General features: G+C 44.5%; 3 protein-coding genes, 1 long non-coding RNA gene and 1 pseudogene across 8 annotated transcripts in view; 3 read left to right on the forward strand and 2 right to left on the reverse strand.

Annotated features, from left to right (window-relative positions):
• Positions 1–2,195: 2,195 nt before the first annotated feature.
• LOC100764166 lies at positions 2,196–3,254 on the reverse strand (annotated as a pseudogene).
• Positions 3,255–15,503: 12,249 nt separating this feature from the next.
• Positions 15,504–24,705, forward strand: Cnbp (CCHC-type zinc finger nucleic acid binding protein). Of its 4 annotated transcripts, none has more exons than XM_027428700.2 (5): positions 15,504–15,664; positions 22,072–22,210; positions 22,309–22,401; positions 22,554–22,755; positions 23,630–24,705. In XM_027428700.2, exons 2-5 carry the CDS (start codon positions 22,087–22,089, stop codon positions 23,745–23,747), a joined length of 537 nt encoding a protein of 178 aa, XP_027284501.1. In that variant the 5' UTR covers positions 15,504–15,664; positions 22,072–22,086; the 3' UTR covers positions 23,748–24,705. The 4 variants fall into 4 exon arrangements, with proteins under 4 accessions (XP_027284501.1, XP_027284502.1, XP_027284504.1 ...); XM_027428701.2 differs by having other exon boundaries at positions 22,557–22,755; XM_027428703.2 differs by having other exon boundaries at positions 22,072–22,189.
• Positions 24,706–34,965: 10,260 nt separating this feature from the next.
• LOC103161502 lies at positions 34,966–39,737 on the reverse strand. 2 transcript variants are annotated; one of them, XR_003487535.2, is made up of 3 exons: positions 39,252–39,737; positions 37,431–37,567; positions 34,966–36,612 (listed from the first exon to the last, which is right to left on the reverse strand). It is a non-coding gene; the product is annotated as an uncharacterized LOC103161502 (long non-coding RNA). The 2 variants fall into 2 exon arrangements; XR_004771179.1 differs by having other exon boundaries at positions 34,966–36,978.
• Positions 39,738–39,817: 80 nt separating this feature from the next.
• Positions 39,818–53,565, forward strand: Isy1 (ISY1 splicing factor homolog). Its single transcript, XM_027428705.2, has 11 exons — positions 39,818–39,955; positions 42,132–42,154; positions 42,664–42,715; positions 43,237–43,302; positions 43,785–43,827; positions 45,789–45,901; positions 47,845–47,962; positions 50,046–50,168; positions 50,843–50,964; positions 52,376–52,462; positions 52,817–53,565. The coding sequence occupies exons 1-11, from the start codon at positions 39,953–39,955 to the stop codon at positions 52,922–52,924; spliced, it is 858 nt and encodes a 285-aa protein (XP_027284506.1). The 5' UTR covers positions 39,818–39,952; the 3' UTR covers positions 52,925–53,565.
• A 4,087-nt stretch (positions 53,566–57,652) lies between these two features.
• The window catches only part of Rab43 (RAB43, member RAS oncogene family), a 23,545-nt gene continuing 10,970 nt past the window's right edge, over positions 57,653–70,227 (forward strand). Inside the window, exon 1 of the mRNA XM_027428706.2 lies at positions 57,653–58,100. Within this exon, the coding sequence (XP_027284507.1) occupies positions 57,897–58,100 (204 nt within the window). The 5' untranslated portion in view covers positions 57,653–57,896. The remainder of the gene's footprint in view (positions 58,101–70,227) is intronic.

Genomic DNA, 70,227 nt, shown 5'->3' on the forward strand with positions numbered 1-70,227 from the left:
ACCCTGTTACAGAATAAAAAGTAAGAAGAGAATGAGGGGTGTGGTTCACTGATAGAGTGCTTACCAGCCTTGGGTTCAACCCCCAGCTAGGCAAAAGAGAAAGGAAAGAAAAGTTGAGCATGCTGCCTTAATTCCAGCACTGAAGTCATAGAGGCAGGCAGATCTCTGTGGGTTTGAAGCCAGCCTGGTCTATGTAGGGAGTTCTAGATCAGCTAGGGCTACATAATAGCCCTGACTCAAAACAAACAAAACACCAAAGAAAATTAACTGTGTATTTAAAGTAAAGGAACTTAATAGAAGGCTCATGTGTGACCCCAGACCTCATGAAAAGAATGAGGAGCTAGTCTGGCTTAGGAAGCCCAGGAGGGCAGAAGGGTCCCCAGCCTCAATCTTCAGGTCAACCCTCACCTGCTTGTGGTTCCTGTCCTTCAAAGTCAGTTCAAACAGTACCTGTCTGTAATGGTTTTTGTTTTTTGGTTTTGATTTTGGTTTTGGTTTTTGGAGACAGGTTTCTCTGTAGCATTGGAGCCTGCGCTGCTACGTTTGAGGACTTGAGTTTGATCCTTGGGATCTGCACAGTAGCAAGTTTTTCCATTTCTGCCCCCTATCCCATCAATCAATCAATCAATCAGTCAGTTAATCAATATTTTCTTTACCAAGATCTTTCCTCTGATTTGGGATTATATTGAAGGCTATTGCATGTTAGTAAAACAGCTCTTCGGAGGGGAAGAAAAAAGCTGCAATGCATTTACTAATTTCTGTTGTATAAATATTACTAGGAAGACCACTGTCAAGCCCTGGAGTCAGCTCTGGTGTATCACTAGATGTGGGACCTATTAAAAGGGCCACATCACTAGGGAGCCTATCTCAAGTACTTCAAGAGGACGTAACATGGAATGGTGTGTCTTTCCTTTGAATCATCTGAACTAGGTCTTTCTTAAGAGCCAGTGGATCCAAACAGGAGACAAACACATCAAAAGGAATCCAGCAGAACCAGATGTGGTGGCACACACCTTTAATCCCAGCACTTGGGAAGCAGAGGCAGGCAGATCTCTGTGAGTTCAAGGCCAGTCTGGTCTAGAGTGAGTTCCAGAATAGCCAAGGCCACACAGGGAGATTTTGTCTTAAAAAACAAAAATGAAAAACCACCTCCCCCAAAAAGAAGAGAATTCTTGTTATTATGTTGTTGTTTTGAGACAGGGTTCATATAGCCCAGCCTGGCCTCAAACTCACTGTGTAGACGAGGATGATCCTGAACTTCTGACTTCTGATCCTCTCACTTCCATTTCCAGAGAGAGAGAGAGAGAGAGAGAGAGAGAGAGAGAGACAGAAGAGACACACATCTTGAGTCTTCCAGAAAGGCAAAGTTTAAAAAAAAAAAAAAAAAAAAGGAGGAAGCCACGTGGCTTGGTCCCAGGCGATCACCATGCCTAGAGTGTTGCTGCTATTACCATTGCTATGTTTTTATTTAAAAGGAGGAAAAGAGAAAGATGCAAGATGAGACATGTTAACTAGTTTATTATATGGCCCGGCAGAGTAGGGAGACTAAGAGAGAAGAGGAACAGGGGTAATGGCTGACCGCATGGCCGGTCGCCATAGAGAGACAGCACGTAGGTGGGAGAAGAGAAGAGCAGAGAGAGAGTAAAGAAGCATCGTGAAGAGAGGAAGCAGGAAAGTTGGGACTTTTAAAGGGAAGACTGCGCATGGCACTGAGGTTCCACGCATGCCCAGAGTCCTCATGCGTGGCGGGTGTCCTGGTGATGATGTAGCATGTTTTCTTGTGCGTGCCCCAACTGTTGTCAGGGGGCAAGGTCTGTCTCTTAAAGAGGTAGAGCCGATCAGCATCAAAGCCTGAACCTTTCAACCATGTCTGCTCTCTACCAGTGGCTAGGTAGAGGTTCAGGAGCAGGGTCATCTTGGGCATGCTGCAAATCCAGCATTTGCTGGTGTTGACACCCTCCTGGGGCTGTGGCGGCAGGCTGCTGTGTCAGGAGCCCAATTCCTGGGAACAGCAGGGTGATCCAGGACCTCTAGTCAGCCTACACACCTCAGTGGGGTACCTTGCCCCTTTTCTCCAGTGCAGTTCAGCATCAAGGTTGTCTATTTCCAGGAGGCAATAAAACCTGAGCTGTTTTCCTCAGTGGTTCCATCTCCACCCCCCAATTTATGGGAGTAGTGGGAGGGAATAGGAAGGATCACTGAGGGGGAAGGGGAAGTCCCTGGGGATCTATGACCTGGGCCTCTTGCAGGTTCTTCACCAGTTGTGCAAGCCAGTGTTTTGTGGTAGTGTCATCTTTTAGCACCTGGACAAAGGTTGTGTCCTTCAGCTGGTCAGGGAGGCACTGTCTGAGTGCTTCATGTTTCCTGGGATTATCTGAGGTAACATCTTACTACATGCTTCAATAGACTGGCAGACGATTCTTTGGATAGCTTCAGGACCATTTTACCCAAGATCATGGCAACATGGGAAAAACGCTCATACTCCTGACATATATAACCTAAACCAGTGTCATCTAAGAGGATCTTCTGTAGGATGAATGTGGCAACCATTTTAGAAAGTTCACTTCCAGATTCCCTAATGCGCAAACACAAAGGGATTATTTCTGTTGTCAATAAAAAGCTGATTACTTCTTGTTAGTCTGTTTTAACCAAGGCCCCAATAACCAAGGCTGGTGAGCCGAAGATACTCAAAGGGACGATGAGTTTCGCTGACTGTGTGCACAAAGGGGTACAAAAAAGTGGGATGTGTTCTTCAATAAAAGTCGACCTGGTCTCCTGGTGTGAGGCCCACACATGCTGCAATGCTAAAGCATTGCAAACTCTGTTGGACTAGTGTGCTGTCAAAGTTTGAGGGTTGATAGATAGATAAATATTTACAATTTCCTGTAAAAGTGCTGCAATAGCCAGGCGTTGGTGGTGCACGCCTTTAATCCCAGCACTCAGGAAGCATAGGCAGGCGGATCTCTGTGAGTTCGAGGCCAGCCTGGTCTCCAGAGCGAGTGCCAGGATAGGCTCCAAAGCTACACAGAGAAACCCTGTCCTCAAAAAACCAAAAAAGAAAAAAGTGCTGCAATAGTACCAAATGAATGCCATAGCAGGGGTTCAAGGTCAGGGACAGATTCTCACTTCTTGCTTAGCTAAGCATTTTCCCTGGTCTCAGGACTGGACAGTTCATTGATCCACTGACAGATCTTCTCTCTGTCCACTTGGGACAGTGCAGTAGGCATAGGTGCTGCAGTTGCCCAGCTTTGCATGTTGGGAGTGGCCGCCTCTCCTTCCACCAGATGGACCGGATGGACCCCACGTCCCAGTTTTAGCAGTTGTGAAGCCGGAGATGAAGAGGAACTAGCTCTTGTAGACCAGGCTGGCCTGGAACTCACAGAGATCCACCTGCCTCTGCCTCCTGAGTGCTGGGCTTAAGGGCGTGCACCACCACCACCCAGCTGATTGAACATATTCTTACCATCAGAACTAACAAGTGTTTCTTGATAATTTATCCAACTTGTGCCCATACAACAATTAGTACCCATATCTTTACAGTAGCTTTATCCTTGATTGTCAAAACATGGACACCAGCTAGATAATCACAGTGGCCTCTAGCTCATTACATAGCCCAGGCTAATCTTCCAAGTGCTGGGATTCTTGTTGCAAGCACTACACCTTAAGACCCACACCGCTGTACAGTGCATGGCAGTTCCCATTAAAAGCGTCTGTGCTAACATCTTTTCTGCAGGTTCCAGATTCTGCTTACTGTGTCATGGCAAAGGCCTGCAGAAGGCACACGTCAACAGCTGCTACTAGCAAATCAAGGTGGGAAGGCAATTTAGGAAACAGGAAAAACCGGAGGAAAATGCTTTGTCTTACCAACTCTCTTAAATGCTGGCTCTTAGGATCAGCAATAAACAAGTTGTACAACTTGGGGTTAAAGTTGAGAGGGAAAACAAAGCATTCCCTCGAGAATTAGTCATAGAATATTTTAAAGATAAAAAAGATTAATTCATGGAAGGCCTGTGTTCCAGTTACTGTAACAGGGACTAGGATAGTAAAAATTAGTAAGACCTATCTTTCACTCATGTAACTTGTAATACAGTATCATCTAACGTTTGCTGATGGTGATTTTGAGACTGGGTCTCACCCTCTAGCCCATGCTGGCCTTGAATGTCAGCCCTAGCCTTCTGCATGCTAAGATTATAGGTGAGTGCTCCCAGACCTGTGCACTGCTGTGGATTCTTATAATTTCATCCTTGAGTTCCTTCTAATATATATATATATATATTATACATATATGTATATTATATATATACATATATATATGATTATATATATATTATACATCCCTGTTATGTGTAATATATATGTATTAGAAGGGATGTATAATACATACTGGGATTTATAAAAGCAGGTCGTGGGCTGGGATGCACCTACATGATAAAGGACTTGCCTAGTGCACACAAGTGTGCAAGCACATATAAACACACACACACACACACACAGAAGGAAAAATCAACTAAAGCCCTGTATATATGATGTAAACAAACTTGAGACAGCACTTCCTAAGCACCTATGTAAAACCTACTGCAGGGATTTAGTGGGCTAACAGAGGCCTAAGGGCAAAACATGGATAACAAAGAACTTTTGTAAGGGAAGTCAGTGATTGCCTCCTTTAGACTTGGATCCTAAGAATGCTGGAAAGATCACAGGGCAGAGGGAAGACATACTTTACCAGTGGGTCCTACATCCCTATGCTTTCTCTCTAAAAGGATATTTATTTTAAGATTCTGTTTGTTTGTTTGTTTTGGGGAAAGGGTCTCTTTCTGCAGCCCTGGCTGTCCTAGAGTTTAATAAGTAGACCAGACTGGCCTTGAACTCACAGAGAGCCACCTGTCTCTGCCTGCCCAGTGCTGGGATGAAAGGCACTGATCATTGTGACTGGCCTTATTTTTAATTGTATGTATACGTATCAGTTGTGTGGGATTATGTGTGCTTGAGTGCAGTTGCCCTAGGAGGCCAGAAGACGGTTTCAGATCTCCTACAGCTGTTGTTACAGGAGGTTGGGAGCTGTGCAATATAGATATCTGGAACTGAGCTCAGGTCTTCTGTTAGAGCAGAAAGAGCTCTTAACCTCTGAATTATCTTTCCAGCCCCTTATCTCTTATTTATTTATTTATTTACTTGTGTGTGTGTGTGTGTGTGTGTGTGTGTGTGTGTGTGTGTGTGTTCTGTGTTTGTAACATGGGACACAAAACAAAACAAAATAGAAATCAAGCTAATGAAATCGATCATTCACTAGAAATGTTTCCACGAGAGCTGAGTGGAGGCAGAGGCAGGAAAATCAGGGTTCTAGGTCATTCTCTGCTATCTAATGGCTCAGAGATCAGCCTGGTCTCCATGAGCTGTGTCTCAAAATCCCAACAGAAAAAAACACAATCCTCACAAATGACTGTGGGATATCCACCAGAGAAGACTGCTTGGGCGTGGGTTTAAGCCAATAGGAAGTCATTATTAGTTGCCCAATGACTACACTGGGTGTTTGGGATCCTAGTGTAGCCCCCGAACCTTTCTCAGAGTGAGCTTTTAAGCACAAAAACCATATCCTGGGTTGACATACTTTAGTTAGCAAGAACAGTTAGCCAGAAGTGGAACTACAGTGGCCAAAAAGCAAGGTTAGTGCATTTAGAGACTACCAGAACTATGAACTTTGACAGAGTAGGCCTTTGTTTTAATTTTGGTAGGTGGCACTGTCTACATGCTGAGATTTATGGCCTGAATGGTACTTCCATCATGGAGTAAGTAGGTCTGGGGGCCTATTACAAAACAAACTTTCCTATGAAATAAAGACTTACAGGAAAGAAATTGTGGCCAGGCCTGGAGGGTATAGGCCTGTAATCTTAGGCACTAGGTGACAGGGAAATTCCAAGTTCAAGGGTAGTCCCAGCTACAGAGTGAAATCAAGGTCAGCCTTGTAGCTTTAGTTATAGAATGTTTGCCGACAGAGCCTGGGGTCCTAGATTTTATCTTCAGTACTAAAAGCAGGAAAGAAGAAAGGAAGAATATTACTCAAGAGACCTACAGAGATTCACTTTAATTTGTTTTCATATAGTGACACTTACTTAACTCAGACCTTTGGTAATACACAAAACCTTTTCCTTGACATTATTTGTATAGCACACGCATAAATTCTCATACTCCTTGACATCCCAGCCCAATCCCTGTCTTTGTCTTTAGCTTAAGCAGAAATTATGAGCCTGTCTGTCTGTCTCTGTCTCTGTCTCTGTCTCTCTCTCTCTCTCACACACACAATTCCTACAAGAATTTTTGTACATCAGATTCTCTGTTCATTATGTAGGGAATTAACTAATGAAATTCTACTAAATGAAATGAACCCTGGGTGGGGGAGACAAATATGTGTTCTCATCCATTCTCATCTATGGAAGCTTTAGGAGTTGACCTGTAGCTGGGGGGCAGGGGGGGCATGCCTTTGATCCCAATACTCAGGAGGCACAGGCAGGTGGATCTGTGAGTTTGAGGCCAGCCTGGTTTACAGAGCGAGTGCCAGGACAGCCAGGCTGCACAGTGAAACCTGTCTCAAAAAAATAAAAATAAAAATATTGACTGCCAATGATGAGTAAAAATGTGAATAGTAGAGGCCTGGAATGGCCGGGAAGCAAAGACAGAAAGGAGTTGGAAAGAGGTAAAGTTAGGAGGGGAGAATCATGTCTAGTGTTTTCAGCATGGTTGAGTGACTGCAATTTAAACTACCTGTGAAAAACTGGAAAAGGTGAGCATGATGCCTCCAAACAGAAGGAATGATAAGGAAATGGAAATATTAACTACAATGATTTTTATTTTACATGTCATGTTTATGCATGTGAAATAGCCGAGTAAATTATACAATTAGTGTATATAATAAAGAACAGAAAGGTTGATGAAATGACTCATATCCACATGGTAGAAAGATTGAACTGAGTTCTGCAAGTTGTTCTTTGACCTCCGAACCTGTGCTTTGGTGCCCCCTCCACCAGAAACAAATAAGTAAATAAAATAATAAGTTTTTTTTTTTTTTTGGTTTTTCGAGACATGGTTTCTCTGTGTAGCTTTGGAGCCTATCCTGGCACTCGCTCTGGAGACCAGGCTGGCCTTGAACACACAGAGATCCGCTGCCTCCGAGTGCTGGGATTAAAGGCGTGTGCCACCAATGCCCGGCTAAATAATAAAATTTTTAAAATGAGCTGGGCATTGGTGGTGCATGCCTTTAATCCAGCACTCAGGAGCCTGAGGCAGGTGAATCTATGAGTTCAAGGCCAGCCTGGTTTTACAGAGTGGGTTCCAGAACAGGCTCCAAAGCCACAGAGAAACCCTGTCTCGAAAAACCAAAACCAAAGGAAACAAAAATCCTTGAAATAAGATTTCATGTAGCCTAAACTAACCTGGAACTTGTAATCCTAGGACCTCAGCCTCCTGAGTGCTAAAACCACAGGAGTACACTGCATCTTCAGCTGCAGGTCAGAGATCTCTGGCTGAAGTGTAAACTGCTGGGCTATGCAGATGCCATAGCCAGGTGGCTCCATCAGTGCAGATCAAGGAGGTTGCTGCCCTGTTATGGCATTCAGGACGACAGAATTGGTTGTGTGGGTTGGGATAGCCCACAGATTTATGGCCAGGTCTGCAAAAATCATGGCTCCTGTTTCTGCCAAGGAGGAAGTGGCAGCCACTGAGCAGAGGACTGAAAAGAGGCTACCTGCTACCTAAAGGCATACTGGCTTTGGCTCCTCTGAAGCTTTCTCTTTTTCAAAGTCACTTTGTGAGCACTGACTGTACTGGAATAATCAGCGTTCTCTGTGGCTGGCTGAAGGATGAGTCAGGATTCTAAATTCTGGCTGCAGAGCTGGGGAAACGGGAACGCCAGGGAAGGAAGACCGTGATGTCAGCAGCTTCTCAGGGCTGATCAAAATGCTGGAGAGCATGGGCTGGGTTTGCAGTGAAATAAACATATTTAAATGCTTGAAAATGTCAGGGGAAAGATTTACTAAAGCAAATCTATGGGCTTTTGACATCTGCCCTCAAGCAGGTAAATGCTTTGATATCACCAATTAAGATACACTGCAGTGAGATGGGAAGCCAGAAAGACCTGCCCTACTGAGGAATGTGTGGACCTCTTCAGTCCCTTCCTACCCTTAAGCCTCTGAATAAAATGGCTTGACCCTTCTCTGACCAAAATAAAATATCCTGCAGCACAAAGTGACGCAGAATAAATGATAGCTACCAAGTATGTAGGCTACAGTGATGTCAACAAGCTCAAAGTGAATGAACACCTTCACTTACTTTATCAGTTGCACACACTCACATCTTAGCAATTCTCATGCAACTCCTAAATGTTCTATCTAACACTTTGGGAAATAGTATTCATTAAGATGGAAATGCATGCACTCTCATGAAACTGTGATGGCTGATTTTTGTTGCAACAGACCAGGAAGATGCAGGAGGATCTCTGAGTTCCAGGCCATCCTGGAACTACATAGCTAGTTGCAGGCCAACCAGGGCTACATAGAGAGACCCTGTCTACAACAAAACAAACAAAAGCTAAAATAACCTCTTGGGCTAGGAATGTACCTCAGTCAGAATACTTTGTAGCACATTTATTTGAGGTCCTAGTACTACAAAAACAAACAAACAAACAAACAAACAAACAAAAAACATTTAGAGATGATTAGAAAGATGGCTCAGTGGGTAAAGCACTTACTATGCAGTTCAGATCTCCAGAACCCAGGTTAGAAAGCAAAACATAGCAGTAATGGAAGCATTTGGAATTCCAGTTATATCCAAAGATATAAGAGGCAAGTTAGCTTGGCCTATGAAGCAGTGAGCAACAAGAGACCCTGTCTGGAAACACATGGTGGAAAGTAAGGACTAACATTCAAGATATCCAAGGTTGGCCAGGTGGTGGTGGCGCACGCCTTTAATCCCAACACTCAGGAGGCAGAGGCAGGAGGATCTCTGTGAGTTCAAGGCCAGCCTGGTCTACAGATCAAGTTCCAGGACAGGCTCCAAAGCTACAGAGAAACCCTGTCTTGAAAAATGAAAGAAAGGAAGAAAGGAAGGAAGAAAGGAAGAAAGAAAGAAACAAGCCAAATACCAAATAGGTTGTTCTGGAAAGAAGAAACTGAAACTGAAGACTACCATTTAAGAACACATGTTTAGCTTCACTGGCTATCTGGAAAATGCTAATGAGAAAATGAGATGCAAAATGAAAATTTATGTTCATACAAAAATATTGCATAAATGTTTGATTTATTTTCCTTCTTTTTGCAATCACACTTACTATAATAGCTAAAAACTGATAAGTCCTTCAGTGAGTGGTAGCTAAAAAGTCCAACTGGGGAATATCACCAATAAAAAGAATGGATTATTGATCTACAATGATTTGGATTGATCTATAGAGAGTTATGCTGGGTGAAAAAAAAGCTAATTTTGAATTCGTCCATGTATAATTCCATTTACATAACATTTTTCTCTTTTCTTTTTTGGTGGAGGAACAAGGTCTCTCTACATTGCCTTGGCTGTTTTGTAGTCCAGGTTGGCCTTTAACTCACAGAGATCCTCCTGCCTCTGCCTCCTGAGTGCTAAGATTACCATCTTGATTGAGTCATATAAGATTTTGAAAGGGCAAATTTTTAGACATGGAGCTGAGTTGATGGCTTAGTGGATAAACTGAGCTTTATAAGCTTTTGGGATGCATGGAAACTTGCCCCCTCTCATTCTGCCTTGGGCAGATTATTTAAGAACTCTGAACATTTTCCTTCTGGGGATAGTGAGAATTTATAAAAGTTTTGTAAAAACTCATGAAAAAGTTATAAAAATGCCTGGCATAGCCGGGCATGGTGGTGCTCATCTGTGACCCCACTAGTCAGGGAGGCAGACTGGAGGATCAGGATTGCTAGCTCATCTTGGCTCTGTAGCAAGCTTGAGCCCACCACGGGCTATAGAAACATTGTCTCAAAAACAAAAGGCATGAAAGGCATGGTGGCTCATGCCTTTAATCCCAGCACTTGGGGGGCAGAGGCAGGCAGATCTTTGTGAGTTCAAATCCAGCCTGGTCTACAGAGAGAGTACGAGGGCTACACAGAAATACCCCGTCTAGAAAAACCAAAAACTAAGAAACAAACAAACAAAAAAATAGGCTGAGTGTGATGGCACATGCCTTTAATACCAGCACTAGGAAGGTGGGGTAGGTTCTAAACTAGCCTGGTCTACACTTCAAGTTCCTGGCTAGCTAGAGATACATAGTGAGATCCTGAATAAAAACAAAAAAAAAAAAAAAAAAAAAAAAACCAACATAAATCAAAACCAAAACAGCTGGAAATGGTGGTACATGCTGGCAGGTTATCCCAAAGAAATGGAGATGGGAGGATTATGAGTCCAAGGCCTGCCTGGACTATACCTCTGCCAGGACTGATGGAGGAAGAGGCAGAGCTCTGTGAGTTCAAGGTCACACTGGTCTACACAGTGAATTCCAGGCTAGGCAAACAAATTAACAAACAAATGAAAGCAATTTAGAATATGCACTCAATAGATAGTAACAGATAACAGTGATCTGTTTGGTTTGTGTCAGGCTTTGCTATGAGAGCTTTATATTCATAGTTTCAATTCTTAGCCATTCAACCTATTTTTTGTTTTTGTTTTTGTGTTTGTGTTTCCAGACAGTTTTTCTATGTAGCTTTTGGAGACTGTCTTGGAACTCACTCTGTAGACCTCTGCAACCCAAGTGCTGGGATTAAAGGCACATGTCACCACAGCCTGGGATCCCTGGTTGCTGAAGTTGTTATCTGGGAACTGGACCTGGGTCCTCTGTAAGAGCAGTACATACTATTAATCCTAAAGCCATCTCTCTAGCCCCTGTGGCTTTTTTTTTTTTTTTTTGAGACAGGATCTAACATCGTACACCTACTTGGAACTGACTCTGAAGGTCCAGCTGGCCCTGAATTCCTTGCAATCTTCTGTCCTTGGCTTCTTGAATGCTCAGATGGATTGATTACAGGTGTGCTCTACCACACCCATTCTGATTTCTTTTCCAGGTTTTAGTTCAGTCCCTGTGTTTCTGCTTTGCAGGCATACATGAGATGGAAACATCAATTTATTCTCCTCATCTTTAGCCACATACTTTCCAAGTAAAGTCACAGCACTTTCCCTGCTGGCACAGAAAACACAAAGGAGAAAGAAAGATCTATGTATCATCTCCATTTGACAGCAGAATCTAAGGCTTGTGCTATGCAGCTGGGCATTGAGAAGGAAATGAAGAGTTGGCAAGTACAGCTGTTCAACTGTGACCCATTTTAAGAACTGAATCATGCTGAGTCATAGCATTTTAGCTTGACCTCTCTCAAACATTCAATGCTTTCTTCTGGCCCTAGTTAACCTGCAAGTTCTTCAAGAGCAAGGTCTAGATGATAACTAATTACCTTTGTAACCCCATGTAACACTGGGCACGATATCTGACTAATACTGAACAGGGAAGCAGGAGGTAATACATATTCCCAAGGCCAGGGACTGTGACAGGTGTCCCTTTCTTCCAGAACTGACAGCTTAACATTTTTATTACATTTATGTATTTTTGTATGTGTACTTGTGCATGTTTGGGAGTACTCTATTACACATGTGTGGGGGTCAGAGGACACGCTGGGGAGTCTATTCTTTCCTTATACCATGTGGGCTCCAGATATCAAGCTCCGGCTGTCAAGCCAGGCAGCAAATATTGTTACTTGTTGAACTGTCTTGGTGACCCAAGGCTTAGCTTTTGGTAAGCTTATTTTTCTCTTCCTTATTTCTTAAACCTTCCTAGTGAAACAGGTGGTCTGATTCAGGAAATACAAGTTAACTTCCATTACAAATCTCTTTGCCAACTGTCATAATGCCTCATTGGCCGGTCTGGTTTTATGAATAGTGATAATTACAGAAAGTTGGAGGCCAAGTGAAGAGTCATCAGCTGCCACATGGCCACACCTAGCTTAAAACAATTATTAATATAAGAAACATTCTGGGGTCTGGAGAGATGGCTCATCGGTCAAGAGCACTGCCTGCTCTTCCAAAGGTCCTGAGTTCAATTCCCAGCAACCACATGGTGGCTCACAACCATCTGTAACAAGATTTGGTGCTGAACACTGTACACATAATAAATAAATAAATATTTTAAAAAAAGAAACATTCCATCCCTGGACCTAAAAATAAGATCAGGCATTTTATGTGTGATTGTATTTAGAATGGTAAGTTAGAAACAAGCCATAAAATTATTAATTTAGCCTGGTATGGTGTTACACACCTTTAATATCCATAGGAAGAGACAAAGGAAAGCAGATGTCTGTCAGTTTCAGGCTAGCCAAGACTACATAGTGAGACCCCATCCCAGAAGCAAAAAAACAATTATGGTTCCTATATGCTGGTGCAGGAGATGCACCCAATCTGGACTGGGGGTATAGCCTCGGCTTATACATGTTCATTGCTTGAACTTAAGAAGATGGTACTTGTTTGCAATTGCTTTAACTCAAGACATTGTCATGGATGGATGTAGTGGTGTGTGCCTGTAACCCCAGCACTTGTTCAAAGGAGGTCGGAGGATTGAGAATTCAAGGTCATCCTCAGTTACCTAGGGAGTTTGAAGCCATCCTGTGTTTGGTGACCCTGTCTCCAAACAAACAAACAAACAAACAAACAAAAAGACACAAAGATAGGAAAGAAAAAGATACTATACTATAAGGATAGATCAGATCAGGGAGAGGAAATCTATATATCTATAAAGCTGTGTAAACTTCCCATTAAGAAATAATTGAGCCGGGCGTTGGTGGTACACACCTTTAATCCCAACACTCCAGAGGCAGAGGGAGGGAGGATCTCTGTGAGTTCAAGGCCAGCCTGGTCTACAGAGTGAGTTCCAGGGCCGTCCCAAAGCTACAGAGAAACCCTGTTTCGAAAAACAAAAACAAACAAACAAACAAACAAACAAAATTGAAATAAAATCTGCCATTTTCCATTTTACTGGTAAGTCTAATATTATAGCTTAGTCAATTGCTAAGGATTTATCGCACATGACTGGAAAATGCCATCTTTTTATGCTGACTATGAAAACATTTTTATGCTTCATTGTTTTTGTTTGAAAGTTTAAAAACAGCACAGGTTCTTAAGATCAGGCATTCTCCTGTTGTTAATTGTTGCTTTTTTTAATTAACACTGTATTAAACACAAACTGCTAATGCTTTGCAATGATGAGTAATGTTGATTTGAACCTAGGTATCATGTCTTTCAATCAATCATTAGCCTTGGACCTAAAAGGATCCACTGAGAAGATATCCTAGGCAAGACAGTAGCTCAAGATAGGCAGGCGGTGGTACACGCCTTTGATCCCAGCATTTGGGAAGTAGAGGAAGGCAAATCTCTAAATTCAAGGCCAGTCACAAAGCATGGTCAGGGCAACAAAGAGAAACCCTGTCTCAAAAAACCAAAAAATAAAAAATGAATAAAAACAAAAACCAACAACAAAAAAGAAAAAACAGCAGTGCAAGTCTACCTAGTCATCAAAAGAATGAAGAGTACTAGCAAGGAGTGTCCATTCTTGTTTTATCTTTAATTTTTTTCTACGTTTATTTTTATTTTATGTGTATGGATGTTTTGGTTGCATGTATGTTTTGTAGCACATGGGTGCAGTGTCTGAGGAGACAAAAAGTTCTGGATTCTTTGGAACTGGAGATATAGATGGTTAAAAATAGCCAAGTTGGTGCTGGTACTTGAGTCTGGATCCTCTGGAAGACCAGCCAGTGTCCTTTACTGCTGAGCCATCTCTCCAGACCCTTTCTTTTGGTACTGGGTTTTGGAAACCAGGACCTCACACATGCCAACCATTCGGCAATTGAACCATATCCCCAGCCTGACATTCAGCTTCCATAAATTTCTGTATTCATCTTAAAAGAAGAAGAAAAATAAAGATTTATGAAGCCGGGCATGGTGGTGCAATTTTATAATGCCAGAACTCTGGAGGTGCAGGTGAATATCTATGAGACCCTGACACAAACAAAAACAATAAAAGATTTTTGTGGCTGAGTGTATTTATGTGCACCTTCTCAGATAGAGAGCATTAGATCCTCTGGGACTTGAGTTAGGTAGGTAGTTGTTACAAGTATGAAGTGAATTCTGGTCCAACAAGAGCAGCATGTGGTGTTTTTTTGTTTGTTTTTAGAGTGGTTTTTTTGTTTTTGTTTTGTTTTGTTTTTTGCGACAAGGTCTCACTATACTTGAAGATTTTGTTTGGTGGGCTAGAGATGGGATCCAGAGCCTTGTACAAGAGAGGCAAATGCTCTATTACTAAAGGTCTTACTATGTAGCCAGGACTGTAGATCCTACTGCCTTTACTTCCCAAGTGCAAGGGATTAAAAGTGTGTGCTACCATGCCTGGCTGCAAGTGCTTTTACTATTAAGTCATTTCTGCAGGCCCATTTTTAAGTTTATACAGTAAGTCATTAGTGGGAAAAAAGTTCACTGCAGTTCACAGCAGTCACAATATGGCTGACCTCGCTAAATGTATTAATAGACATATTTTAGTAGCTTCTGAAATTCAGGAGACTTGAGAATCTTCCGTATTTTTTCATGTTTGTAATAAAACTTCATTCCTAAGTTGGACGCAGTTGTAGAATGTTTCAGTTTACATAAGACAATCTTTTGGGGTGGGGTGGTAATACAGGGGGGTCAAACCCTGGACTTAAAAGTGAAAACTTACATGAAAGCCTTCTGTTTTGAAGGCCTATGACCACACACACAATCTCTATTGGGAGACACCACCAAACCCAAACTGAAGTTCAATCCTGAACAGAACAGCCCAGGTCAACGGCTTTCCTGGCTTCCTCTTTCACCCTTAAATCCTAGGGATGTCACTCATTACAGGTCACAAGGAGTGTTGTGACACAGATCTCAGTAATAGTTAAGTACCCTGTCACATCTTCACCCTCATGAGGCATTTTCATTTGGGAGGATTACAATCCAGGGGCTCTAGCAGCGAGATGTCGGTTTATACCCAGAAGGTACAAAATCCAAACGCATCTCATGGGCCGTAATGGTGGCCACTGCCGCTTCGATGACCTTCCCCCAAACCTAAGTGCGTGTGCTCTGGAAACCTGGCCTGCTTCTCAGCGCCTCCCGCTTAGGGGGTGCCGGGGAGGGGAGGTTGGCTCCCGCAAGCCGCGACCACTGCCCGGGACAGTCCCCTAGAATACAGCTGGCCAGAGCGGGTCAGTCGGGGTTGGGAGAAGGCCAGCAAAGGATGGAGGGACAAACTGCCTGAAGACACGACTCGGAGCTACGGAAACCAGCTCCAGGCGGGAAGGCCACGCGCATAGCACAGCGGAAGAAGCGGAGCGTGGAGGCGGAGCATGCCCCGCCCGATGCCGCCCTCGCGCTAGGCCGCGCTCCCCGCGGGCGATCCTGATTGGCCGGCCCGGTTCCCGGCGCTGATTGGACGCGTGGGCGAGGCGGAGGAGAGCCGTGCGCAGCGGCGTGTGTGGGGCCGTGTGCAGACCCGCGTGTGGCGCAGGCAAGGACCCTGAAAATAAACAGCCACTGCTTTGCGAGTCGCTTTCCTGGGCCTGCGTCCGAGTATCCACCGCTGTGGGCAGCTCAGACGCCGAAGGTGAGGGCTCAGGGTGTGGACCGGGCTGTGGAGGCCGCGGGGTTGGCGCGGCCGAGACCGACGGAGGGCCGGAGCTACGAGGCGCGATGGCGGCCGCACCTTGGCCTGCTCCCTGCTGCGTCAGGCGCGGGGCTCGGCCTGGCTGCCTCCTGGGCCCTGCTTTCCGGCTTGCCGCAGTAGGGCGGCCGCCCTGGCGGCCCTGCGGCGCGGGAACCTAGAGCCGGTGGGGTGGGGGGGCTCGCTCGGCGCCCGCGGCCGCGCAGGCCTCAGGCGTGTGGCGACGAGGCCCGGCGCCCTTGGGGCCGAGGCGGAGAGGGTCGCGCGCGGGCCTAGCGCCCAGGGCCAGTGTGGCGGGAACTCCTGGAACCGGGCCGTGTGCGGGGAAGGGCGCGCGGGCGCGGAGGAGGTCCGCAGCCCGACCGCGGGGTGGAGGCCTGGCGGGCCATGTGCCAGCGGCTGCGGGGCCTCGGGAACCGGCCCGTGACGAAGCCCGCGCACGTCGCGGTAAGGCTCAGGAGTCTGGATCCAGTTCTCCATGCTGCCAACCTTTATTCCTCCCGATCCCTTGTACTTTGTATTCTTAAACGGCCTATTCACCATTGCTGCACGAAAAAGCACTTTTCCCTGAATCGGTAAGATTAAAGTCTTAGGTCCCTGGGGCGGGCGAGGGTGGGAAGGACCCCCCCACCCCCCAGTTTGTCAGGCCTTTAAGGCAATCTCGGCGGCAGAAGCCTTTGCCGATATCTCTCGGATTAAACGGACATAAATTACGAGCAAGCCTCGGAAGTAGAATTGGCAAAGGTGAATCTAGATTTTCATTAGCGCGAAAACCTGCTTTAGAACGGTCTAATCGCCCCCACTTGGGTTCGGGTGTTGATTTTATAGGTAAAGCTTTTGCTTGTTGCCACATGTCAAGCACATGGCTTCAGCTACCAGGCACTTTCAGAGGAAGTGACTACATCTGGTCTTGAGGTGGGGGTGGGGGTCTTGGGGAAAGGAAACGAATCGCACCAATCGTCTAATTCCAAGTTTTTGCAATATTCTTGAGAACAGAAAACAGACAAGTTAAACCATGACACTCAATTTGTCTGCATTTTAGTAAAAGGGAATTAAGTTATATTCCCATTTTCTGTTTGACCGAGTTTTGGAGAGATTACGCCAATGATTTAATATTAGGGTTAAAATTTTCAAGTTCACTAGATGTTTGCTCTTAGTATAAATTGGATGTAAGATTTTTGTCTTTTTTTAAAGACATATAAGCTGTAGTTTTATGCCTAATTCTTTAATTCTGGGGGGGAAAAAACAAATTACCTGGGTTAAAATGCAGGTTTATCAGGTAACAGCCCCCATGGTTCTAGGTACTTTTTAAAAAGCTTGTTAAGCTTGCTTCTTGTCTACAAGGAACTCCACGCTGTACTATAAAGGAAATAATTTATTGGAATCCTAAGGGCTGAATTAAGGGCTTAATTTCATCCCCAAATTACAGCTCCTGGCAACAGGTTTTAAAATCTAACAGTAGTATATCTTTGTACTTACCTTCTACTTCATATTAAGATATATTTGAATAACTCCTTTTTATATTGGTAGACTGGGAAAATTTATTTCATATACGCGTGCAGTCTGTAAAATGATTTTAAATCAAAGTAGAGGGAGACCAAGGGATTATATTCTAGCAATTGAACAACTGCAATGGACAAAATCATAACTTTTAAAGTATTAAAAATTTTGTGATTTATGACCACTTGGCCTTTTAGAACCCAATAAAATTATCTAGTAAATAAATCACTGCTAGAGTGATTTCTCCATTGGGTAAATTCTTGCCGAGACAGTTTGCCTTCCTCTTCCTAGCCTCCTGACTTGACAGTAAGTTGAGAGCCAGAAGACTAATACCAAGGCATCGTGGCCAGCTATGTGGAGAATGCTCTTTTCCATACTGCCTCACTTAATAGGGCTCTTATTCTGGCAGTGTCTAATTTCAGGTTGTTAAATACTAATAAAGTGAACCTGGGCCTCAAATTCAGATTGCTAATAGGAGTGCTTTGTACATTAGGGAAACAAGCCAGGTGTGATATGGGCCTATATCATCTCAGCACTCTTAGTGCCTGAACTCAGGAGGCTGAGGCCCATCTCAATTTGAGGACAGCCAACTAAACTTAATTCCAGGCCAGCAAAAGCTTGGTAAGAGACCCTACTTCCAAAAGCGGTAGGGTGTGGAAATATGAGAGGGAAATATCTGTGGAAGATTACTGTGAATAAATTTAAAATGACTGCAGAGTCTTTTTGGTTTTTCGAGACAGGGTTTCTCTGTGTAGCATTGGAGCCTATCTTGGCACTCTCTTTGGAGGCCAGGCTGGCCTCGAACTCACAGAGATCTGCCTGCCACTTCCTCCCGAGTGCTGGGATTAAAGGTGTGCACCACCAACGCCGGTCAACTCCAGAGTCTTAATTGGTGCAGTTTTATTTGGTTTATCTAAAAGGATGAATATTTTGTGCGTTGGAATCCAAGTAATATATAAGAAGAGCGCATATATATATATATATATATATATATATATATATATATATATATATATGCTTGTCACTTAACCCTTAACTCTACACGGATTTAGAGGCAAACTGTTGACATCTTGTTAGTACTTGGGTCTACCTGTGTGGCTTTAGTAGATAAGTCACTTGTTCTCTGTGATATGTTCCCTTTTTTTGTTTGTGTTTTTTGGTTTTTCAAGACAGGGTTTCTCTGTAGCTTTGTAGACCAGGATGGCCTCAAACTCACAGAATCTGCCTGCCTCTGCCTCCCGATTGCTGGGACTAATGGCGTGAGCTACCACAGCCTGGCTCAATAACATTTTTATACCAAAACCAGTAAAGGATTTAACTGTATATACAGTCAAGAATAATAGTAATTCTAATAATAAAGCAGTCATGTCTAGAATGAAGACACAGCTCAGTGTAGAGGGCCACTAAGGAAGGGTCCAACCTCAACACAGGATAAAAACTTAACTACCAGCCTGATAGATGGCTCAGCGGTTAAGAGCACTGATTGTTCTTCCAGAGGTCCTGAGTTCAATTCCCGGCAACCACATGGTGGCTCACAACCACCTTGAATGAGATCTGGTGCCCTCTGCTGGCATGCAGACAGAAGACTGTATACATAATAAAATCTTTTTAAAAAAATCTTAACTACCTCCTAGAAAATGCATTCATATTATATAATAGGAATACTGAAGAGAAAGATGGCCCTTGCCAAGTATGGTTTGTACGAAGCTATCTTTACTAGTTCATCTGGCTTTCCTAACACAATGGTTTACATTCCTTTGTGTGCTCTAGATCAGTTTTTCCCGTGTGCAGGATTATCTCTACCGTATCAGGGTTGCTGTACAGAGACCATAGTGCAGTTCTTGCCCTCTGAACGTACTTGGTATTATGCTCAGTAAATTGTCTTAGTAACACAATACCACATACTCTGTTGTTGTAATAAAATTAGTTATAATAAAAGGAAGCAAGATAAGATCTGTGTTTCGCCCTGTCTCAAAAAAAAGTTATTCAAGATGAAGACAAATAGCTATAAATTCTGTTACATATCCTGTAAAGTCTGGATATGTTCAAAGCCTGTAAAATAATCAAGCCTCTTAGTTCAGGATACCTGGCATCCAAGTGAATCTTTTCCAAATTACCTGTTGCTCACTGTCCTTTTTTAAGTGGAATGGCCTCCATATCTTTAACTGGTTTCTTTCATGACCATGTGAAACGTAGAATTCAGGCATAGAGTGGCAAAAAAATGAACTCAGCAGGTAAAGTACTTAATTACACAGCAAAAATCAGGTACCTGAGTTTGATCTCTGGAATCCATGTGAAGCTTGAAGAGAGTTGACATGGAAGTGGTCTTCTACAGGATCTGCCCTGCTCCGTTGAGTACAGTCTTTTGGTGGGTGTGTGTGTACGCGCGCGTGCCTGCCTGATGAGTTCATGTGTACCATGTGCATGTAGAGTTGCCTAGAGGACAGAAGAGGGTATCAGATCCTGTGCGAGAGCAATAAATGGTCTTAACAGTCATCTCTAACCCATGTGTGTAATTCTTCTCCCTCCCCACCCCCTTTTTTGAGACAGGGTTTCATGTAGGCAGGCTTGCCTTGAACAGATCCTTCTGCCTCCACCTCCCAAGTACTGGGATTTTGAGCCAGTACCGCCACATCTGGCTTTATTTTCTATAATTATAGTTATGAAAAAGATGCTTGATTTCTAATAGTTGGAATTCAGCCATTATTTCTAGTAAACTTTATCCCTTTCATTTAGGAAATTGAGTTTAAATCAGGAAGCTTGAGTTTGCAGAGTTAGTGCCAAACTAATCTCTATTATTCCAAGTTCTCAATATTTCTGTCAATAGCTTGGCCACTTGGGATGACTTGGTTGTGCAGGGGTTATAAAACTAACAGATGTTTGAAACTGAGCGGCTATAAATTAATCTTTTAATGCTTCTGACCACAGATCAGTTTTATCGCCTCCCTTTTGAATGAAACAGCTATGGCAGGGTGTGAAGAGGCATGTGTGACACTCAGCTAGCCATGTTAACCGGGGCTTAACCATGTTACTAGAATCTTTATGCTGCCAAGAAACATGTGCTGCATAGTTGAAGTTGATAACTAGGTTTTTATTGAAGGAAGAAAACAAACAGATCTCCTGTTGCCTAAAAGAGGTGAAACAAGTATGTGTTTTGGGTTGATTTTGTTCTAATCTCACCATGTAACATTCGTGATCATGTATTTCATATTTACATTTTGTGTAGCTCTTTATGGTAGTAATCCTAAAGAGATGTGAGTTCTTATGTTAAAAAGAGCTTGCATGACAAGTGACCGTAAGGTAGAGTGCTAACTGCTGGCTCATTTTAGTTACCCCTGGTGGAAATTTTTCTCAGTGACTTCAGGATTGTTAGATAATAAAACTTTACCTAGAACTTTCTTGTTTACTCTTTCTACTAGTACTGCCTTTATTTTATATGACTGTTGGTCTGCATCTGTGTCTGCCTGGTGCTAGTGGAGGCCAGAAAAGAGGGTCTCTAGTTAGTATACTGGGACTGGAGCTGTGTCAGTGCTTGTAACTGCTGAGCCATTTTCCCAGCCTGGAGTTAGGTTTTGTTCTTTGGGTTTTTTTTTTTTGGTTGTTGTTTGTTTGTTGTTTTGGGGGGTTCGAGACAGGGTTTCTCTGTGAAGCTTTGGAGCCTATCCTGGCACTCGCTCTGGAGACCAGGCTGGCCTCGAACTCACGGAGATCCTCCTGCCTCTGACTCCCGAGTGCTGGGATTAAAGGGGTGCGCCACCAATGCCACCAATGCCCGGCTTGTTTTGTTTTTTTAATCAGAGTGAGCCTTGATCCCTATTGGAAGCAAAAGCCTTGGCTCCTAAAAATCTGCTTGTATATGATCATACTTATGATTTGAGAAAACTTGAGTTTGAGTAACTGTACCCTAATGAGTACATAATTGAAAATATTACCATAGTCAAAAGTTAGTGATGTAGTGACTTGTGATAGCAAACATATTACTGTTGGTATTTGATTAGATTGGATTGGGTCTGTATAGAATACAGTTGCACAAAGCAGAAGATTTCCCCACTGTCCCCAAAAGCCATGCTATTAAAGGGTCACTATATGGTATGCTGTACTGATTGATTCAAAGGTGAATTACTCAGCCTTAGCCCTATCAGAATATGATAAAAAAGCATTTCGTTAGTTTGATTTAGCAACCATTAAGCAAGTACTCTGGATTTTAATGCAAATTCCAAGCTGGGAGGTATGTTCAGATTTTCTTATAGACTTGGCATTGAAGTGGCTCTTAAAAGTTAGAAAGGGGTGTGACAAGTGAAGGGGACTGGAGAGAAATCTTAATTATGAAAGTCACAATTTTCATCTGTGTTTTAAGTTTTCATGAAGCATGGTCAAATCTCCGAAGACTAAATGTATTTGTGCATAAGATTGCTGGGTTGACTTTTGGTCTCGGGTTTTTTGGGAAGGATCAGAATATGTATAGTCCAAGCTGGCCTAGAACTCAGGATTCTCAGCCACTGTTATTGGGTGGATTTTTAAATTAGTATTTCTGGGCAAAAGTACAACTTTTTCTTTTTCTTTTCTTTTTGAAATGTAAGCTTCCTTGGTTACTAGGTACACATGAGTACATAACATTCATGCTGGCAAAACATTCAGAAAAAAAAATCTGGACCTGGAATGTTGAGGAACTACAGGGATTAACTCAAGCATGTTAATCCATATATGCTTCATTTGGGAATTGTAAGATAAAATTTTTGGGGTTTTCATTTAAATATGGTAGTTGGTACATAAGTCAAAAGTAAATAGGTGGGTGTTATTCTAACGATTGATTATAAACTAATTTCTTTCTTTTTTTTAATATTTCAAAGCTCTTAACTGCAGCTATGAGCAGCAACGAGTGTTTCAAGTGTGGACGATCTGGCCATTGGGCCAGGGAATGCCCTACTGGCGGAGGCCGGGGTCGTGGAATGAGAAGCCGAGGCAGAGGTGGTTTTACCTCGGATAGAGGTATTTTTGTCGAATAAAAAATTTTGTGGTACTCCAGAATTCATTGATATCAAGACTGGCCTGATCATCCAAATTCTTTATATTTCTGCTCAAAATAGGATTCCAATTTGTTTCCTCATCTCTTCCTGACATCTGTTACCGCTGTGGTGAGTCTGGTCATCTTGCTAAGGATTGTGATCTTCAGGAGGATGGTAAGTATTTAACACTTCATACTTTGGGAGAGGTGTGTGCCTACACATAGCTTTCTTATATTTTCTAGCTTAGAGGATTTGTAGCATGTTTAAAGCGTTATTACTTTGTAAAAGGTTTTATAGTCTTGGTCTGCTTCTTTTCCTTATTGTTGAAGCCTGCTATAATTGCGGTAGAGGTGGCCACATTGCCAAGGACTGCAAGGAGCCCAAGAGAGAGCGAGAGCAATGCTGCTACAACTGTGGCAAGCCAGGGCATCTGGCTCGTGACTGTGACCACGCGGATGAGCAGAAGTGCTATTCTTGTGGTGAATTTGGACATATTCAAAAAGACTGCACCAAGGTGAAGTGCTATAGGTGAGTCAGAAAGTTGGTGCTGGTGGGGGGATGACTCCATTGTAGATTTTTCTGAAGGTATTATCGGTTAAAGGGAGAGCCTTATCAGTGCATTTGAAATTTGAGGACAGCTTATGAATTTGGTTCTTCATCCATGGGGTGGGTTCTGGGGAGTCCTCAGCCATAATGGCAGATGACTTTAGATAGTGTGTAGTATAGGCCAGCGAGGACTTGGTGGATGTAAAAGTAGTTGTGTGTGCCTGTTTTATCCCTGTATCCCCTGGTGGAAAGAAAAAACAAACTCTTGTGATTTGTACTCTGACTTCCATACATGATCTATAGTTTGTCTGTGGTATAGTTAAGTGCTATTGGATGCATATAAATGAAACTGTAGTGATTAATTTTTTTGTCTTTCGAGACAGGGTTTCCTCCGTGTAGCTTTGGAGCCTATCCTGGTACCTGGTGGCCTCCCGCCTGCCTCTGCCTCCCGAGTGCTGGGATTAAAGGGGTGCGCCACCAACACCCGGCAGGGATTAGTTTAAGAATAGCAGAACATTTTTGCTAAAGTTTTCACCTTGGTGGTGGTTAATCTCATGACAAGGTTTTTGAGAACCTAGTCTTACTCTTCTATGTTTTTAGTTTAAAAATACAAAGATCTGGAATTTTAGCTGGGTTGTGTTTGAGATCAGCTTTGATTTATCTAGGAGAGATTCTGACTCTTGTCTCCAAAAGGAAGTTTATATACTTACTGAGTGCTCCGGAAGGGATTTAAAAAATGAGATAAACGTGCCAGCAATATGTCTCAATGTTTATAATGTTAGAAATGTACTTGCTTGATTTGACAGCAGTTTTTTTCTGAGAAAGCAGTGTGAAAACTAATTTATTTATTTTTTAGGTGTGGTGAAACTGGTCATGTAGCCATCAATTGCAGCAAGACGAGTGAAGTCAACTGTTACCGCTGTGGCGAGTCAGGGCATCTTGCACGGGAATGCACAATTGAGGCTACAGCCTAATTATTTTCCTTTGTCGCCCCTCCTTTTTCTGATTGATGGTTGTATTATTTTCTCTGAATCCTCTTCACTGGCCAAAGGTTGGCAGATAGAGGCTGTTCCCAGGCCAGTGAGCTTTACTTGCAGTGTAAAAGGAGGAAAGGGGTGGAAAAAAAAACCGAATTTCTGCATTTAACTACAAAAAAAAAAGTTTATGTTTAGTTTGGTAGAGGTGTTATGTATAATGCTTTGTTAAAGAACCCCCTTTCCGTGCCACTGGTGAATAGGGATTAATGAATGGGAAGAGTTCAGTCAGACCAATAAGCCCTTCTGGGTTTGAGTGTGTTCCCATGTAGGAGGTAAAACCAATTCTGGAAGTGCCTGAGCTTCCATAAATAACATTAATTTTTAGCATAATGACGGCCTTGGATTGTCTGACCTCAGTAGCTATTAAGTAACATCAAGTAACATCTGTATCAGGCCCTCATAGAACATACAGTTGAGTGGGAGAGTAAACTGAAAAGACAAATGTGTTGATGGCTATCTATGCCAGGGAAATCTGGATAAAAGCCTAACACAGGAGCAGCTTCATCCCATGCATATGGTGATGGCAAAGGTGTAGAACACATTTTTTTCAAAGACTAAATCTAAAACCCAGAGTAAACATCACTCAGAGTTAGCATAATTTGGAGCTATTCAGGAATTGCAGAGAAATGCATTTTCACAGAAATCAAGATGTTATTTTTGTATACTATATCACTTAGACAACTGTGTTTCATTTGCTGTAATCAGTTTTTAAAAAGTCAGATGGAAAAAGCAACTGAAGTCCTAGAAAAAATAGAAAATGTAATTTTAAACTATTCCAATAAAGCTGGAGGAGGAAGGGGAGTTTGACTAAAGTTCTTTTTGTTTTGTTTTAAATTTTCATCATTGTATATAGAAGAAAATGCCATATTAAAGAGGGGAATGTGGAGGACTGAAAGATGACAGTTTGGACTTTTCTTTCTGTGCTGATGTCTTTAGTAAGTTAAAGCGGGTGGCAGACGAGCACAAGGGTCTGGGTGCTTTATTCATTTGCAGAGCTATAGAAAGTTTACTGCAATCTGCAAGATGGTCTAGTGGGTAAAGGCAGTTGCTTGGTGACCCGAATTTGGTTCCAAAGTCCATGTAAAGGTGGAAAGAGGACTGACTACCTAGTTGTGCTTTGACTTCTAACATATGCACTAAATTCTCTTGACCTGTTGTTACAATGCTTAGTTCTGTGTTCACTCAAAATAGGTCTGGACTTTCCTACTTTTTAGCTCTCCACCCCCACCCAACCCCACCCCACCCCGGCTTCTGAAAGGTCTGAAATGTTAGATTCCTTGTCCCCATCCCCACCCCCCAGGACTATCTGATTCAATGCCCTTACTATATAGACAATAAAAACAAGGTAATAGGATGCATGTAGTTCAAGGTTAACCCTAAGCACCCTTCCTGCTCTTGCTTTCTGAAGTACAGTTGGTGGTTTTCCCATGTGATTCTAAACATTGGGTGTAATTTTTTGGTTTTTCGAGACAGGGTTTCTTTGTGTCTTTGAAGGCTGTCCTGGAACTAGCTCTTGTAGACCATGCTGGTTTTGAACTCACTGTTGAATACAGTTGAAACCTGCCCAGATTAAAAAAAGAAAAGAAAAAAAAAAACATAGTGGGTCATTGTGCCTAATAACTTCAACTTAGAACCCATGTAAAGGTAGAAATAGAACTGGCTTTCACAGTGTCCTGGTGACCTTCACACAAGCTGTGGCATGCACAATAAAACATTGAGGTTTAGGGGTCAGTGCATGTGTGCTTTTCTTCTCAGCCTCTGATATTAAGTTTTCAGTACACTAGATACAATGTTTGAGTGGAGCTCAGAGATAGAGACTAACAAGTCAGTTTTTGTTTTGTTTTTTTTTTGGATTGAACTCAAATTCTGAGATTTGTTTGTAGGCATCTTTACTATTTGAACCATCTCAGTGGCCCAGTGTGCTGAGTCTTTAGGTCAACCACAGTAATATTTAGAATTGTCTTGGATTCACACAAACATTACTTTGCATGCTAGGCCATATTCTCTGATAACTGAGCTAAGTCCCCAGCCCTTACCTGTGTTTTGACACCTTTGGTGAACAGTTAACCAGTTCTATAGACAAGTGTTTTTTTGTAAAATACCAATTACTTTGCTCTTGTATTTTGCAAGGGGGGGTTTCAAGATGGATTCTCTAACGATTGCCCTGGAACTTGCTTTGTAGACCAGGCTAGCCCTGGGGTCAAAGATCCACCTGCCTCTGCTTTCCATGTGCTGTGATTAAAAGCGTGTGCCAACAACTTGCATCTTGTTTTAGAAAAGGGTTTTAGAAAATGTCGACTGGGCTATGCATTCTTTTAAAGTTCTTTCTCCCTAAGGGATAAATACCCTTAAGACCTCTGTGGGGGGGGTGTGGCCGAAGAGATGGCTCTCATAGTTAAGAGCACTGACATGGATGGCATCTCTCAACCATCTGTGACACTAGGTTCCAGGGACTCTGAAGCCCTTGACCTCCAAAGGCACTGCACACATGTACATACACATAAAACAAAAGCTGTTGGGTCTGTGCCCTTTCTCAAGGAGGTGGGGGGAGGGATGAAGAGGCCACTCAATAGTTTAACAGCACGCACTTACTCCTTGAAGAGGAGCATTTGGGGTTCTGGTTCCAGCACCAACATGGCTGTAATGTCAATTACCTGTATTTCTGCTCCAAAGGAACTAATGCCCTCTTCAGACCTGCTTGGTACCAGGCACACTATGATGTCTGTACATTACATTATGGCAAAAAAAAAAAAAAAATTTAGGACATGCTACCCAGCCTAATGGCTCTGTCTCCCCCAGCTTTTGGTAGGCAAAGGTTTAAGGTTAGCTTGTGCTGTCTCAAAAATGAAAAGGTGAAAAGGGTGAGATGGCTCAGAAGGAAAAGGGACTGATGACCTGAGTTTGATCCCTGAAGAACTGATCACTGTAAGTTGTCCCCCTGATCACAAGCATTGTGGTATGCTTGGTTCACCTACGTGCTTCACTGGTTGCAGTGATTAGGAGTTCATGGCATGGGTATCCTTTCATTTTCTGGTTTCAATGCAACATTATAAGACATTTTTGGTTGGGGCATTTGACTACAAGTTGAACATAAATCCAAGATTAAAAATTGAGTGTTGGGGCTGGAGAGGTGGCTCAATGGTTAAAAGTACTATTCTTCCAGAGGACCTGGGTTCAATTCCCAGCACTCACATGACAGCTCATAACTCCAGTTTCTGGGGATCTGACACCCTCACACCAATACACAAAGTTAAAAAATTGTCAGCTGTTTCAGTAGTGAAAACTTGAATAAAATGATTTTGAACTAGAAATGTATAAAGTCACCTTGGGATATGTGGATAAGGGATATATAAACTAATTGAATGTCGTGATTAGACTAGTGGTCCACATTTTGAGATAGTACATTCATGCATTGCAAAGTGCTTAATGATCAGTTAAGAGCACTAGCTGTTCTAGAGGACCCAGTTTAATTCCCTGCACCCACATGGCAACTCTCAACTGTCTCCAGTTCCAGGGAATCTGGTATCTTCACACCAAAGCACATTTAAAAAATAAAACATGGAGTTCTGCTTGCTGAAGAGTTAATTGCATGTTGGGTGACTTCAAGTGAGATTAGAATAAATTTAGCTTCACCCTGGGTATAGCACCAGGGACATGTCAAATGATCCCACCCATCTGTCTAGCTTGGTGAGCCATGATCGCATTACGTGAAAGATGGTAGTTTAGTTTCAATGTCTACTCCAGCAGTTTTTACAAGGTTGGACCAAGAGGCTATAAGGGGCTTTTAACTTGATTTTTTGTTTTGTTTTTTTTGTTCGAGACAGGGTTTCCTCTGTGTAGCTCTGGAGCCTATCCTGGCACTCACTCTGGAGACCAGGCTGGCCTCGAACTCTGCCTCTGCCTCCCGAGCGTGCCGCACCAATGCCTGGCTAACTTGCTGAGTTTTTTGTTTTGTTTTGGTTTTGGTTTTTCAAGACAGGGTTTCCCTGTGGCTTTGGAGGCTGTCCTGAAACTAGCTCTTGTAGACCAGGCTGGTCGCCAACTCACAGGGATCCACCTGCCTCTGCCTCCCAAGTGCTGGGATTAAAGGCGTGGGCCACTTGCTGAGTTTTTAAGCCTGGTTTCTTTTCTGTTTTAGGAGCCTCCTTTTAGGAGGGAATGTTTTCAATTAAATAGTTATATGGCAACATTGTTTCTAGCTTTCCAGTAATTGGCAATGATTGGTTGGTTGGAAGGTTCATCGTCTAAATCCCCATGGTTTTTAAACTCAAGTTGCAAGTATATGGTTTTTCTAGATCATTTTAAGTACATTGTCTTTGCAATGTCTTCTAGTATCAATTAGAACAGTGAAAATAGTTTTCCCAACTGCTGTTACTCATACATGCTGGTTCTACAAATCATATTCCAAGTTTCCAAGTACTGAGATCTGCCTAGGTGGGTTCAAAGCAAGGATACTATCATAAGTAGTTATTAGTATTAACCCCTTTATTGCAATTGGAAATTCAATATTTTATGGAATTGGCATAAAATGTTCCAAAGCAGTTTTGAGCCATCTGTATTTTACAGGTTGCCAGATGGTTTTAATGTGCCACCAGATTGAAAACTACTGAGTTAGATGACTACAGGTATTACTGCTGCAGTAGGAATTTTAGAGCAGCTACAGTGCTAATTCTTTCTCGCCCCCCCTGTCTCTGTCTCTCTCTCTCTCTCTGTGTCTCTGTCTCTCTCAGTCTCTCTCTGTGTCTCTCTCTCTGTGTGTGTCTCTCTGTGTGTGTGTCTCTCTCTGTCTCTCTCTCTCTCTCTGTGTCTCTCTCTCTGTGTCTCTCTCTCTCTCTCTCTTGGTTTTTCAAGACAGGGTTTCTCTGTGGCTTTGGAGGCTCTCCTGGAACTGTTTGTAGACCAGGCTGCCTGCCTCTGCTTCCGGAGTGCTGGGATTAAAGGTGTGTGCCACCACTGCCTGGTGCTAATTCCCTTAATTACTGTGGTTTCAGTTTTCTATTTTTTTATTTATTTGTTCATAGGCTTTTTGGGACAGGGTTTCTCACATTCTTAGTTGTCCTGGAACTCGCTCTCTACACCAGGCTGGACTTGAACTCAGAGATCCTCCTGTCTCTCTGCTTTCTGAGTGCTGAGATTAAAGGCATATGCCACCACCACCCAGCCTCAATTTTTTATTTTGCATATCTTATAAAGAAAAATTACATATTTATCTCCTTTTAGCCCAACTACAAGCTGTTTCTCACAATCACTTAGTAAAATCCTTGTAGTAAATTGTAGTATTAGTCAGCTAATGCTTTTTAAAAAAGACTTGTGCAAGGTGTTCTGCCTGCATGTATGCCTGCAGGCCCGAAGAGGGCACCAGATCTCATTACAGATGGTTGTGAGCCACCATGTGGGATGCTGGGAATTGGATTCAAGACCATTTTGTGCTAGGTCGGAACTCTGGAAGAGGAGTCCAGTGCTCTCAGTACCCACATGGCAACTCACAACTGTAACTCTAGTTCCAGGGGAGCTGACACTTTCACACTAATGCACATAAAGTTAAATTATTCAAAAAATTAGATATATGCAAATGAATTTGTTTTAATGTGGCATTTTAGAAACTATTTATTTGACAGGGTTTCACTATGTAGTCCCAACTGTCCTGGAACTCAGAGATCTGCTCAACTCTGCCTCCTGAGTGCTGAGGTAAATGTGTCTGCCAGGATGTCCAGCAAAGCTTTTATTTTTGTATATGTCTGTATGAGTGATTACCATATGTATAGCTGCTGAGGCCAGAAGATGTCGGATGCTATGGTGTTGGATTACAGGTGGTTGTAGGCTCCCCACCATCTTGTGCTAGGTAGGCCTCAGGAGCACATGCTCTTAACTGCTGAAGCATCTGGCCAGCCCCTTGCATCTCACTACATTTGTGTGTGTGTGTATGGATGTTTGCCTATATGTATGTCTGCATGCCTGGTGCCCATGGATGATATAATTGGGCATTGGGTCACCTGGAACTGGAGCCATGTAGGTGCTGGTAACTGAGCACACAACACAGGTCCTTTGGAAAGCAGCTCTTTTTCTTTTCCTTTTTTTTTCTTTGGTTTTTCGAGATAGAGTTTCTCTGTGGCTTTGGAGGCTGTCCTGGAATTAGCTCTTGTAGACCAGGCTGGTCTCGAACTCACAGAGATCCACCTGCCTCTGCTTCCCGAGTGCTGGGATTAAAGGCTTGCGCCACCAACGCCCGGCTGCTTAATCACTTTTTAATTAAAACTATATACTGACCAAGATGGAATTTGGTCAGAACCACTCAATGGAATCTTTTCAGCTGAGTGGCACCAAGGCACATGGTGTTGGGGCTTGTATGTCCAAAACCCATAGGACACCATACTTTTCCATAAGGCTTTGTTATTTTCAAGAACTACAACTCCCATCATTCCAGGAAGTTACTTGGTCTTTGGGCAGGTAGCATTTACAGGTTAACAGGATCTAACATTCCTACCTGAAGTTTTTCTGGGTCAAATCCTTGACTTTGATGGATACCAATTTACATTTGGATCTAATAACCATTAGTTTAAAGGTACTCAGACAGGAATTATCATTTAATTATTGTATCAATGATGTATGAGCCAACAGTAATTAGAAGCAGAAGGACCGAAGGCCCTGTGATGGATCTTTGTTCCAAGTGCCCTATCATATTGTATTAATGAATCTAATATTGATCTGAGCCCATTTTTCTGGTATATCAATTGGCATTATAGTAGTTATTTTGTCACCTAAGTCAGGGGAGTTTCCTTTTGACATAGCATTTTCAGTCTGTTAAGGGGAATGGGGGAAGTAGAAAGGCCTTTCAAAGGCTGGGCAAGGGACATTTATCAGAAGCATCCGATTAGCTGATCCTGGTGAAAGGAGCAATCATACCAGCCTGACTAGTTCACATCAGCTTTCAGCAAGTCTAGAGCTCAACAGCTTACAGTTTGCAGGTGCTTCCTGGGTAGTATCTGTCAGTCAAGTGGAAGTCCGCTGCCTAGAGGTGGTGGTGCACACCTCATCCCAGCATTCGGGAGGCAGAGGCAGGGGGACCTCTAGTTCAAGGCCATCTTGGTCTACAGTGCAGGTTCCAGGACAGCCAGGATAGTTACACAAGAGAAACCTTGCCTTGAAAAAACAAAAAGTCAAATATAGACTAGGGACAGAAGTTAAAATTCAGGAATTTAATGAAAAAAACCTTTTATTTGGAACTTTCTCATTTGACCTGGCCTTATGTGGAAGAGCAGCCAGCGTTTTTAGTCATAGTCACTGCTGAGACATCTCTCCAGCCCCTTAACTAAATTTTAAAATCAAGCCACTAGTAACAGAAGTGTCTTAGAGGGAAATAGTTGTGGAATGAGCAGTAATGTGTAGAAGGGATGGTGGTGTATGCATGTCATCCCAGCAGCATCAGGGGAGTTCATGGTAATCCTAGGCTACACATATTTCAGGACACCCTGCTCTACCCCAAACTGGTCTCAAAACAAAACTCAAGAAAAACCTATATACAGTGAAATGGGTCTCACAAATACTGTAGACACGGCTGCTTTCCTGTCTGGGGAAAAAAAATGTGTGCGGTTCTGGGGATTGAACTCAAGGCCTTGTGCATGCCAGGTAGACACTCCGTCACTGAGTTACACCCCTAGCCCCAGGAAGAAAATTTCCTTGTCCTTTCCTGCTTCCAGCAGCTGTACACATCCTTGGCTCTGGCCACATCATCCCCTCTTTACTCATAAGGTGACAATTCTCAAATGAACCTTGGCTTCCCTGTTATGAAGACCTTTATGATTCCATGGAAGCCACTGATAACATGGGATGGCTCCCATTTTGAGGTCCTTAATTACAACTACAAAATCCCTTTTCGTAACAATTTTCAGGTCCAGGAGATAAGGATTTGGGCATCTTTGAGGGCTGTGTACCATACCTCCAATAAATTTTTGATAGAGGAAAGAAGAGTATTTGAGGTTCATAGAAGGGTACAAGGGACAAGGCATTGGCAAGAGCATTTTTCTGGCTTATGGGTCAGACAGGGTTGGGCAATATTTTTAATTTGGAAGCATTGTTTCCATCAATTCAATGTACTTTGTTTTTTTCTACCCTGCTTCTGGCACAGATGACAAAACAAGGCTTTTCACTTGAGTTGACTGAACTGAAAAGAATAGATTGAGTTGTCCTAAATCAGGATTCTTAAATTTTATTTATTATTTATTATGTATACATTGTTCCTGCCTGCACACCAGATGAGGGCACCAGATCTTACCATAGATGGTTGTGAGTCACCATGTGTGTGACTTGAACTCAGGACCTCTGGAAGAGTAGCCAGCCAGTGCTCCCAACCTCTGAGCCATCTCTCTAGGCCCAAAATTTTTACTCTTTTTTTAATTCATGTATTTTATGTATATGGGTGTAAATGTGGAAGTCAGAGGACTGTTTCAGCATACAAACTCAGGTCATCAGGCTTGGTGGTAATCAGCCACACTTGTTTGAACTGAGAACTGGGTGTGGTGCTGTACATCTGTAGTTCCAGCACTTGGGGAAACTGAGGCCATATTAGCTTAGAATTCAAGGTCAGCCTAGGATAATAGCAAGACCCTGTCAAAAAAAAAAAAAAAGCTGACCCCCTCCAACCATTTGGTTGTAGTGGTTGCACACCTGTAGATATGGGAATTGGAGGCAGGAAGATCAGAGTTCAAAGTCATCCTCAGCTATAATGCAAGTTTCAGGCCAGGCTGGGCTACTTGAGAGCCTGGATGAAAACAAGAACAAGTCTCTTTTGAAGTCAGGTATGGGGACATATGTCCTTAATCTCACTACTGGGAAGTCTGGAGAATGTCTGTGAATTTGAGGCTAACCTGATTTACATACGGAGTTCAGGCCAGCAGACAGTTGAATGTCTCAGTAAGACACTTGCTCCTCCTCCTCATCCTCCCCTTCTTCCTCATCCTCCTCCTCTTTCTCCTTTTTTCCCCTCTCTGTCTCAAGTCTTTATGTGAAGATTGATCATTCTTGTTTGGAATAAAATATTTAACATAATGGCTTAAACCTTGCAAAGGCAATGGCTTCAAGACTTTACTAGTTTTACAAAGACTTAGACTCTAGGCCTGGCAGTGGACTCTGGACTCACGAGACTTTCATTTCTCAGCCCAAGTTGGTTGTTCCTAATTAGGGTCACCTCTCAGAAAAGGAAACAGGACAGAAAAAGGAAAAGGTCAAGATTTTTTTAAAAATACATGGTCCTAGGAATTTAGCCTACTATTCATTTCCTGGGAAGTGAAGTGGTGCACACATCTCTGACTCCATTTGTTGTGGAATATTTGCTTAACTGTGCAAAGATGTGTTGCATTTGCTTATGTTTCTGAAGAATTATGTAAAGATGTAATTTTACCTTGCCTGCCTAAGGCACCTTATTGGTTTGGTAAAAAGCTAAATGGCCAATAGTGGGGAAGAAGGTATAGGCAGAAATTCTGGGGAGGGAGAGTAAGTAGGAGGAAGAATTTAGGCTCCGGGAGAAAGAAAAGGAGATGCTAGGGAGACACCAGGGGCCAGACAGACAGACTGGAGTGTGGCTGGGTCTTAATGGGTCCCTTGGGGAAGGGGTGAGAAGTCAGAAGTCAATTGCATAGACCCTGGGAGTCAGATGAAAGGAAAAACAGTAGAAACTTATAAACCTCCCAGCACCAGCACCCACATGTTCTGACCCATTGACATAGCCCATCATTAGCTAGGCATGATCAGGACCTCTGACAGAGACTGTAGCTGGGAGACATTTAAAGAGATTAAGGATTAACAATACCATCCTTCCAATTAAGGCACGTGTGGATGTTTAAAAAATTAAAGAGAGTAAAAGGCCATAACCTCTGTCCTTGTCTGATCTAATTGAAATAAATCAATTTGTTTGGGAGGGACAGCAATGAGAACAAGAGAGGGGAGTATATACATTACCCATCCTGAATTATTCCCTCCTTGGTGGAAGCAGGCTGATCCATGGCCAGGCACATATCTCTTACTAGGACCCATATTGGTGTCATGGCAGTTTGAGGAAAAACACAAGCACACCCTCACCCATGGGTTAGCAGGTGAGCTGCCTGCTGCCATTGGAGGGAGATAGGATGTCTCCATCTCACCAGGGACAGGGGTGTGTTCCTTGGCCAAGATGCCCAGTGCATGTAGGCTGGGCTGAGCCCCTTGTCATCAAGAGTGAGAACGTTCATATGGAAAAGGACCTCTGTTAAGGCCAGATGAGGATCTCTCCTAGCCTCTGTAGAGATAGTTCTGGCTAACAGCTCCTTAGGAGCTCAGTTAGTCCTCTACACAATGGCTTGTCCCTGCAGATTTCAGGGAATGCCAATGGTTTGGGAAGTCTTCCAGGACTCCAAAAAGTCATTGAATTGTTGAGATGCATAGGCAAGGCCATTGTCAGTCTTAAGTGACCAAAGTACCCCTATAACTACCATAGCTGACTTAAGGACCTTGGCAGCAATGATGGCTGTCTCCCCAGAAAGGGCAAGTGCATAAACAAAGGAGGAACAGGTATCTGTTATCACATGAACATATTTAAGATTGCCAAAGGGGGCATAGTGAGTAACATCCATCTGCCAGGTGGCATTAGGCAACAAACCGGGGCGGGGGGGGGGGGGGAGATTAACTCCTGTGCGGTGAATGGTCCTAAAGGGGCAAGAGGAGCAGGAGTGGCACATGCCCAGGACACATTGGGAGACTGGTAATTCTGGAAGAAATCCATGCAAATTCTGTGGAGACAGACAGGACTGTTGGTGAAGAGTCCTGGCTTGCTCTAGGAGATCCATACTGGCTGTTAACATGACAGTGTCTGTGACCTCATTTCCTCTAGTCAATATTCTGGGTAATTTGGAGTGAGATCTAATCTGTGACAGGTACCAGGGCTCAGACCTCTGATTTAAGACATCTTGTATGAGCAACATAGTGCTGGTAATGGGGTCAGTGAGTCTTTGAATTGGGAAAAGGCCAGTACACAAACTGCCTGTACAGTGTACTGGCTGTCAGAAAAAAAATGTTAATGGGCTCAGTCTGGCACTCTATTAGAACCTTGAGGAGGGCCAATAGTTCACCCAATTGAATGAAACCAGGGTTAGGGATAACATGTGTGACATCTTTGTAACCAGGATGCTGGAAAAGAATACCATATCTGTTTTTATTGGAATCTGAAAAGTCCAGCGTGGCATGAGGGATGGGAGTGGAGGAGGGGACTACGTGGGACTGTAAGTATTTTTATTGGAAGTGTAGGGAGTCCTGCTAAGATTTTTTTTTTTTGGCAAGTGATTGTCAAGAGTCCCTGTGGATCCTGCAACCCCATTTCCTGAAATGATATCTCATTCTGCCCAGAGGGCCTGGATATTCTTTGAAGAAAAGGGGAAGACAAGCTTATGTGGCTCTCATCCATATGTTCTCCATGCCAGCATTTGTCCCTTAAGGCCAAGTTGCAAAGATTAATCAGACTTAGAGGTGACTTTGCACAGATCAAAATGTTTTTGATGTATCCATAATAAGGGCCATCAAGATCTTTCCAATGGACTGGACTGGGGGTAAGTTTTGAATATTGTTGACCTCCTCCTTCACTGATGGGAGGGCCAGGTCTAAATTTCCAATGGGGAAGGCGAAGCACCTCTGTTTCTGTTAATATGGTGATGTCCACACCCGTGTCTACCAAGCCTCTGACAGTTTGTCCATCAAGAAAGATGGTCAGCATCGGGAGCATGGAAAAATGGGACATGTCCAGTTGATTTTTGAATTACCAGAGTCTCCTCTTACTGGCAGGGCTGAGGAGCGCTCTGCCTGGAGTTTAAAGGAGCAGGTGCTTCAGCAGGCTGTGATCTGCAGTCCTTTGCCCAATGAAATTCCTTATTGCATCATGGACATCGGGTCCTAGGTTTTGCCCTGCGGTAGTCACACCGTAGATGTCCTGGTTTGCCACATCCTCAGCAATATCTATCTACATGGGGGCCCTAGGTGTGTCATGGGTGCACTGCCTGTCTGCAAGGAGGGCATCCAGGGAAGTGGTGGGAGCAGAGCAGTGATGGGACTGTTACTGGCATCAAGATCTCTCTCTCTCTCTCTCTCTCTCTCTCTCTCTCTCTCTCTCTCTCTCTCTTTCTCTCTCTCTGCTTTTCAAGACAGGGTTTCTCTGTGTAGCTTTGGAGCCTATCCTGGCACACTCTCTGTAGACCAGGCTGGTCTCGAACTCACAGAGATCCGCCTGCCTCTGCCTCCCAAGTGCTGGGATTAATGGTGTGTGCCACCAACGTCTGTCTGGCATCAAGATCTCTTCTGGCCAGTACTCACTTGTGAATGTCCTCATCTTGGACCGCTGTGACAACATTGCAGGTGGAGACATTAAGCCCTTCCCAAATCAATTGTTTGATTAACATTTTTCTAGTGGGGCCCGGATCTACTCTCCACTCCATCACCTCATTGACATGTGCGAGATAATCAGTAAAAAGTTCCCTTGGCTGTTGAATAAGATTGAGGAAATAAGCTGAAGGATCCCATGAAGAAGGCTAGGTCCGAAGAAACCTGTTGATAGTAGGCTTGTGGCCAATCTGTGCTTGATGGAGGGGATGGATAAAGTTACCTCAACCAGTGAGCATGTCAAGGGTCACTGGGACATGAATTAAGAGGTTCATTGTGCTTGAGTTTCTGCCTGATCATCATAGGCCAATTTCCATCAAAGAAAGGTGGCTGGCTCCAGCACAGCTTTTAGCTGACTATACCAATCAAAGTAAGTCTGTAGTTGTATTGCCCATTGAGTGAGGACCTGTTCAAAGTAAAGTGAATCCAGGATGACTCATTAGTTGTCTTCCGTATAAGAGACAGTTCAGCTATGGGGGTGGGAGGTCAGGGCTGGTTAATGGTGTTTTGTCCCAGGTTGACCAGAAAGGCTTATGCCAGCCTTTGAGGCCTGGGGTTGGGTGTAGGGAGACACTCTAGCTCCGCCCCAGGTAACCCGGACAGGTGGGCCGGAACATGCCCGCCCGTGAGGGCGGGGTGAGGGGAAGTCTAAGGTGACATAAAGAAGGCTTCTTAATCGGTTCGAGGACAAATGGGCGCTCTCTTCTCTCCTTCTGCTGGCCCTGGTCCCGGCTCCCTCCTCCTCGCTTTGGCTTGCGATTGGCTGGTGTATCTGAATAAAGAAAACCTTAGCCCGATTGCCTGTTGAGTGGTCATTTAACAGTTGGGGGCTGCAGTGGCTAGGGGTCATAGTGCAGTGCTAGGGATTTCCTGCTTTCAGGGTCAGGTGGACATTGTGACACTTCACTCCAAGGGTATTGCTACGGAGGTGTAGCCTCAGTGGTGGAGTGGAGCTGATGCAGTCTTACTATGGCCGCGTTCTCCTTAACATGTTTCACGGGTCTTGAACTGCCTGTCCCCTCATCACTGGATGTTGTGATGGAAGAGGTGGAGGTGAAGGAGAGGTTACCCATTTTGTAAAGGGAGACAACAGTTGAGCAACAGTCAGATAGAAGATGACAGTCAACATGGGTGGAACAGATAAATATGTGCCTTCCTAACCAAATGGGCAGGCAAACATGACAGACAACACAAAAGAAAAGAAATGGGGGTCCGAACACTTACCTGCTGAAGAGATCTAAAGTACGCAATATAGTGGGGCCTTCTCACCAGAATACACCATCTTGTAGACTCTGTCTAGCACTGAGAGTGAGGAGAGGGAGACACTAGAACCTGTTCTGGGCAAAGCCCAAAAATTACAGCTGCAACAAAAAAAGAAAAAAGACTCTTACCAGGTGAGCTCAAAACCTATGCCAGAAGTCCCTGTTCCATGCGTCAGATGTTACTGGGTCCTAGAGGCTCCCTTGGGGGAGGGGATTAGAAGGTGCAAAATCAATGACACAGACTCCAGGAGTCAGATGAATGGAAAAATAGCAGACTCTTTTATTTAGAAATGGGTAGAAACTTATCTACCCTCCCAGCACCCAGGCATTCTGATCTGTTGACATTTCATATTCGTCCCTCATTGGCTAGGCACGGTCAGAACCTCTGACAGCAATTGTCTGACTCCAGGTTGGCTCATCTCTCGGCCTAGTAGGCCTTAACTTCCTACAATGGAGGAAGCAGGAAAGTAGGACATGCAGAATGAAAGGCAAAAAGCTCCAAGGCAAAATGTGGATGAATAAGAACCGGTTAAATTAAGTTAAAAAAGAGCGACTGGGACAGGCCTAAGCTAAGGCCAAACATTCATAATTAATAGTAAGTTTCTGTGGGAGCTAGTTGGCAGTCCAAAGGAAAATGCCAACTACATCTGTTTCCATAGTCTTTCCCTCTGCTTCAAACTTATGGAAAAGACCAATCAATCTCCACAAATCTCTGAATGTAAAATGTCATGGTGCTTTAGTAATGCATAAATTAAGGGCTAAGGAAAAAAAAAAAAAAAAAAAAAAAAAAACCTTGGGGCTCCTGGCCCAAAGTGCCACTGGCCATTCTTTTGGTCATATCCCCATACCTAGTTGCAAGAAGCAGGAAGGCAAATTCTAGCGGGGTGGCCAGCTGCCCACTTACATAGATGATCTAAGTATCTGCCACATCCTGTTTCGTCGTGAACTCCTCCTAGTGTACCACTCTCCTTGTGATTCTGTGTACTTACCAATAGATGGATCTAATGGTAGAATGATCAGGAGCACATAGTGGGCTGACTGTGGCCCAGATGCATAACCAAAATGACTGCTGAATGTATAGCCAAAACAAATGCTACCAAGTTCCCCCAACCTACACCTGATTGTAATGCTGTTGTGGTTTTTTACCTTCATAAATGCTATAGTCCTTAGTTTTAGTGCAGGGAGTGCTTTGGAACAAGAGTCTGTGCTCAGCTGGGGACTAATAAAGGACTCTAATTTGACCTTGTATATATGGTGGTCTGTAACATTCTTGTGTGCATTGTGACATGGGTACTCTCCTTAATGCCGACTCAATGTGAGAGCCCACCACCATTTCTAGTGCCCGTATCTCTGGCAAGTGTTTCATGTAGTCTCTAATCCCCATCTGCTCCAGGTGGCTTTTCCTTTACCTCCAGATTTTATTTTCTTCTCATTTCTCCCCCAAGCCAGAGTTTCTCTATGTAGCCCTAGCTGTTCTGGAACTCACTTTGTGAACTGGCCTTGAACTCAGATATGTCTGCCTCTGTCTTCCGAGTGCTGGGATCAAAGATGACCTCTTTAGTTTTTGAGGCAGGTTTCACTATGCACCCTTGGCTGGTCTGGAACTCTCTATATGACCAAGCTGTCCTCCAATTTACAAGAAAAACCCGGCCTGTTTTGCTACCGAACGCTGGGATCAAAAGTGTGGGTCAGCAAACCTAGCCTTAAGTTTGTGTTTTAAAAGAGGGTGGTCTGACTTCTGGGAATGTGTGGAGAAAGGCCTCATTCGTTGGGTCACACTCACTTCTTTCTCACGATCACATTCATCCGGTCAGTTTCTTGGCAACAGTCACCTTTAATAAATTATAACGATAATTATACATGTTTCCTAAAAGGAGGAGAACCACGGTCTCAGGCATTGTTCAGCTCCAAGCAAATGACAGGCAGTCGTGAATTAGCCTCCCGGGAAGGCAGGTTTGCTCCACTGGCTCCCCGGCCAGCGCCGGCACCTGCAGGTGTGTCAGGGACCCGGGTCCACGCAGGCGACAGCACTTCCTGCAGGGCCCGGGGCGGCTGTGGAGTTCACTCATTGCATTCAGAGCGATGGAGGAGTCGTTTTCAAAACGGTCATCTGCCGTCCTAGAAGGATCAGGAAGGACAGAGACAGGCTAATCTCTGACCGCTGTTACCACGAGAACAAAACCAAACATCGACAGACTCATTCCCGCGGCGCAAGCGTAGTCTTGCTCCCGTACGCGAGCGATGACGCACCGGACAGACGCCGGCGGAAAGCCGCCCACAGAAGCGCAACTGCGACTCTCGCCCCTCCCTCGTTCTTTCATTCGCTTCCGGTCCCTAACTTCCGGTCCCCTCCATTTATTCTTCCGACAAAAAGAGCATCCTGTCAGCTGTTAAGAGTTTTCCGTTCCCGCGTCGGCCCGCCTGGTCCGGGAGAGCTAGGCACGCTGTGCTGCGGCGCGGCGCCGGGGCGCCCTCGCCGGCACCATGGTGAGTGCGCTGGGGAGGGATCGGGCGCATGGGCCCGAGAGGCCCGGGCCAGTGTGCGGCCTCGCGGGGGTGTGGGGGTGTGGGTGGTCCGTGGCCTAGTCAGGGGTTCTATTCTCTCCTGGTGTAGGTGTTAGAAACTGCAGGAGAAAACCGTGTTGGGGAGCTGAATTGCACCTGGGTGGTTCCATCCGGATGAAGCACGTTATGGATAGGACTGATTGGGCCGAGGACCCGCCCACGTGTTCTCAGTCTTCACAGATAGGAACTTCTCAAGGGCAGGGTCTGCACACTTTCGCTTGCCTAGTGCCCGAGACAGAGTCTGGCAGTCTCTAGACGGGTGTGCCATCACCGTGCCTAGCATACACCGAAGTGTTGAGAGGCTGTGATCCTCGGTTTCATTCACTCAATAAGTGTTTAATATGTAAATACGATACCACACGTAGTGTTGGTGCAAAGAGGCGTGGTTGCTGTGTTATTTTAAAGTGAAGTCCCAGTGGGGGCTGGAGAGATGGCCCGGTGGTTAAGAACCACTTCACTTCAGTTCCCAGCACCCACGCGATGGCTCACAATCATTTGTAACTCCAGTTTTAGGGGATCCAAAACCCACTTCTGAAGTTAGAGGGCACTAGGCACTCACGTGGTACACATACATGTAATAGGCAAAACATTCATACACATACAAAAAAAACTATATCTATACATATTAAAAGTAAAAGTCCCTTAAGCATACGGATTTGCTTTCAAACCCCTGAGTTTTATTAATATCTTTGAGGTCTAGTGTTGAGATCTGTATAGTCTTGTCCACAAAACCAGCCCATTTTGGTAGATATTTACCCATGTGTGAATACCAAAATATGTTTATGAAACAGATGTAAGTATATAACTGTGTCAATATATATAAATATATATATATATACATATATATATAAATAAAATATGGACATTTATTCAACTATATAGTTTTTCTTGTCAGTCTGGGGTATTTTATAATACCAAATAGAAAAAAAGCCATTAATAGACTTTTTTTGGGGGTGGTATTGTATACATTCATAGTAATAAACAGGTATTTGTCCTATTAAATAAAAATAGATACACAAAATTTAGGAAGCACAGGATGCCAGAGGATGTTTTGGAAGCCACTATAGACTGTTAGTACAGAATCCTAACAAGGAGAGAAAACAGTGGTCTTAGAAGCAGCCGTTTCTAAGTGAGGGTGTGTCCTACTCTGTTGCCATGTTCATTTATCCATTAACTACCTGCCAAGTTTCTTTTAAAGGCGGTTGGAACGGAGAATCTGAAGGGCAAGTTAAATGAAGCTCATTTTGCCCACTCTATAAACTATGTTATCTGATTATCTAAATGCATTTATCTGAGTAAGTCATCACAGCATTTTAATAAGATAAGAGCTACGATATTTGGTGTTAAGGGAAACTTAGGTTTTAGTGAGACCATGTCTCAGTGATGGTGAGAGGAAGAGCTTGGAACAAAATCCAAGTCCCAGATTTATCAAGTAGTCTACAACCCAACAGAAAAAAAAAATGTGTTGTCTTCCTGACCCCAGGGTTTAGGGATCATTGACTTAACACTGATGTGGCAGCATTTGCACAAAAATTGCTTTGCAAAAGCCAGTCTTGTGTACTTTCCTGTGAGTTCCCCTGGCAGGGAACTGCCAGCTGTGCTGTTTTCTGGTCAGAGCTGTGCATGGTGGTACATGTGTAATCCTGGTAGGGTGGGGGAAGGATCAGGGAGGTTAATGGATATAATCACAGTATACTCTACACATGTGTCTGATTATAAAAAGTAGATAATTTAAAAATAACAAAAGTAGAAAACAATAGACGTGATTAAAAAAAAAGTATTGTAGGGACTGAGGAGTTGGCTTAGTGGTTAAAAGCACTGTTCATGCAGAGGGCCCAGGTTTGGTTCCCAGCATCCATATCAGGTGGCTTACAGTTGCCTGTACTTGAGTTCCATGGAACTGATGTTCATTCACTTCTATCCTCTGGCCATGTACACACATGGAGCACCTACAGACAAGCAGGCTCACACACATATGAATTTGAAAAAAAAAAATGTTCTTTTTACCCTTTAAAATCATCATTTAAAGTCAACCACAAGGAAAAAAACAAAACAAAACAGATATTCTAAACAGTTTTCTTCCTTTGTCTCCATCTAGGCCCGAAATGCAGAAAAGGCCATGTGAGTATCAACTTACTTGGGGCTGAAAAATTTGAGATTTAATAACAAGCATAGCACTTGTACATGATCCCTTTGGTAGGAGTCTTTCTAGAAGTGGTTTCTTCTTTCCATGTGCTAAAATAGCATCCCTGTGTTTTCTTGTGTTTGTTTTTCCAATTAACGTTTTCTGACATCCTCCACAACTTATCCTGGATAAACATTTTCCCACCTGTGCATAGGTTGGGGATGGCAGCAAGGGCATCCATGTTAATCCTCTAACATTTCTGTATATTGCTGATGAATAGAGTTTCTATTGTCTATATATGTAGTATAGTTAAAGTAGATACCCGAGTGTTTAGAAACACAGATAGCGTTGGAGGTCTATCCCTTGGAACATGAAAATCCTTAACTACTCTGGTTTCCTTATTGCTATTCACACTACTGACTTTAGATGTGGTCACAAGCAGACCCACTCCATCCCGGAACTTGAGTGATAAGAAATCTAATGGGGTCCTTTATGTCCTTGGCAGGACTGCCCTGGCAAGATTTCGTCAAGCTCAGCTAGAAGAGGGAAAAGTCAAGGTGAGTGAAGTTTCTTCCTCTGGGAAGTGTCAAGAGGAAATACATTGAAACTTCAATGTATTGAGTGGGCTTCAAACTCCATCTGCTCCTAACTATACTTGTTAAAGACTTTGTACTCTTGAACTTCAGCATGGTGTTCCTCTCTTCTGTTGGGGCAGTGTGGTTTTCTGGCTCCTGCCTTTTCCATTTTTTTTTTTTTTAAATCTAAAGTGATGTCAGGGTTCCTTTATTATTCTAGCTCTAATGTTGACTATAAGAAAGTAGAGGGTGGGCCTGGAGAGATTACATACATGCATGTGTTTATTTTAACTAAAGTTCCTTGAGTAATTGTGTTTCCTAATTCTATAGTTTCCTAAGAAGAGATTGTAGAGTTAGGGTTAGGAATTGAGTATCTTGTAACACAGTACTTAAGTATATTTAGAGCATTAAATATTTCAGGTCTCAAGCCAGAATTGTTTGCGGATGTTACTTAAGTGTGTATAGAGCCTAGTGGCAACATGTGTTACTCTCATTCTCTTTAGGAACGAAGACCCTTTCTTGCTTCTGAATGTACTGAGTTGCCCAAAGCTGAGAAATGGAGACGACAGGTATGTTCTGGGTAAACCTGATCTCTGTAAAGGTAACATGCTTTTGCTTGCTTCTTTTTATCACAATGATTATTAACCAGAATTTATTTATTTATTTATTTATTTATTTATTTTTTTTTTGAGACTGGGTCTTTCCTTGTGTTCCTGGCTGTCCATCTACAGACTAGTCTGGCCTCTAACTCACAGAGATCTGCTTGCTTCCACCTCCCAATTGTTAGGATTAAGGTGTACCTAGTGTTGTTTTTGGTTTTTGAGACATGGTCCCACTTTGTAGTCCTGGCTGGCCTGTAATTTACTGTGTAGGCCAAACCAGCCTTGAAAACACAGAGATCTGCCTGCCTCTGCCTCCCCAGTGGTGGGATTAAAGGTGTGCTCTACCACACTTATAATATTTTTGTTAGTTGTGAATTACAGTTTTCCTGTGCTTTCAGGTATGTTCAACAATCATGAAAGTGTGCCTTTTACTATTTATTTCCCCACAGATCATTGGAGAGATCTCAAAAAAAGTTGCTCAGATTCAGAATGGTAAGCTGACTAACCTGTAAAGTGTTCTAGAATACAGTTAGATGTGGGGCCTCAGCCCTCATTTCCTAATGACCAGTAAGACAAGCACATAGGGAATTAGCAAGGCCATCAAGATGTAAACACTGGCCCAAGTGTAGTGCATGCCTGTAATCCCAGTGTAAGGCCGCAGCTGAAGGGCATCCTCACGGCTGCACAGCACACAGGAGGCTAAAACAAACAAACAAAATTGTCAGTCAGCTGGACCTAGTTGACATTTATAGGATAAAGCACCTAACAACATTCCATTTAGCTTTAGCTTTTTACTTTTTTCCCCTTGAGATAGGGTTTCTCTGTGAGATAGGGTTTCTCTGTGTAGGTAGTCCTGGTTTTCCTGGAACTCGATCTGTAGACCAGGCTGGCCTGGAACTCAGAGATCCACCTACCTCTGCCTCCTGAGTGCTGGAATTAAAGGTGTGTGTGACCAAGGAACCAATCAGAAGTTAGCTGGTGGTGCTATGCTTTACAGCTCTGGGTGTGCTTTCCGGACAAGCGCACAGCAATGACACGCAGAGCATAGCAACCACCCTGGGAGGGCCTATGGGCCATAACAACCAGTTGACTAATCAACACAGGGCAAACCCTCCAACCCTGGAGGCACACCAATCCTGAGCCTGTGCGTACCCCTAGACACTCCCCTTACGCTGCCCTATAAAATCTCTATGCAGACGCTTCGAGCTGTCTTTCTAGCCATCCGCATGGCAGGTGGATGAAAGGCCCAAGCTAATACAGGGTTAGCTCGTCAAACAACTTTAATAAAGCCTTATGCAGTTTGCATCAAAAAAAAAAAAAAAAAAAGTGTGCATGACCACCCCGGCTGATCTTTTTCTTTTTTTTAAAGATTTATTTTATTTTCCATTATGCATATGGCTGTGTTTATGTGCATATGGATGCGGGTGCCTGCCAAGGCTAGAAGAGCACATCAGACCCTCTGCAGCTGGGGTCCCAGGCAGCACGAGCCGCCTGATGTGGGTGCTGGGAGCCAAACTGGCCCTCTGCAGGAGAAGCAAATGCTCTTAACCACAGAGCGCTCTCTTCACCCTTCTTTTCTTCTGTATTTAAATGGATTTATTCAGGATGAAGCAGGCCATTTCCAACGTGAAGTGGGCTGAACGTGGGCTGGTTTTGTGTCTCTGTAAGTTGTCACCACAGACAGATTGAGGTTGCCCGTCTCACTGCACAGTGCTCCCACGTGCCCATTTTCACCTTTCCATTTAGCTTTGCCCGAGGAAGATCTTGCTGGGACTCTTGAAGGTTTTCAACCTGTGTGGTCACCAGTGATCCTCCTCCCTTCTTGGTTGGGGTATCCATCAGTGTCCAGTCCTTAGCCGCCATAGTCAGCACTTCAGCATGTACTTTGTGCTCTTCCTTTCCAGCTGGGCCCTTAGGCTGTCTGCTTTCCTGAAAAGGCTAAAGCAGCATAGAATGGTGCTGCCCATTGGTGCTTGAACCAGACTCCCCTGAATCTTTGCTTGCCTCAGAGTCTAACCGTTGCTACCACCTTAACTGGTGCCTTTTAATACTGGTGTAAATAACACAGAAGTGTTTCCATTTACATTTTTTTGGTTGCTACTGAGGGTGAAGTTTTCTCTCTTTTCTTTTTTTTGTTTTTGTTTTTGTTTTGTTTTGTTTTGTTTTTTTGAGGAAGGGTTTCTCTGTGTAGCTTTGGAGCCTATCCTGGCACTCGCTCTGGAGACCAGGCTGGCCTCGAACTCATAGAGATCCGCCTGCCTCTGCCTCCTGCGCGCTGGGATTAAAGGCATTCACTCCCACACCAGTCCTTTTCTTACCCATTTACATGAGCAGTTTTAGGTAGTAGACCATTGGGGTGTTTCCATTCATTGTAAAGCTAGGGAAATACTGACATTTCAGTGTTTTAGGGCATGCTGTATTGAAGAAATGATAATAACAGTTTTGTTTTCTAGCTGGCTTAGGGGAATTCCGAATTCGAGACCTCAACGATGAAATTAACAAGCTGCTAAGAGAGAAAGGCCACTGGGAGGTCCGGATCAAGGAACTGGGTGGTCCTGATTATGGAGTAAGTAGTCTATAGCTCCCATGGTACCAGAGACAAACCTGAGCTTGTTGAAGGGTGTGCTGGCTGTGCATTTCCTGTAGGTTCAGTTCACGCCTCTCCAAAGAGGAGTCAGCTGATAGTGACAGAGGGTTGAAAAGCAGCTGTTACGTGTGGGGAGAGAATACCTGTGGAAAGGATGGTGGCATAATCCTGAAACCCTGCATGACGCAGGCCTTGGTCTAGGCAAGGTACCTGTTTAAAATGGCCATGGCCACCTCACATTCTTTTTGAGCTCCCTAGAGACATTCCTGCGTGTTGAGGGTTCTTTTCCCCCTTAGTATCATCATTATAGTAAGGCACACGTTTCACACTTTACTTTTTTGAGACAAGGTTTCTCTATTATGTATGTAGCTTTGGCTGTAGTGGAACACACTATGTAGATATGGCTGGCCTCACAGATACCCATCTGCCTTTGCTAGGATTAAAGTCTTGCACCACCAGTCCTCCTGCGTGCGTGAGAGTAGGGGGGGGGGGAATGAAAACTTGAGTGTTGGTGCCCATGGAGGTCAAAGGAGGAGTCTGATCTCTGGAGTTGGAGTTACAGGCTGTTGTGAGCTGCCTGATGTGAGGTTCAGATCTTCTGTCAGAGCAGTATGCATTGCTAAGATCTGAGCCATTTCTCTAGCTCCAGCATGCACACTTTACACTGCAATCTGGGGCACGCAAAGTATGCTGAGGACATTCTGTGAGGTACTTCAACACTTTCCATTCTGTCTTATTTTGATATTTATTATTATTTTTATTTGTTTTTCTTTTGATATGTAGTTCAGGTTGGCCTCAAAGTAACCAAGGTTAGCCTTGAACTGCTGCCTCCTGCCTCTACCTCCTGATGCTGGAGTTTCTAGCATGTCCCACCGTATCTGATTTTATGTGGTGCTGGGGATTGACCCTAGGACCTTGTGCAAGCTAGGCAAGGCCTCTACTGATTGAGCTACAGCCTTATACTTTTTCTTTTTTGACTGTTTTCCTGGTTTTGTTTTTGTTTTGAGACTTAAGTCTCACTCTGTAGCCCAGGCTGTATATAGTCTAACCTAGCCTTGGATTTGTGGCAATCTTCCTGTCTCAGGCTCTCAAGTGCTGGGATTATAGGCATGCACCACAACACTCAGTTTTATTTGGGCTAGACAAGCACTGTGTTGAGCTACATCCTCATCCATATCGATTTTTCCTTTTGGTCTTTAATTTTTTATTTTTTTTAAAGATTTATTTATTTATTTAGTATACAGTGTTCTGTCTGCATGTATGCCTGCATGACAGAAGAGGACTCCAGATCTCATTACAGATGGTTGTGAGCCACCATGTGGTTGCTGGGAATTGAACTCAGGACCTCTGGAAGAGCAGTCAGTGCTCTTAACTGATGAGCCATCTCTCCAGCCCCAGTCTTTAGTTTTTTAAATGATATCTATTTATTTGTGTGTGTGTGTATGTATGTATGAATGTATGTATGTATTTATGTATGCATGTATGTATGTATGTGTGTGCATGTATGTGCCACAATGTATATTTGCTGGTTAGAGGACAGCTTGTAGAAGTCACTTTTTCTCTTTCTCTTCTACCGTGCAGGTCCTGGGAAATTGAACTCAGGGCATTCCTTAGCCCCCTCAGTGCTGAAATGAGAGGTGTACACTTCCATGTCAGGCCTTTCTTCTTTTTAAACTAATTTTTTTGTGGTGCTGGGAATTGAACCAAGGCTGTTTGCATGATAGACAAGCACTCTAGTCCTGATCACATCTCCAGCCCTAGGTTAATCTTTAAGGGTTTAGAAAAATCCACAAATATTTTTCTGTATGGAGTGTTTTCCACATATGACATTATTGTCTCAAAATGTATTTGTAAACCTATAAAAGTAGGTTTACAAATTCTACTTTTATCAGATCCATTTTTCCCTTTTCTTTCTCAATAAGAAAGTTGGCCCTAAGATGCTGGATCATGAGGGTAAAGAAGTCCCAGGAAACCGTGGTTACAAGTACTTTGGAGCAGCAAAAGACTTGCCTGGTGTCAGAGAACTGTTCGAGAAAGAACGTAAGTAGCTCATGCTTGAGAAAGCATTGGCCTTTAATTGCTGCTAGTGAGGGAGAGAAGTATGCTACATGCTACACAGTATAGGAATTACTATATCCAGATTTTAAAAAGTAGCTTAGGATTTTATTCTTAATTTTATTTTATATTTTTGGAACATGGTTAAAGCCGAATGCAATGTGGAGTTAGAACTAGATTGATAACAGTGAAACCCTGTCTCAAACCTCCCCAAAATTAATGAATGAATGAATGAGTAAATAAATGTAAATAAATAAATAAGGTTCATTGTGGTATGAATTAGCCGTACTTCAACCATTCTATTGGTAGTACTAATAGGCCTTTCCAGTTCTCATAAGTATCATTATTAGTTTTTTTTTTTTTTTTTTTCTGAGAAAAGGTTTCTCTGTATAACCCTGGATGTCATGGAACTGTCTCTGTGGACCAGGCTGGCCTTGAACACAGAGATCCACCCAACTCTGCTTCTTGAGTGCTGGATTTTGTGATTTTAAAGAGTGAAGTGTATGTGTCTGTGTGTGTACATGCAGGCACATGTGTGCTCCAGTGTGTGTGTAGGAGTTGGTGCTCTCCTGTCTTCGTTATTGCTGTGAACGCTAGGCTAGCTGGCCCTCAAGCTTCCTAGAAGTTCTGTTTCTGTTTCCCACTGTGATGCAGGAAATCTGGATTTACAGATGTGTTACTGCATCTGGCTTCTTCACGTGGGTTCTTGGTATTTGAAGTGAGGTTGTCAGGCTTGCATGGCAAGCTCCTTTAGCTGTTGAGTCACCTCCCTGTTTTGTTTTGAGACAGGGTCTTACTGTGTAGCAGAAGCCAGCCTGGAACTTGTTATGTAGTCTCTCAAGTGCTGGAATTAGGGATGCTACCATTTCCTGTTTATTTCTGTGGTTAATAAAGTTGATAATTAAATTTAGTTACCAATGAAAATGTTCACACATTTGCATTTTTCTTTAAACTTTTTTGAGACTATATTTTATGTATGTAGGTGTTTTGCCTATATGTGCATGCATGCAGTGCCTCTCAGAGTCCAGAAGAGGGTGTTAGAGCCCCCTGGATCTGAAGTTAGAGATGGTTGTGATCCATCATGTGGATTCTGGGAACCAAACCCAGGGCCTCTGGAAGAGCAGTGCTCTTAACCACTGAGCCATCTCTCCAGCCCCCACATTTTTGGTTCTTTAGTGGTCACCTTTCCTTCTTTGACGCATGTTAGGTTATAATTTTCATTTGATTTCTCATTGATAAATACATTCATATTCAAGATAGTTGTCCTTAGTCTGAATTGCTTTCTTCAGAATGCTCTCCTTTGCCCTTTTATGGTTTCTTTTTCTGTGTATTTGTTGTGTGTCAGTCAACATTATGCCATTTCCAGCCGGGTGGTGGTGGCACATGCCTTTAATCCCAGCACTCGGGAGGCAGAGGCAGGCGGATCTCTGTGAGTTCGAGATCAGCTTGGTCTACAAGAGCTAGTTTCAGGACAGGCTCCAAAGCCACAGAGAAACCCTGTCTCGAAAAACCAAAAATAAATAAATAAATAAATAAATACCAAAACAAAAACATTATGCCATTTCCTATGCTGACATTTATAATATTAGGTTATTCCTAGTGTTTTCACTATTGTATGAATAGTTCTGGGATGTATTTCTCTGTCTATAAAAGTTTATTATGGACTTGTGGGTTTGAGGTATTTCTAGAAGGTGGTTCAGACTGAATCTGGGGCCCAAATCTCCAGGTCTGTTTATTTAAATCATGTAGGTCCCATTTATTACTTGTTATTTATCTGTTTTTGTAATGTTGAGGATTGAAGCCAGGGCCTCTATCATGTGAAGCAAAGATTCTGATCACTGGCTATAACCTTAGCCAAGGATAACCTTCTTTAATTAGATTCCACTCATTGGACACAAACTTTAGCTTTAGGAAACATGGTTCTACTCTCTTGATCCCATATATGGCATAGAGAAATGCTGACTTTGTGGCATTTCCATGGCCATGTGTCATGTGTGGCTCTAGCACTGTGTGGAGAAAAGGTTTGATCTCGATGGGAATCCAGCTAAGTTGCTGCCATTTCTTGTAGCCCTCCCTCCTCCCAGAAAGACACGTGCTGAGCTCATGAAGGCGATCGACTTTGAATATTATGGTTACCTGGATGAAGATGATGGAGTTATTGTGCCTTTGGAACAAGATTATGAAAAGAAACGTATGTCTGCGGGCATGTCACTGTAGCTGGCACCTGGCTTCTGTTCTCTCCCTTCAAAAGGTTTTAAAGTAGTGCCCGGTACCAAAAGCTGGCTTTTATTGTTGCTAAGGGTCTTCCGTGGGCTGGTAGTGATGTGACATCTGGGTGGAGGTGAGGAAGTCAGGTCATGCTGGGCTCAGAACAGCAGGTGAAGCCACAGAGCTTCCTTGGTCCTGATCCTGTTTCTGGGAGGTCACTGTCTAGATCCTTCTAAGCTAGCTTTTCTTGAACTTGTTCAGTAGCACCCATGTCAGTAGCTTCTTGCATGACAGCTTGCTGATGGAGAGGGAGGTGGTATCTGTACGAGTGAGTGCTTCCTCCTTGCAGAGCATACCATGCCAGCTTGAGATGTGTGTTCATATCAGGTCCCATAGGAATTTGGATGTGCACAGTGAGGGTGGGACCCAGCATGCATGTGTCCTTCCCTTTTTCATGTGTGCATGTCAGTCAGCCACTGGAAAGGATTTGGAGACATTCCTACAAAAAACTGCCTTGCACCTACTTAGGGCTAGAGGCATTGTAGCCATTTTTCACCCTCCAGGGCAGAATCAGGGTGTCCTTTTCCAGAGAGGACATCTTGGCCTCCCAGCCCAGTGAAATGTTTTTAAATAACCTATATTCTCCTTTGTCTTCAGTCAGAGCTGAACTGGTAGGAAAATGGAAAGCAGAGAGAGAGGCTCGGCTGGCAAGGGGAGAAAAGGAAGAGGAGGAGGAAGAGGAAGAGGAGGTCAACATCTATGCTGTCACCGAGGAGGAGGTACTGGCATGGGTCCTGTCTGGTGCTCACTGTCCTCTTCTCTGAACTACAGAGTACACCAGGGAGGAGGCTGGGTCATGGCTTAGAGCCCGGCTTCCTCCCCTTCAGGGTGGCTATGATTACCCTTTGCAGGAATACAGGGAGGGTTCCAGACAGGAGGGCTAAGGGAGCTCTTGTTAGCTTCCTTCTAAAGGATCAATTCTCTCGAACAATGTGGACAGTTTATAAACCCAGCTGAAGTCATATAAGCTTTAGCCCATGACCTCAACACTTCTGTGGCTCACAGAAGTGAGTCGTCTGTGGTAGTCCTCTGTAGTCTTCCACACCTATTACACAGAAGGAAACATGTGCTTTTACAGAGGCTTATGACCCGGGATGGGGCTGTGGTCTACACCTCTCATGCAGAGCCTTTGGGCTCCAGACTCTTCTGTTGTCCAGTATGACCTTGCTGCTGAGACCAGTCAGAACACATCTGATTTGCTGTTCTGAGATGAGGTAGATTTTCCTTGTACAGTTGATGGAACTTGCTGTACATCACTGGCAGAGAAGCAGGTTTGGAGACAGGTTTGATGACTTAGTGAATGCATTGCAGGATATGGAGGTTCCTGCCTAGATGTAGCCAACCTGCAGTAGAGATCAGTTTAAAGCAGGATGGCATCGTGCCCTGGGCTTTCTGGATTCCAAATAAGTACTCACTTGAATCTTCAGGTATTAGTTAGTGGCCTCTGTGAGCCATGCTCAGCCACCTGCAGGAACAAAGCAAGCACCATGTGCTGGGAGATGCTGAGATGGCAGGCCAGGGGTTGAGCAGAGATGAGTGTAGTGCTGGTGTGATGAGGCCGAGGAGTCGTTCTCCCTGCTCCCCCAGTAGGCCTTTCCTTTATTGTTAAAACAGTAGAAAGGGTTTCTTTTTCCTTTTAAATAATTTAGGCTTTGTTTGTTTGCTTGTTTTTATGGTACTGGGGGAAGTAAGCCTGCCACTGAGCTCCGTCTCTACGTGTCTGTTTTGAGATAGGGTTTCACTAAGTTGTTCAGGCAGGCCTTAAAATTGCTCTCCAGGCTGGGTGGTGGCGGCACATGCCTTTAATCCCAGCAGAGGCCAGCCTGGTCTACAGAGCGAGTTCCAGGACAGCCAGGGCTGTTACACAGAAACCCTGTCTTGAAAAACAAAACAAAACAAAACAAAACAAAAAAATTGCTCTCCAGCCACACGGTGCTTTTGTTTTTTATTGTTAATTTTGGAGACAGGGTTACTCTGTAGCCCAGGCTGACTAGAACTTGAAGCGGGCCTCTTGCCTCAGCTTACAGGTTTGTGCTACCAGGCCCAACTGAGTGACACTGTCTGCAGAGGTGTGAGTGCTTATGTATACACTGTTGGCTTCCTCATGGGTTGTATGTTTGTCTTCTTCAGTCTGATGAGGAAGGCAGCCAGGAGAAGGCAGGGGAAGATGGTCAGCAGAAGTTCATTGCTCATGTTCCGGTGCCGTCGCAGCAGGAGGTAGGCTGGATGCTATGCCCAGTGGAGCCATTTCTTCAGCTAGGCTCACCTTCCTGGGTATTCCTTGTCCTTCCATTCGACCATGCCGCCTTTGATCCTGACCGCGTAGCCCTTATCATGTACACAGACGGGGGTGGGATCCATGAAGGGCAGGACCCTCTTGACAGAACTGATAGCATGAGCTTTGACTGAGTGCTCCCAGAGGGAAATGGCTGGGTCCTTGCAGACAGTCCTGGAATAAGTCCAGTGTAAGTCAGACTTGTTGACCATGTCCCTGCAGGTAGTCCCTGCTTGGGTTGTGGTAGAGGTGGAGGCCTTGCCAAAGGCTGACTTCTTCACTGTGGGTGTTCACAGATCGAGGAGGCGCTTGTACGGAGGAAGAAAATGGAACTGCTCCAGAAATATGCCAGTGAGACCCTGCAGGCACAGAGTGAAGAAGCCAAGCGGCTCCTGGGGTACTAGGATGAGTCAGAGCCCTTCTTGGACTCTGGGAGATCTGGTGGGTGTGCTTGTGACCCCCCTGGGCCTACCATCCTCATAGCTACCCTGGGCTGGCTAGTGCTGGGAGGCTCTGTGCCTTTCTCATCCTTCATCTGTCTCTCTCCTTTTCTGGAGATGTGAGCTGGCTTGATGGTAAGGCCCTGTCCCTGACTTTCCAGTAAGATGTCAGGGTACCGAAGACTAACCATCACCTTTTAGAGATACTTTTGCTACCATATGGATCCATTTGTTTTGGAAAGTGTAAAATCAACTCTCTGTCTGGAAATTCATTCTGCCTTGTACTGACTTCGGGAAAAGAGAAGGATTAATTAGTAACCAACATTAAAAAATGAATGATTTTTATTCAAATCATATTCAAATTCAAAGACATATCTTCTCTAGAAAACTGAGATGGTGTGTCTCCCCTGAGATGGAACTTCACTGTCAGTAGTAGAGCCATCCCCTTGTGCCGGGCACTGCTTTACTTTGTCACGGTCCCCCTCTGTGTGAACCTGCTTCTCCCTCTCCTATCTTGTGGACAGGAATTCTAAGTTTGCAACTTTACTTTTATAACTTGTTTCAGAGAAAGCTTCTTTTATTAAAATTTTTAATAAGAAAGGAAATGCCCGTGCCTGAACCTTGTCCTGTGGTGTATGTAGCTTGAGATGATGTGATGTCAGTCATGGAAGGCACTGAACACTGTGTAGGGGGTGGGGTGGGGGTAGGGGGTGGTAGAGTGGGTGGTGGTGCCAGGAATGGTACAGATCCCAAAGCTCCACCTGGCATGAGCATGCAACCAGCTTATATTTACAGCTAAGAATGGCTATGTGCTGGCCTTTGTGGGTACACATTGTATACCCTAAGTAACTGAATCCAAAGCACTACTTTGAGCTGAGTCTTTGCTACCTAACAGGAGCTTCTTTCGAGGTCTCTAATCCTGAGCAGTGTGAGCCTCAGGCCTCCTGTTCTGAGGGTGGTGGGAGCATCTGGAAGACCAGGGTCATAGAAAGTGGCAGGGATCCAACCCAGGCTGAGGGAACAAGGGCCCTTGGTTTGGAGAAGCTTATTCCATGGAAAGAATGTGGTCTGTTCAGAGGCTAGGGAGAATTTGCCTGTGGGAGCAACACCATGGAGGATGGCAGAGCTATGTTGCTGTACGTGGCCTTGTTGGAGTCAAACAGTGGCTGTGCTGGCTGACTCCTATATTAAGGACATAGGCTATCGTGGTTGGTATTTGGTCATCTTTATAGTAATTTTTTTCCACTTCTGTTTTTGATTGGGGGCTTATTTTCTGGATTAGCTTTGGTGACACACAAGAGAAGCTCGGGGGTTGTTATGTATGGGATATATATCTTAAGATAAGTTTAGAGAGGAAAAAGATGCGAAAGGAAGAGGGCACTATTGTCTTTTTAGCTGAGGATGGGGTGGGGGAGCTCTGAAACACACAGAATGGTGGTTATGGGATATCTGCCATTTATCAGTTAAGATGATGTCACCATGTGACAGTGACTGTTAAGAGCTCACCAGACACTAAGTTGCTTTAAATCCAGGGGCCTAGAAAGATGACTCAATGCTGTTTTTTGCAGAGGACCTGGGTTTAGTTCCCAGCACCCACATAGGGCAGCTCATAACTACCTGTAACTCTAGTTCTGGGGGGTTTGACTCCTTCTGTCCTCTTTGGACCCCTGCACACTACGTGGTGCGTATAAACTCAGGCAAACATACAGACATACACATATATGATAAATCTGTCTATCTATTTATTTATTTTTTGGTTTCTTTTGAGACAAGATTTCTCTGTATTGCTTTGGAGACTGTCCTGGAACTCACTCTGGAGACCAGGCTGGCCTTGAACTCAGAGATCTGCCTGCCTCTGCCTCCCGAGTGCTGGAAATAAAGGCATGGGCCACCAACACCCGGCAATATATCTCTTTAAAAAGTATTTATTTGTATATGTGGGATGGGGGAGGGCACTATGGAGCACCTGCAGTGGTCAGAGGACAACTTCTGGCAGTTTATTCTACCATGTGAGGACCGGGGGATTGAACTCAAGACCTTATATTAGAAGCCAACGCCTTTACCCATTGAGCCATCTCACGCACCCTAACAGGGTTTCTCTTTGTAGGCCTGGCTGTCCTTGAACTCAAAGATCTACCTGCTACTCTGCCTCCCCAGTGCCGGGATTACCACCACCACCCAACTAAATAAATAAATACGTCTTCTTTTGATTGTTTGTTTTTGCTTTTTGAGACAGGGTTTCTCTGTGTAGCTTTGGAGCCTGTTCTGGAACTAGCTATGTAGACTAGGCTGGCCTTGAACTCACAGAGTTCAAGGAGTGCCTCTGCATCCTGAGTGCTGGGATTAAAGGTGTGCACTACCACCACTGCCCCTCTAAATAAATAAATCTTATATTAAAAAAAAAAAAGGTTCAGTGTAGGACTTGAAATATGACTCACTGGCTCATTGGTTAAGAGCCATTGAGTAACTCTTGCAGAGGATCTGAGTCTATGGTTCTAAGTTCAAAGTCACTTATGATGCTACCTCTGTGGTATCAGATGCCCTCTTCTGGCCTCTCCAAGCACCTGTACACATGTGGCATTGACACATACACAGAAATAAAAAAAATAAAATCTTTAAATCTTTGGGTTACTTAAATTTGAGATGTGCTTTATTTCAAAATTTGCAATGGGACTTAATGTTTTTTATAGGAAAAGTAGTTTATTGAGTCTAATGTTGAATTGTCCCATCTCAAATGAGCATAATGCATTAAAAAATATGTTACTGTACTTTAAAAAAATTACTGTCAAAAGAAAGGAAGTGCAGATTTGGTAAGATGTGATTTGCACAGCATAGAATACTCCCCCTGAGCTGGGGGCGGTGATGGGGTGGAGGGTGGCACCAGCAGTTGGGAGGCAGAGGCAGGCAGACCTCTGTGATTTCAGCCTGGTCTACAGAGTTCCAGAACGGGCTCCAAAACTACACAGAGAAACCCTGTCTCGAAAAATAAACAAAACAACAACAAAAATATTCTCCTTGAAAGTGTACAGTGTCATCAGGGCAATGGTGGCGTACACCTTTAATCCCAGCACTCAGGAAGCAGAGCAGGTGGATCTCTGAATTTGAGGTCAGCCTGGTCTACAGAGTGAGCTCCAGGACAGGCAAAGGCTACATAGAGAAACCTTGTCTTGAAAAACAAACAAACCAAAGAAATGATGTATCATCATGCCAAAGCAAGGCTCTCGAAATTCCTTTTCAGTAGCACTCTAGGGGTTCCTGGATGGAGTTCTCAGAACAAACAGCTCCTCTGCTTTCTCCATGGGCCAGCCTTTGCCTTTTCATCTACTTGGTCAGTGACACTGGTTATGGAGCCTGCGGTGATGGTGCCTATGGGCTTGCTGTCTATGGTCTCCTTAAGTTTTGGGAGGTCCTCTTCCCTTCCCCACCCGGGAAGGTTTGGATTTTGTATTTTGTTCATGGATGGGTCTCAAGGCACTAGAATAGTTTGTGGGCCTGCCACAGCCATTAATGAAATCTGTTGAATTAAATAGCATTGGGAGGCCTAAAGGGTTGTCTGAAGAGGCTTGGACATTCTCAGTTTCCTCTCATCTTTGGGGGTAGGGCCTATTTGATTTAATTCAAACTGCTTACAGACATCTGGGTCCCGTTTCTTTGACCTCTGGTTTCCCAGGCCAAACTTAGGAGTTGGTTGGCTCACACGTTTTCCTTGTACCTCTTCCCAGGTTCAGGTGTGTTTTAGCTGGGATCTGGACTGTATTCCCAGGGAGTCCAGATTTGGCTGGATCCCTGTCTGGCCTATCATTCTTCCAAACGGGACTCTGGGTCATTCTACCTTCAAGGGTTTTCGTTTCCTCTTGTCTTCACTTTTGACCTAACAGAAGCTGCCCTTGCTGCGTGTAACCAGGGCTTTCGCATTTCAGAAGTGGGAACATTGAGGTGGGTTCTGTCTCACAAGCTCTTCATTGTCAGTCCTGGCTGTCCCCTGTCCCAGAACTACCCTATCGAGGCCTCTTGCCTGTTGCTGACTTGGTGCAAGCCAGACAAGGGACGGACGCAAGCCAATGCGGGGTGGACGTTTGTCTGGGCTGAAGTGTGCAGGTTAGCGGGCAGTTGTGGGGCCAAAGGCTGGGGGGGGGGGGCGCAGCAGACTGAGGTGGGGCTGAGAGCTGCGATGAGAGGAATTAGAGAGGACTTAGCTTGAGGGCTATGAAGAGGTGTGGGCGGATTTCCGCCTTGGACGCGGTGCCTAAGGCGGAGGTCCAAGCTAAGGCGGGGTAAGAGATGCTAAGGGCGGGGTCAGGACCAAGTGGAGGAGGACCAGGGAAGGTGTTGACAGCGGATCAGCAGGATGCTTACGCCCCGGTTACTGAGGTGCTGAGAAGTGAGAAGAACGGTGCTGAGGGCGGGATCAGGGTGATGTTGAGAGAAGGGTCGGGGCGTTGGCCGTGGTGGGGTGCGGGTGCTGCTCCGGGAAGGGCCGGGGAGGTGAGACGCTTAGAAAGGGTGGTTGGTGCTGGGGGAGTGTCTGGACTGTATTGACAGGATAGGAGGCGTAGGCTACCGGAGGGGGCATCTGGGCGGTGCTGGGGGCGGGACCCAGGCGCCGAGCGGCCGGAGATGGGCGGTGCTGGGGAAGCAGGGAGGTTCGCCCCGCCCTGAAGGCGGCGCACGAGCGGGCCTGAGGTAGCCCCGGGCCGGCGCAGCACCGACGGCTGGCACAGAGCTCTGCGGAGGGCCGGGCGCTGCGCTCCCGGGCGGAGCCGAGTCTGCCGGGCTCTGGGGCGGGGCGGGGCCGTCGATCGGTCCGCGCCGCTCGTTCAGGTGCCGCGGAGGCTCCACGTAGTCAGGCGGCCGGCAGGCTGGGGCGCACGGACCTCGGCCCGTGGCTGTCGTAAGCCCAAGCCGGGCCCCCTCGCCCCAGGTCTCCCGCGGAGCCATGGCGGGCCCGGGCCCGGGCCCGGGGGATCAGGACGAGCACTACGATTTCCTGTTCAAGCTGGTGCTGGTGGGCGACGCGAGCGTGGGCAAGACGTGCGTGGTGCAGCGCTTCAAGACCGGCGTCTTCTCCGCGCGCCAGGGCAGCACCATTGGCGTCGACTTCACCATGAAGACGCTGGAGATCCAGGGCAAGCGGGTCAAGGTGGGAGGCGGCGCGGCCCGCCGCTCGCTCCCGGCGGGTGGTTCCTGGTCCAGTCCTTCAGTTTCCCCTTCTTTCGGAATGGGCCCGGGCCTTGATGGTCCGTCCGCACTGGGTTCTGGGTTCAGGTCCGAAAGCACCGCCTTGGGCTCTGGGAGTGGTGACAGTAGGCGTCCAGAGCGAGGAGGAGAGGAAGCCTGTCCCCCACACCCCACCCCCCTTGCTTACGGCGTGGGGACTCCTCCGAAATAACTTGCGGTGGAAGGCAACCTGCGGGCTGTTCCCGTGAGCGCCGCGCATGCTGGGACCGACCCTTCCCTGCGCGGCCCTCTGGGGAGCACTCAGCCAGATAACGACATCCCCGTGACCAGGAGGGACCAGGAAGTAGTGGCTGCTAGGACCGGAGGGCCAAAAGTTTTTTTGTCAGAATTTCCTCCCTGGCCACGCCTCCCTGCAGTCTCTCTTTTGTGGACCCGGTGGTGGAACTCGACTCCACCAGGGCCAGCGTAGGGTGGGGTGGGGATGGGGGTGGTGGTGGGGGCCTCCCCAGCTGGGGTTTGATAGAAACCGAAAACTTTACAGACACCGGAAGGTGGGGGAGAGAACCAAACTTTGGCAATGACCCCAGCAGAAACAGCAGGATGTGGTTGCCACAATGTCCTGGCAATGATTTGATAAATAATATTTGGGATGAATGAAATCAGTTTCTTAACCTAGGTGTCTGCCCTCCCTAACAGTAGCATCCTGGACAGGACGCAGCATTGTTCTTGCTCACAGTAACTTTCCCTCAGCAACTTTCCCGGCTTGCACCCGACAGAAGTCCTTTGCCATTTTTCCTGGTTTCAACTTTACAAGGATCTCCAAGCCAGCTTTAAAGAGTAGTGGGTGGGAGCTGCCCTATGTTTTCAGGAAGTGAAGCCCGGGGATGCGAGTCTCTTCACCCTGTTGCTGCTGTGGCTTTGTTTATTTGGGTGGCGGTAGGCCTGCCCTCTGTTGCCCTTGGCTGGGATACTTAGCTCTTTGTTTCTATAAAGTTGGGGTAATTTCTGGGTGTTGCCTCTCTCTTGTCCCATTTTGTAGAAAAAAAGTAAGTCAATCATTTTTATGACCACTGTGCCTCTAGAGATGTGGCTGCAAGGGTTTAAACAGTCCTTTGGGTGTCGGCATATTTTGGTTTCTGTGAGGTGGAAAAGGGCCAGGTGCAGGCAGGCAGCTTTAGTTGTTCTGGACCATCCCTTTGGAGCAGGTGGCCCGGGAAGGGCTGACATGGGTGGAGTATGTTCATGGTCAAGCTTGCACCCTCTGATAATGCCAGCAGTCAACAAAGTGCAATGTGAAAATAGAAGCAGAAGGAATATGGCTCCCTTTTGGAAAGCTCTTGGCCTGTGTCCGGTGTATGTGGATCCTGGTGCTGACTGGTCAAGGAGGGGGCTGTTTACCTGTGGAGATAACCCGTCACCTAGTGCAGCCCTGGGTGGACTGTGCACTTGAACTTAGGTTATGCAATACAGTACCGAGCAGCTTGTTATTTCTTTTCCTTGTGGTCACTTCAGATTTTCCTCTTAGGAGGTAGCCTTGTGGGCCTGTGAGTGGCAGAGCTGTGTTATGTGTGCTGGTTGTCCTTTCTAGAAGCTATTGTGAGGCAGCTGTTTAATGGATGTGTTCTATAGACTGGAGGGCGTTGTCACTGTTAATTCTTTTTGTGATGATGGGGGTTAAGCTTAGGGCTCAGTGTATAAGCCCTACCAGTAAGCCTGTCTCCCACCTGATCTGGGCTTTGTAAGAGTCCGAGGAACTCTCAGAGACAGGCCATCTGCTGTTCCAGCTCCTCTGAAGTGGAAGTACCCTGGAGTGAGTGGGGAGGCCAAGAAGGCAGAGGCTTTGCTTCCCAACAGTTCAGAGCAAAACCATTTTACTCAGTTCTGTGTTTCAGCTGTCAGAGCAAAACCATTTTATTCAGTTCTGTCTTTCAGTTGTCAGAGCAAAACCATTTTTATTCAGTTCTGTGTTTCAGTTTTACTTACTTGTTGAGAGACTACTGCTGAAATGGAAATTTGAAAATGACAGATCCAATCAAGTTTTTTTTTCCCTATAGTCATTTCCCATTACAACCACTGCACTATCCTACTTGAAGAGATGGCCTGTTTGTCTCTCCAACCCTATTCTCTAACCTCTTTAGCCCTCTTCTTTAGATATGCCAAGATTGTGCCTGCCTTACCACCTTTGCATCTTTCCCCACTTATCGTCATACTGTGTCCTTAGATCCCTGTGTAACTGATATTTTATTACTGGGTTCTATGAATACTGCTTTCCCACAGAGTCCTCTCCTGACCTCCCAGGTCTTTCCCCCCTGTTGTCTATGTGCTTATAGCACTCACCTAGACATGAACTTACCTGGGTTGTTTGTCTCTTCCTGTTGAAGATAAGCTCCTTAAGGACACAGAGATCCAGCTGGCCAGTGTCAGACACATGCTGTTCAGTATATGCCTGTTTACTGGTTAATATTTATAGAGGAAGCTGAAGCCAAGAAAAGTGAAGTAGCTGGCTTACCCGAGGTCTCTTATAAGTCAGGGCCAAAACCAAGATTTGAACTCTGGATTTGACTGGCTTCTGGGTACAGTGTTCACTTTCTGATTCCTTCTGTGCCAGGAAAGGTGGCCCCAAAGTTCTGAAGCTGATGACACCAAGAACCATTGCACTCACTGAGAACAGAGTATGCTTTTGCCACCCCCCTCTGTTTTTTGCAAGACATAGCTTCATGTAGTCTAGGCTAGCCTCAAGCTCACTATATAGTTGAGGATACCCTTGAGCTTGTGATCCTTTTGCCTCTACTTCCCAAATTCTGGGACCACAGATGTGTACCACCACAACCAGTTTTTGTACTAAGAAATCTTATAAATGCTTTTAATAATAAGAGTTGGCACCAGAATATTTCAGGGTGTTTATCAACTAATAGGGACACTGAGATAGTCCCACTCAGGGGTGGTCAGTTGATTCAGCAAGTAAAAGTACTGGCTGCCTAAGTTTGATCCTGAATCCCAGGGTGTGAGGTTGAGAACTGACTCCTGAAAGTTGATCCCTGAACTCCACACACGTGTGTACTTCTGTATATGTTCGACACACATGTCATATGTAGACATACAATAAAATTTAAAAAGTAGCCTAATCAGATCGCACAAGCTGCTGTGAAAATTTACAAGTTTTTTGTTTTTTTTTTTCAAGTCAGGGTTTCTCTGTGGCTTTGGAGCCAGTGCTGGAACTCACTCTGTAGACCAGGCTGGTCTCGAGCTCACAGAGATCCGCCTGCCTCTGCCTCCTGAGTGCTGGGATTAAAGGCATGAGCCACCACTGCCCGGCATTTACAAGCCTTTTAAAATGGTCATTTGAGGTGTCCTGGATGTGTTTGACTGGAGGTCTGAGGATTGGGTGTAGCACGTGAATCCAAATGCCATTTGTCTTTCTGAGGCCAGGTGTCTGAAGCCTTGTGTCTTACATCTGTGTCCATGCATTTTGAGTTCTTTCTTGGAGCCTCAGGCTTTTTCATCTCTGAAATGGGACTAATGACTGACCATTCACCTACTTGTGAAGGTTATTGAAAAACTGGATATGCTTGAAAGCATTTAAAATTTCCCTGGCTTTTTTTAAAAAAATATGTTTTAAAAATTTATTATTAATATATGTGTGTATGTGTATTTGTGCAACAGTAGGCTTGTGGAAGTCACAGGACCCTTCTCTCCTTTCACTCTGTGGGTCCTGTGTATTGAACTCATTGAGTTATCTTGCTGGCCCTTCCTAGCTTTTTTTCTCCCCCCCCCTTTTTTTTTTTTTTGAATAGGTGATCTATTCATATGGTTCACGTCACAAAATTTCAAAGACTTAAAGGATACTCAGGGAAGTTCTCTTACCCCTTTGGCCCTCAAGCTACCCTGAACCCAGTAAACAGAAAACAAATGTACTACCCATTTCTTTCTTTTCCTCCAAAACATATTGTAAATAAAGCCAAAATGTATAATGCAAACAAGCAAAAGGGTTTGTCTGATGGTTGCTTTTACTGCCATGTTCTTGTAGATGACTAGGGATGGTAAGCTTGCTTCTCCTCCAGCTCTCACTACTCCATGCTATTCCCTGTAGGAAAGCCCAGTTCCAAACCCCTAGTTCATTCCCACCGATTCTTCCTTCCTTTATGTGGGCAACACAAAGGCCTGTTATGTAAACTTGGTTTTGCAGATCACTAGGCACACAGTCCCCCAAGTACATGAAGCCTATACATGGCTTCATCAGGCCTCCTGGCTACTTGGTAGAAACACTGCCACATCTCTCTCTCTCTGGTTTTTCAAGGCAGTGTCTTGGTATAGCCCTGGCTGTTCTAAAACTTGCTCTTTAGGCCACGTTGGCCTTGAACTCACAGATATGTCTGCCTCTGCCTCCTGAGTGCTGGGATCAAAGGTGTCTGCCACCACTGCCCAGCTTCCACAACTCTTCATGGAATCTGTGCCTTTGGACCAGGACTTCCAGCTCATTGTCCTTGACTCAAGCTGGCCTCATAAATGTACTTTGTTTCATAGCTGCTCCTGTTATTTCCAAAGAAGGGGGGGTGGGGAGGATTAAAAGTGTGTGCGTGCGTGCGTGTGTTGGTTGGTGATGGAATCCATGGCCCATGCACTACAGACAAGTGCTCTCCTACTTAGCTGCACAAACCAGACTTTTCTTGTTTGCCTTCCCAGTTCTTCCCGTCTAGGACCTGGCTTTTTGTCTGTGCGTTTCCTATTTGGATAAAATCAATTTGACTTTTTGGTTCTGCTCAGAATAGAAAAAGGACTGTTAGATAAGAGATGTTCTGGGTCACAGTGATTGTCTGAAGAAATCTGTTCTTGATACCAATGGTCACCATGCTCATTGTAAACTAAACCTTGCCTCCTGAGGATTCTTACTGTCCTCAAGCAGTGCTCATGTGGGAAGAGACAGAGAGAGAGAGGGCTAGCTCCAGAACCGCAGAGGCAAGTTAACCCTCAGGTCAGCACACATTACCCTGGGTATATGATGGCACCTCTTCTAACTTACTGTGTCTAAGATGCCTGTCCAACTTTTACCCTGGTGGATTGTCAGCAGAATGGGAAGTGATGGTATATAAGTACCTGAGAGAGGAAGTGGCATGGGGAGTCAGGAAGGGTGGCCTCACCGCCCCTCCGTGACTGAGACTGCCCTGCCTCTCTTCTCATCCCTGTCCCTTTTGTTATTTTTTTTTGATAAGTCATATTCTGTAGCTCTGAACTTGGGGTTCTTCTGCCTCCGCCTCCTAAGTGCTGTCATTTTGGGTGTCAGCTACCACATCTGGCTCCTGTGGGGCCGCTTTGGGTACTTGGGGTCGAGGAGGAGCACACGTGCATATGTCCATCTTAGCAATTCCACCCATCTCCTCGTTCATCCCTCCACCTGATCTTTGCTGCCGCCCTTGTGGGAGATGTCTCCACTGTACAAAGGGAGGAAAGGCAGCCTGGATACGGCAAGTCTTGAACCAGAGCCTAGCCTTTTGGCTTTTAGTCTGGAGCATCTTTGTCTTGTAGTGTTTTGCCCTCCGCCACTGGCAGCAAGCACACACAATCAACGATCGAGAGAGGTGGGGATCAGGGTAAAATCTGGTCACCGGGGCCAGCGAGGTGGTTCAGTGGGTAAAGTTACCTAGCCTGACAACCTGAGTTTAGTCCCTGGTACCCACATGGTAGAAGGAAATTAATTCCTGAAAGTTGTTCTCTGACCTCCACCCCTGTTCCGTGGTACACATGTGCTCTCCTCCCCCCAAATAAGTGTTATTTAAAAGTTTAAAAAGTAAGCTGAATGGTGATAGCACAGGCCTTTAATCCCAGCACTTGGGAGGCAGAGGCAGTGAGTCCAAAACCAATCTGGTCTACCAAATGAGTTCCAGGACTGCCAGGACTACACAGAAAAACCCTGTCTTGAAAAACAAAAAAAAAATTAAAAAAAGTTTTTCTCATCATGAATCATTTGTATTGTATGTTTTAACTAGCAGTATTGTTTCAACATTGTAATACCAGGTGCTTGTTGTAAACAAATCCTTGTTAATTCAAATGAATCGAGCAGTGTTGAAAATGACCACTTCGAATAAGAGAGAAAACTTGTCTTCTAGACTCATGTTTGAATACAAAATGTTTTATTCACATTGCAATAGAAGCCAACCAAATCCTGCTAGATAAAAAACCTCTAACCGGCTTTGAGTTCGTGAGATAAGAATCTTTGTCATTAATAGCTTCTTAGATACCATTTAATATCTCCTCTTTTTTTGTTGTCATTGTATGAGACAGGGTCTCATTATGTAACCCTGTCTGGCCTGTACTTGCTCTACAGCCCAGGGTAGCTTTAAATTTGGAACAATCCTCCTGTGTTAAGAGCTGGGATTACAAGCTTGCCCACACCTGGCTTCTTCTACAATTAATTGTCTCACTTTGTCTTGGAGACATCCCCTTCCTGGGTGGAAAAAGGGAGAGCCAACCCTCAGTGTGATGTTTGGGATGTGGTTCTTTTATTTACATGCTGGGGATTGAACCCAAGGTCCTACACAAGGGCTTTACCACTGAGCTGTATGTTAAACCCTCTTTTTTTCTTTAAATTTAACTTTATTTTTTTGTAATGTAGGGCTGGCTGACCTAGAATTTACTCTGTAGCTTGGGCCAATCTCAATGTTGTGATTCTCCTCTCTCAACCTTCCAAATGCTGATGTGAGCCACCATATTGGCACCAGGCTGCATTTTGGACCAAAGAACTGCTAACACAGTGGCAGGTCCTAGTGGTCTGTAACTCTTTATAATCATCAGATGTACTCCCCAAAACCTGCCAAAAGAGAAAGTGCCAGGTTACAGAAAAGATTCAGGATGTAGTGTCACAGCTGATTGAACATTCAGAGCCACTATTTCATGAAGCCAACCGTGAAAGGAATAGCACCCATCAAAACATTTTTTTTTTTTTTGGTTTTTTTGAGACAGGGTTTCTCTGTGGAGCTTTGGAGCCTATCCTGGCACTGGCTCTGGAGACCAGGCTGGCCTCGAACTCACAGAGATCCACCTGCCTCTGCCTCCCAAGTGCTGGGATTAAAGGCGTGCGCCATCAACGCCCGGCCCATCAAAACATTTAAGTTCTAAGTTGTGATGTCAAAAAATCAGTCACATCCTTATGTTTTACTCTAATTATTTATGTATGTGTATATATTTACATATACATATGTAACTATCTAACTGTTTGTATTATATATTTACACACACACGCACAAATATATATTTTTTTTTTGAGACAGGGTCTTATTATGTAGCCCTGGCTGGCCTGGCATTGGCTGTGTAGATAAGCCTGAAACTCACAGAGATCGGCCTGGTTCTTCCTAAAGAGGCAGAGGCAGGCAGATCTCTGTGAGTTCAAGGCCATCCTGGACTACAGAGCAAGTTCCAGGACAGGCTCCAAAACAATAGAGAGAAACCCTGTTTCTCTCAAAAAACAAAACAACAATAAAAAAGAATTCTGGGATTAAAGGTTTATGCTATCATGGTCAGCTTTATTTTTGAGATAGGATCTATATTGACTAGCTTGACTTGGTACTGTGTTCAAGGGATTGTCCTGTTCAGCCCTAGGTGGCTGGGATTAAAGGCATGGGTCATTGTGGCTGCCTTAACAGTCCATATTTGGGATGACATCACTGTGACATGAATACATATAAAAACCTCTGAAGATGGATACTTTTCATGTCTGACTATACAAGCCTTCGATCTCAGCTATTCATAAGTCTCAGGCAAAAGGAGGGTTGCAAAGCCTGCCTGGGCAACTGAGTGAGACCCTGTCTCAAAAACCAAGCAGTGGGAGGCTGTGAGATGGCACAGTGGTTAAAGGTGCTTTCCATGATGCCTAATTGCCTGAGTTTGATCTCTAGGACCCACATGACAGAGAAAAGAACTTACTCCAGAAAGTTGTCTGACCTCTGTGTGTACATCCCTTTCCTGCACACAAGAATAAATAAAATATATTAAAAGCAAAACAAAACAAGAAACCAAACAGCCTGCCGAACAAACAAAACCAGTTCTGGGGTAAGGATAGCTAGCTAATTGCCAGAGTGTTTGTTTACCCAGTATGCCCACCCTGGGTTCCATTCCCAGCACAGTAAGAAGGAAAAATAGGTGGTTCACTTTAGGTTAGGTGGCACAGCTAGGTCCTGAAGATACGTCTGACATGTGGTAGGCTGTGACAGGCTTTTACTAAATATGTCTCATTCCTACCCCCCACCCCACCCCAGACAGAGTCTACTATGTAACTATGATTGTCTAGAACTCTGTGTAGACCAGTCTGGCCTTGAATTCAGAGATCCACCTGTCTCTGTCTTCCAATTGTTGAGATTAAAGGTGTGTGCCACCATCATGTCTGGCTCTTTTTAAAAAGATTTGTTTTTGTTTTATGTGTGTAAATGTGTACCTGCATCTATGTGTACCATGTGCATGCCTGGTGTCTGCAGAAGCTAGAAGGGTGTTAGAACTCCTGGAACTGGAGTTGCAGACAGTTATGAGCAGCATTGTGGGTGCTGGGAATTGAACCTGGTCCTCTGAAAGCTAGCAAGTGCTCTTAACACTGGGCTACCTCTCCAGCCCATTTTAGTTTTTTAAGTGACTGCTTTTTAGGGGACTAAGTACATCTTGACTTGAGAGACCCAGCCCACAGGCATGGGTTAGTTTTTCATCATAACAGAATGCCTAATAAAATCAGCATAAAAAAGAGTAATGACACAGTTTTAGAGGCTTCTTTGTGTTTTCCTTGTCTGCTTTGGACTGGTAAACAGTGTATTTGGGAGCCGGTAGCTGAGGAAGACTCGAGAAAAAGAGATAGATCCCCTTCCAAATCATGTCTCCAATGATCCAACTTCCTTCTACCAGGTTCCACTTTCTTTTCTTTTCTTTTTTTTTTTCCGAGACAGGGCTTCTCTGTGTAGCTTTGGAGCCTATCCTGGCATTCGCTATGGAGACCAGGCTGGCCTCCAACTCACAGAGATTTGCCTGCCTCTGCCTCCCGAGTCCTGGGATTAAAGGCGTGCGCCACCAACGCCCGGCTTCAGGTTCCACTTTCTAAAAGTTTAACCACCTACCCTTAGTGCCACAGGCTGGTCAATAGTTATTTAACACATGGGCCTTAGGGGATCCCAAATATTCAAACTTTAACAGCGTGGGGGGTGTCCCTGGCAGCAGTTGGCTGTCTATGAGGATGTTTAAGACTCCTGAAAGAAGTCTTGCCATTTCACACTAAACAAGCACTTGATTGCCATTATTGTGGCCCAGGAGTATAGAAACTGGGTGAGATTTTGGTCAAGGGAACAAACACAAGGCCTAACGTAAGTAAACATAAGCTCTTCCAGCATCTCCCAGATTACTTTATTAAAATTTAATTTTTCAATGCTGAGAATTGAACATAGGGACCCATGCATACTAAGCAAAAACTCTACCACTGACCTAAACTCCCAGCACAATATTTTTTTATTTGTTTATTTTTTTTCTGAGACAGTTTCTCTATGTAACCCTAGCTGTCCTGAAATTTGCTTTGTAGACCAGGCTGGCCTTGAACTCAGAGGTCACCCAGCACAGTATTTTTTAAAGTTAGAAATACTCTCTTCAGGTGGCCGGAGAGATGGCTTAGAGGTTAAGAGCACTGGCTGTTCTTCCAGAGATCCTGAGTTCAATTCCCAGCAATCAGATGGTGGCTCACAACCATCTATAATGAGATCTGGTGCCCTCTTTTGGCCTGCAGGCATACATGCTGGCAGAACACTGTATATATAATAAATAGATCTTAAAAAGAAAGAAAGAAAAAAAAAAAAAGAAAGAAATACTCGATACACAGGCTGGAGAGATGGCTCAGAGGTTAAGAGCACTTACTGCTCTTCCAGAGGTCCTGAGTTCAATTCCCAGCAACCACATGGTGGTAATAGGATCTGATACCCTCTTCTGGTATGCAGGTATACATGCAGAGCATCCAAAATAAATAAATAAATAAATAAATTTAAAAGAGAAAAAATACCATACCAAAAAAATACTCTTTGTATAGTTTCAATGAAAAACTGAATTTTTTCTTATATATACTGATTTCATGGCCAAAACAATAAATTACAGTTGTCAGAATAAAAATCATTTTGGTAGCTGTGGATTGTTAATATCTTCTATATTTATATTTAGGTGAAATATGTAGAAAAAAATAAAAATTTCAAGAAGTACATGACAATTGTGTGAAATACATGGAAGAAACCACACAGAAAAATAATTTTATTATTGAAGTGCCGGAGTGAATGCTTCAGTGTAAACTCCAAACTCTGTAGCTCTGACTTTGCTTCTTGGTATGTTGAGAGCCATGGCCTTGGTTGGGCTAGCTCCCTTGGTAGAATCTGTGCTTGGCCCATTCAAGGCCCACGGTTCCATTCTGACCGCTGAAGGGAAAGAAATCTTTCAAGGTTTCAAACTGACTTTTGCTGGACTGGTAGGCCGGTTGAAATACGAGTGGCAGGGTAGAGGCATAGAACCTGGCAGGTGCTCTGGGATTCATTGTGTTTGTTGCAGAGGTTGGGACTAAAGCTCCAAATAGTGGTCCTGTGACTGGCTCATGGTTTGTTCATGGGTTCGAAAGTACCTGCCTTCTCTCAGTGTTCAGGCTCTGAAGAGGAAAAGGTTCAGCAGAAGTCGTCTCTGTTCCTCAGGCCTCATCTCAACAGCACTCTGGTGACTGGGGAGTCTGAACCAGGCAGTGGACACACCTGGTACAAACAGGGCAAGAGCAGGGCAGAGTGTTGATATTAAAAGATGGCTGCTATAGAGCAGGGCCCTGTGGTGCCCATAGCTGTCGTGGGCATGCATGGATGATGGTGCGTGCTTGGACAAGCCCAGAGGATGCAGCAGCTCACCTTGTCCAGGGTCATGGAGACAGGAGGGTTGAGGGAGGCACTGAAAAATGGATGAGTATTCCTAAGGAGGAGGGACAGAAGGGGCTTCAGATGCCATGGCCATATGCATGCCAGACCATAGAAACACTATACGAGGTGTGGGCACAGCTTGAGAGTCAGGAGAGATGAGGCCATGGGTTGCTCCCAGGCCAGGCTGATTCTGTTGGTATCATGTCCACTGTTCTGAGGACAGCAGGAAACAAAGTGGTCAGCTTTGTCTGGGAGACCTGGGAGGCTGCCTGGCACTGTGTTCTGAGTTGATGTGGTGACTAAAGAGAAGGACAGATGGGCCCAAGACTGAGCTGAGACCTCCAAGCTGGGACTACTTTCTCATTACCAAAGTAGTAGGGCACAGGGAGGGTGGGGAAGAGCTGGGGAGAGTCGAGACTGTGATACTGTGGGTGCGTATGACTGAGGAAGTCTAGGAAAATAAGAAGCCCTGGGAGACTGGGAATGAAGCTCAGTGCTAGAACACCTTGCTTAGTATGCACAAGGTCCTAGCTAAACTCCCCTATTTAAAAAAACAAGAGAAAAAGAAGAGCTTGAGTTTAGAGACTTAACTGTGGAGGCTCTGAGGGTCATGGCGGGCAGAACTTGTTGCCTAGACTCTTTCTCTTTTGTTTTTTCATGACAGGTTTTTCTGTATAGCATTGGGTCCTGTCCTGGAACTCGCTCTGTAGACCAGGTTGACCTCAAACTCACAGAGATCTGTCTGCCTCTATCTCCTGAGTGCTGGGATTAGACGTGTGTGCCACCATCACTGATATGGCATGGTCTAAACTCTTAAGAATGCTGTTCTTGCCACAAAAGGCTCTCCTGATAGGCACAACCACATGAGGAACTTACAACCCTCTCTTTTGGGTGCTGTCCTGGTCATGGTGCCCACTTGAACTGGGCCAGGGGCCTGGGAGGCATCCTGTGGTCTAGGCTCACCCCTTGGTGCTGCAGCCCTGTGGCTAGTACTAGGTGGGTGGTCTGAGCTTCCAGGAAGGGAAGAAGGGGTATTAGGAGTAGTCAGCCCTTTGTAAGCAACTGAGGCAGGACTTGTTTGCCAAAGGCAAACACATCAAGAACATTCAGGCAAGGGTTTGATTCTTGTGGGAGATGTAACTCACTTGAAGAGATTTACTGAAAAAAGCTTTCCATATGCTGCAGGAGCCT

Source organism: Cricetulus griseus, chromosome 8 (assembly GCF_003668045.3).
Source record: "Cricetulus griseus strain 17A/GY chromosome 8, alternate assembly CriGri-PICRH-1.0, whole genome shotgun sequence".
Taxonomy (NCBI): Eukaryota; Metazoa; Chordata; class Mammalia; order Rodentia; family Cricetidae; genus Cricetulus; species Cricetulus griseus.

Excerpts from the sequence above, each read along its gene's own strand:
- Isy1 (XM_027428705.2), top strand. Across the intron at positions 43,303-43,784 it reads CTGAGAAATGGAGACGACAG|ATCATTGGAGAGATCTCAAA; the intron begins GTATGTTCTGGG and ends ATTTCCCCACAG. Across the intron at positions 43,828-45,788 it reads AGTTGCTCAGATTCAGAATG|CTGGCTTAGGGGAATTCCGA; the intron begins GTAAGCTGACTA and ends TTTGTTTTCTAG.
- Cnbp (XM_027428700.2), top strand. The coding sequence starts at position 22,087 with ATGAGCAGCAACGAGTGTTTCAAGTGTGGACGATCTGGCCATTGGGCC. Across the intron at positions 22,402-22,553 it reads TTGTGATCTTCAGGAGGATG|AAGCCTGCTATAATTGCGGT; the intron begins GTAAGTATTTAA and ends TCCTTATTGTTG. Across the intron at positions 22,756-23,629 it reads ACCAAGGTGAAGTGCTATAG|GTGTGGTGAAACTGGTCATG; the intron begins GTGAGTCAGAAA and ends TTTATTTTTTAG.